This window comes from Heterodontus francisci, unplaced genomic scaffold (assembly GCF_036365525.1).
Source record: "Heterodontus francisci isolate sHetFra1 unplaced genomic scaffold, sHetFra1.hap1 HAP1_SCAFFOLD_917, whole genome shotgun sequence".
Classification (NCBI taxonomy): domain Eukaryota; kingdom Metazoa; phylum Chordata; class Chondrichthyes; order Heterodontiformes; family Heterodontidae; genus Heterodontus; species Heterodontus francisci.
Genome location: NW_027141433.1, coordinates 78,218 through 150,306, shown reverse-complemented (window position 1 = coordinate 150,306; position 72,089 = coordinate 78,218). Strand labels below are relative to the sequence as shown.

The window sequence follows — 72,089 nt, the reverse complement described above, 5'->3', positions numbered from 1 at the left end:
TGTGCACAGTTGCAATCTCCATATCTCACACTTGCAGTTAGTGTGCACAGTTGCAATCTCCATATCCCACACTAGCAGTTACTGTGCACAGTTCCCGTCTCCATATCCCACACTTGCAGTTACTGTGCACAGTTCCCGTCTCCATATCCCACACTTGGAGTTACTGTGCACAGTTGCTGCTCCATATCCGACACTTGCCGTTACTGTGCACAGTTCCTGTCTCCATATCCCACACTTGCAGTTACTGTGCACAGTTCCAATCTCCATATCCCACACTTGCAGTTACTGTGCACAGTTCCCGTCTCCATATCCCACACTTGCAGTTACTGTGCACAGTTCCTGTCTCCATATCCCACACTTGCAGTTACTGTGCACAGTTCCAATCTCCATATACCACACTTGCTGTTACTGTGCACTGTTCCTGTCTCCATATCTCTCACTTGCAGTTCCTGTGCAAATTTCCTGTCTCCATATCCACACTTGCAGTTACTGTGCACAGTTCCAATCTCCATATCCCACACTTGCAGTTACTGTGCACAGTTCCAATCTCCATTTCCCACACTTGCATTTCCTGTGCACATTTCCTGTCTCCATATCCACACTTGCAGTTACTGTGCACAGTTCCAATCTCCATATCCCACACTTGCCTTTCTGTGCACAGTTCCAGTCTCCATCTCCCACACTTGCCGTTACTGTGCACTGTTCCAAGCTCCATTTCCCACTCTTGCAGTTACTGTGCACATTTCCTGTCTCGATATCCACACTTGCAGTTACTGTGCACAGTTGCTGTCTCCATATCCCACACTTGCAGTTCCTGTGCACAGTTCCAGTCTCCATATCCCACACTTTCAGTTACTGTGTACAGTTCCAATCTCCATGTTCCACACTTGCAGTTACTGTGCACAGTTCCAATCTCCATATCCCACACTTGCAGTTACTGTGCACAGTTCCAATCTCCATATCCCACACTTGCAGTTCCTGTGCACATTTCCTGTCTCCATATCCACACTTGTAGTTACTGTGCACAGTTCCAATCTCCATATCCCACACTTGCAGTTACTGTGCACAGTTCCTGTCTCCATATCCCACACTTGCAGTTACTGTGCACAGTTCCAATCTCCATTTCCCACACTTGCAGTTCCTGTGCACATTTCCTGTCTCCATATCCACACTTGCAGTTACTGTGCACAGTTCCAATCTCCATATCCCACATTTGCAGTTACTGTGCACAGTTCCAGTCTCCATCTCCCACACTTGCCGTTACTGTGCACTGTTCCCGTCTCCATATCCCACACTTGCCCTTACTGTGCACAGTTCCCAGCACCATCTCCCACTCTTGCAGTTACTGTGCACAGTTCCTGTCTCCATATCCACACTTGCAGTTACTGTGCACAGTTCCTGTCTCCATATCCCACACTTGCAGTTACTGTGCACAGTTCCAGTCTCCATATCCCACACTTGCATTTACTGTGCACAGTTCCAATCTCCATGTTCCACACTTGAAGTTACTGTGCACCGTTCCCGTCTCCATATCCCAAGATGCCGTTACTGTGCACAGTTGCCATCTCCATATCTCACACTTGCAGTTAGTGTGCACAGTTGCAATCTCCATATCCCACACTAGCAGTTACTGTGCACAGTTCCCGTCTCCATATCCCACACTTGCAGTTACTGTGCACAGTTCCCGTCTCCATATCCCACACTTGGAGTTACTGTGCACAGTTGCTGCTTCATATCCGACACTTGCCGTTACTGTGCACAGTTCCTGTCTCCATATCCCACACTTGCAGTTACAGTGCACAGTTCCAATCTCCATATCCCACACTTGCAGTTACTGTGCACAGTTCCCGTCTCCATATCCCACACTTGCAGTTACTGTGCACAGTTCCTGTCTCCATATCCCACACTTGCAGTTACTGTGCACAGTTCCAATCTCCATATACCACACTTGCTGTTACTGTGCACTGTTCCTGTCTCCATATCTCTCACTTGCAGTTCCTGTGCAAATTTCCTGTCTCCATATCCACACTTGCAGTTACTGTGCACAGTTCCAATCTCCATATCCCACACTTGCAGTTACTGTGCACAGTTCCAATCTCCATTTCCCACACTTGCATTTCCTGTGCACATTTCCTGTCTCCATATCCACACTTGCAGTTACTGTGCACAGTTCCAATCTCCATATCCCACACTTGCCTTTCTGTGCACAGTTCCAGTCTCCATCTCCCACACTTGCCGTTACTGTGCACTGTTCCAAGCTCCATTTCCCACTCTTGCAGTTACTGTGCACATTTCCTGTCTCGATATCCACACTTGCAGTTACTGTGCACAGTTGCTGTCTCCATATCCCACACTTGCAGTTCCTGTGCACAGTTCCAGTCTCCATATCCCACACTTTCAGTTACTGTGTACAGTTCCAATCTCCATGTTCCACACTTGCAGTTACTGTGCACAGTTCCAATCTCCATATCCCACACTAGCAGTTACAGTGCACAGTTCCCATCTCCATATCCCACACTTGCAGTTACTGTGCACAGTTCCCGTCTCCATATCCCACACTTGCAGTTACTGTGCACAGTTCCCGTCTCCATATCCCACACTTGCAGTTACTGTGCACAGTTCCAATCTCCATATCCCACACTAGCAGTTACTGTGCACAGTTCCCGTCTCCATATCCCACACTTGCAGTTACTGTGCACAGTTCCAGTCTCCATATCCCACACTTGCAGTTACTGTGCACAGTTCCCGTCTCCATATCACACACTTGCAGTTACTGTGCACAGTTCCCGTCTTCATATCCCACACTTGCAATTACTGTGCACAGTTCCAATCTCCATATCCCACACTAGCAGTTACTGTGCACAGTTCCCGTCTCCATATCCAACACTTGCAGTTACTGTGCACAGTTCCAGTCTCCATATCCCACACTTGCAGTTACTGTGCACAGTTCCCGTCTCCATATCCCACACTTGCAGTTACTGTGCACAGTTCCCGTCTCCATATCCCACACTTGCAGTTACTGTGCACAGTTCCCGTCTCCATATCCCACACATGCAGTTACTGTGCACAGTTCCAGTCTCCATATCCCACACTTGCAGTTACTGTGCACAGTTCCCGTCTCCAAATCCCACACTTGATGTTACTGTGCACCGTTCCCGTCTCCATATCCCAAGATGCCGTTACTGTGCACAGTTCCAATCTCCATATCCCACACTTGCAGTTACTGTGCACAGTTCCAATCTCCATATCCCACACTTGCAGTTACTGTGCACAGTTCCAATCTCCATATCCCACACTTGCAGTTCCTGTGCACATTTCCTGTCTCCATATCCACACTTGCAGTTACTGTGCACAGTTGCAATCTCCATATCCCACACTTGCAGTTACTGTGCACAGTTCCAATCTCCATGTCCCACACTTGCAAGTACTGTGCACAGTTCCACTCTCCATATCCGACAGTTGCTGTATTGTGCACAGTTCCCATCTCCATATCTCACACTTGCAGTTACTGTGCACATTTCCAGTCCCCATATCCCACACTTGCATTTACTGTGCACAGTTCCAGTCTCCATATCCCACTCTTACAGTTACTGTGCACTGTTCCCATCTCCATATCCCACACTTGCAGTTACTGTGCACAGTTCCCGTCTCCATATCCCACACTTGCAGTTACTGTGCACAGTTCCCGTCTCCATATCCCACACTTGCAGTTAGTCTGCACTGTTCCCGTCTCCATATCCCACACTTGCAGTTACTGTGTGCAGTTGCAGTTTCCATATATCACACTTGCAGTTACTGTGCACAGTTCCCGTCTCCATATCTCACACTTGCAGTAACTGTGCACTGTTCCCGAATCCATATCTCACATTTGCAGTTCGTGTGCACAGTTCCAATCTCCATATTTCACACATGCAGTTCCTCTGCACAGCACCTCGCACCATATTCCAGGAGTTTATGTGCATGGTCCCTGTCTCCGTATTCCACACCTGGTGTTCCTGTGCACAGTTCCCGTCTCCATATCCCACACTTGCAGTTGCTGTGCACAGTTCCAGTCTCCATATCTGACACTTGCAGTTACTCTGCACTGTTCCCTTCTCCATATCTCACAGTTGCAGTTACTGTGCACAGTTCCCATCTCCATATCTCACACTTGCAGTTCGTGTGCACAGTTCCAGTCTCCATATTCCACACTTGGAGTTACTGTGCACAGTTCCAATCTCCATATCTCACACTTGCAGTTACTGTGCACAGTTCCAATCTCCATATCCCACACTTGCAGTTACTGTGCACAGTTCCCGTCTCCATATCCCACACTTGAAGTTACTGTGCACCGTTCCAATCTCCATATCCCAAGATGCCGTTACTGTGCACAGTTCCAATCTCCATATCCCACACTTGCAGTTACTGTGCACAGTTCCAATCTCCATATCCCACACTTGCAGTTCCTGTGCACATTTCCTGTCTCCATATCCACACTTGTAGTTACTGTGCACAGTTCCAATCTCCATATCCCACACTTGCAGTTACTGTGCACAGTTCCTGTCTCCATATCCCACACTTGCAGTTACTGTGCACAGTTCCAATCTCCATTTCCCACACTTGCAGTTCCTGTGCACATTTCCTGTCTCCATATCCACACTTGCAGTTACTGTGCACAGTTCCAATCTCCATATCCCACATTTGCAGTTACTGTGCACAGTTCCAGTCTCCATCTCCCACACTTGCCGTTACTGTGCACTGTTCCCGTCTCCATATCCCACACTTGCCTTTACTGTGCACAGTTCCCAGCTCCATCTCCCACTCTTGCAGTTACTGTGCACAGTTCCTGTCTCCATATCCACACTTGCAGTTACTGTGCACAGTTCCTGTCTCCATATCCCACACTTGCAGTTACTGTGCACAGTTCCAGTCTCCATATCCCACACTTGCAGTTACTGTGCACAGTTCCAATCTCCATGTTCCACACTTGAAGTTACTGTGCACCGTCCCCGTCTCCATATCCCAAGATGCCGTTACTGTGCACAGTTGCAATCTCCATATCCCACACATGCAGTTACTGTGCACAGTTGCAATCTCCATATCCCACACTTGCAGTTACTGTGCACAGTTCCCGTCTCCATATCCCACACTTGCAGTTACTGTGCACAGTTCCCGTCTCCATATCCCACACTTGGAGTTACTGTGCACAGTTGCTGCTCCATATCCCACACTTGCCGTTACTGTGCACAGTTCCCGTCTCCATATCCCACACTTGCAGTTACTGTGCACAGTTCCAATCTCCATATCCCACACTTGCAGTTACTGTGCACAGTTCCCGTCTCCATATCCCACACTTGCAGTTACTGTGCACAGTTCCCGTCTTCATATCCCACACTTGCAGTTACAGTGCACAGTTCCAATCTCCATATCCCACACTTGCAGTTACCGTACACAGTTCCCGTCTTCATATCCCACACTTGCAGTTACAGTGCACAGTTCCAATCTCCATATACCACACTTGCTGTTACTGTGCACTGTTCCTGTCTCCATATCTCTCACTTGCAGTTCCTGTGCAAATTTCCTGTCTCCATATCCACACTTGCAGTTACTGTGCACAGTTCCAATCTCCATATCCCACACTTGCAGTTACTGTGCACAGTTCCAATCTCCATTTCCCACACTTGCATTTCCTGTGCACATTTCCTGTCTCCATATCCACACTTGCAGTTACTGTGCACAGTTCCAAACTCCATATCCCACACTTGCCGTTTCTGTGCACAGTTCCAGTCTCCATCTCCCTCACTTGCCGTTACTGTGCACTGTTCCCAGCTCCATATCCCACTCTTGCAGTTACTGTGCACATTTCCTGTCTCCATATCCACACTTGCAGTTCCTGTGCACAGTTCCTGTCTCCATATCCCACACTTGCAGTTCCTGTGCACAGTTCCTGTCTCCATATCCCACACTTGCAGTTCCTGTGCACAGTTCCAGTCTCCATATCCCACACTTTCAGTTACTGTGTACAGTTCCAATCTCCATGTTCCACACTTGAAGTTACTGTGCACCGTTCCCGTCTCCATATCCCAAGATGCCGTTACTGTGCACAGTTGCTGTCTCCATATCCCACACTTGCAGTTACTGTGCACAGTTCCCGTCTCCATATCACACACTTGCAGTTACTGTGCACAGTTCCCGTCTCCATATCCCACACTTGCAGTTACTGTGCAGAGTTCCAATCTCCATATCCCACACTAGCAGTTACTGTGCACAGTTCCCGTCTCCATATCCCACACTTGCAGTTACTGTGCACAGTTCCCGTCTCCATATCCCACACTTGCAGTTACTGTGCACAGTTCCCGTCTCCATATCCCACACTTGCAGTTACTGTGCACAGTTCCAGTCTCCATATCCCACACTTGCAGTTACTGTGCACAGTTCCCATCTCCATATCCCACACTTGCAGTTACTGTGCGCAGTTCCAGTCTCCATATCCCACACTTGCAGTTACAGTGCACAGTTCCTGTCTCCATATCCCACACTTGCAGTTACTGTGCACAGTTCCCGTCTCCATATCCCTAGATGCCGTTACTGTGCACTGTTGCTGTCTCCATATCCCACACTTGCAGTTACTGTGCACAGTTCCCGTCTCCATATCCCACACTTGCAGTTACTGTGCACCGTTCCAATCTCCATATCCCACACTTGCAGTTACTGTGCACAGTTCCCGTCTCCATATCCTACACGTGCAGTTACTGTGCACAGTTCCCGTCTCCATATCCCACACATGCAGTTACTGTGCACAGTTCCAGTCTCCATATACCACACTTGCTGTTACTGTGCAGAGTTCCAATCTCCAAATCCCACACTTGCAGTTACTGTGCACAGTTTCCGTCTCCATATCCCACACTTGCAGTGACTGTGCACAGTTCCAATCTCCATATCCCACACTTGGAGTTACTGTGCACAGTTCCCGTCTCCATATCCCACACTTGCAGTTACTGTGCACAGTTCCCGTCTCCATATCCCACACTTGGAGTTACTGTGCACAGTTGCTGCTCCATATCCCACACTTGCCGTTACTGTGCACAGTTCCCGTCTCCATATCCCACACTTGCAGTTACTGTGCACAGTTCCAATCTCCATATCCCACACTTGCAGTTACTGTGCACAGTTCCCGTCTCCATATCCCACACTTGCAGTTACTGTGCACAGTTCCCGTCTTCATATCCCACACTTGCAGTTACAGTGCACAGTTCCAATCTCCATATCCCACACTTGCAGTTACCGTACACAGTTCCCGTCTTCATATCCCACACTTGCAGTTACAGTGCACAGTTCCAATCTCCATATACCACACTTGCTGTTACTGTGCACTGTTCCTGTCTCCATATCTCTCACTTGCAGTTCCTGTGCAAATTTCCTGTCTCCATATCCACACTTGCAGTTACTGTGCACAGTTCCAATCTCCATATCCCACACTTGCAGTTACTGTGCACAGTTCCAATCTCCATTTCCCACACTTGCATTTCCTGTGCACATTTCCTGTCTCCATATCCACACTTGCAGTTACTGTGCACAGTTCCAAACTCCATATCCCACACTTGCCGTTTCTGTGCACAGTTCCAGTCTCCATCTCCCTCACTTGCCGTTACTGTGCACTGTTCCCAGCTCCATATCCCACTCTTGCAGTTACTGTGCACATTTCCTGTCTCCATATCCACACTTGCAGTTCCTGTGCACAGTTCCTGTCTCCATATCCCACACTTGCAGTTCCTGTGCACAGTTCCTGTCTCCATATCCCACACTTGCAGTTCCTGTGCACAGTTCCAGTCTCCATATCCCACACTTTCAGTTACTGTGTACAGTTCCAATCTCCATGTTCCACACTTGAAGTTACTGTGCACCGTTCCCGTCTCCATATCCCAAGATGCCGTTACTGTGCACAGTTGCTGTCTCCATATCCCACACTTGCAGTTACTGTGCACAGTTCCCGTCTCCATATCACACACTTGCAGTTACTGTGCACAGTTCCCGTCTCCATATCCCACACTTGCAGTTACTGTGCAGAGTTCCAATCTCCATATCCCACACTAGCAGTTACTGTGCACAGTTCCCGTCTCCATATCCCACACTTGCAGTTACTGTGCACAGTTCCCGTCTCCATATCCCACACTTGCAGTTACTGTGCACAGTTCCCGTCTCCATATCCCACACTTGCAGTTACTGTGCACAGTTCCAGTCTCCATATCCCACACTTGCAGTTACTGTGCACAGTTCCCATCTCCATATCCCACACTTGCAGTTACTGTGCGCAGTTCCAGTCTCCATATCCCACACTTGCAGTTACAGTGCACAGTTCCTGTCTCCATATCCCACACTTGCAGTTACTGTGCACAGTTCCCGTCTCCATATCCCTAGATGCCGTTACTGTGCACTGTTGCTGTCTCCATATCCCACACTTGCAGTTACTGTGCACAGTTCCCGTCTCCATATCCCACACTTGCAGTTACTGTGCACCGTTCCAATCTCCATATCCCACACTTGCAGTTACTGTGCACAGTTCCCGTCTCCATATCCTACACGTGCAGTTACTGTGCACAGTTCCCGTCTCCATATCCCACACATGCAGTTACTGTGCACAGTTCCAGTCTCCATATACCACACTTGCTGTTACTGTGCAGAGTTCCAATCTCCAAATCCCACACTTGCAGTTACTGTGCACAGTTTCCGTCTCCATATCCCACACTTGCAGTGACTGTGCACAGTTCCAATCTCCATATCCCACACTTGGAGTTACTGTGCATAGTTCCTGTCTCCATATCACACACTTGCAGTTACTGTGCACAGTTCCTGTCTCCATATCCCACACTTGCTGTTACTGTGCACAGTTCCAGTCTCCATATCTCACACTTGCAGTTACTGTGCACAGTTCCCTACTCCATATCCCACACTTGCTGTTACTGTGCACAGTTCCAGTCTCCATATTTCACACATGGAGTTCCTCTGCACAGCACCTTGCTCCATATTCCAGGAGTTTATGTGCATGGTTCCCATCTCTGGATCCCACACTTGGAGTTACTGTGCAGAGTTTCCGTCTCCATATCCCACACTTGCAGTTACTGTGCACAGTTTCCGTCTCCATATCCCACACTTGCAGTTACTGTGCACAGTTTCCGTCTCCATATCCCACACTTGCAGTTACTGTGCAGAGTTCCAATCTGCAAATCCCACACTTGCAGTTACTGTGCACAGTTCCCGTCTCCATATCCCACACTTGGAGTTACTGTGCACAGTTTCCGTCTCCATATCCCACACTTGCTGTTACTGTGCAGAGTTCCAATCTCCAAATCCCACACTTGCTGTTACTGTGCACAGTTCCTGTCTCCATATCCCACACTTGCTGTTACTGTGCACAGTTCCAGTCTCCATATCCCACACTTGCAGTTACTGTGCACAGTTCCCGTCTCCATATCCCACACTTGCAGTTACTGTGCAGAGTTCCAATCTCCAAATCCCACACTTGCAGTTACTGTGCACAGTTTCCGTCTCCATATCCCACACTTGGAGTTACTGTGCACAGTTTCCGTCTCCATATCCCACACTTGCTGTTACTGTGCAGAGTTCCAATCTCCATATCCCACACTTGGAGTTACTGTGCATAGTTCCTGTCTCCATATCCCACACTTGGAGTTACTGTGCACAGTTTCCGTCTCCATATCCCACACTTGGAGTTACTGTGCACAGTTTCCGTCTCCATATCCCACACTTGCTGTTACTGTGCAGAGTTCCAATCTCCATATCCCACACTTGCAGTTACTGTGCACAGTTCCTGTCTCCATATCCCACACTTGCTGTTACTTTGCACAGTTCCAGTCTCCATATCTCACACTTGCAGTTACTGTGCACTGTTCCCGTCTCCATATCTCACATTTGCAGTTAGTGTGCACAGTTCCAATCTCCATATTTCACACATGGAGTTCCTCTGCACAGCACCTAGCTCCATATTCCAGGAGTTTATGTGCATGGTTCCCATCTCTGGATCCCACACTTGGAGTTACTGTGCAGAGTTTCCGTCTCCATATCCCACACTTGCAGTTACTGTGCACAGTTCCAATCTCCATATTTCACACATGCAGTTCCTCTGCACAGCACCTCGCACCATATTCCAGGAGTTTATGTGCATGGTCCCTGTCTCCGTATTCCACACCTGGTGTTCCTGTGCACAGTTCCCGTCTCCATATCCCACACTTGCAGTTGCTGTGCACAGTTCCAGTCTCCATATCTGACACTTGCAGTTACTCTGCACTGTTCCCATCTCCATATCTCACAGTTGCAGTTACTGTGCACAGTTCCCGTCTCCATATCTCACACTTGCAGTTCGTGTGCACAGTTCCAGTCTCCATATCCCACACTTGGAGTTACTGTGCACAGTTCCAATCTCCATATCCCACACTTGCAGTTACTGTGCACAGTTCCAATCTCCATATCCCACACTTGCAGTTACTGTGCACAGTTCCAATCTCCATTTCCCACACTTGCATTTCCTGTGCACATTTCCTGTCTCCATATCCACACTTGCAGTTACTGTGCACAGTTCCAATCTCCATATCCCACACTTGCCGTTTCTGTGCACAGTTCCAGTCTCCATCTCCCTCACTTGCCGTTACTGTGCACTGTTCCCAGCTCCATATCCCACTCTTGCAGTTACTGTGCACATTTCCTGTCTCCATATCCACACTTGCAGTTCCTGTGCACAGTTCCTGTCTCCATATCCCACACTTGCAGTTCCTGTGCACAGTTCCTGTCTCCATATCCCACACTTGCAGTTCCTGTGCACAGTTCCAGTCTCCATATCCCACACTTTCAGTTACTGTGTACAGTTCCAATCTCCATGTTCCACACTTGAAGTTACTGTGCACCGTTCCCGTCTCCATATCCCAAGATGCCGTTACTGTGCACAGTTGCTGTCTCCATATCCCACACTTGCAGTTACTGTGCACAGTTCCCGTCTCCATATCACACACTTGCAGTTACTGTGCACAGTTCCCGTCTCCATATCCCACACTTGCAGTTACTGTGCAGAGTTCCAATCTCCATATCCCACACTAGCAGTTACTGTGCACAGTTCCCGTCTCCATATCCCACACTTGCAGTTACTGTGCACAGTTCCCGTCTCCATATCCCACACTTGCAGTTACTGTGCACAGTTCCCGTCTCCATATCCCACACTTGCAGTTACTGTGCACAGTTCCAGTCTCCATATCCCACACTTGCAGTTACTGTGCACAGTTCCCATCTCCACATCCCACACTTGCAGTTACTGTGCGCAGTTCCAGTCTCCATATCCCACACTTGCAGTTACAGTGCACAGTTCCTGTCTCCATATCCCACACTTGCAGTTACTGTGCACAGTTCCCGTCTCCATATCCCTAGATGCCGTTACTGTGCACAGTTGCTGTCTCCATATCCCACACTTGCAGTTACTGTGCACAGTTCCCGTCTCCATATCCCACACTTGCAGTTACTGTGCACCGTTCCAATCTCCATATCCCACACTTGCAGTTACTGTGCACAGTTCCCGTCTCCATATCCTACACGTGCAGTTACTGTGCACAGTTCCCGTCTCCATATCCCACACATGCAGTTACTGTGCACAGTTCCAGTCTCCATATACCACACTTGCTGTTACTGTGCAGAGTTCCAATCTCCAAATCCCACACTTGCAGTTACTGTGCACAGTTTCCGTCTCCATATCCCACACTTGCAGTGACTGTGCACAGTTCCAATCTCCATATCCCACACTTGGAGTTACTGTGCATAGTTCCTGTCTCCATATCACACACTTGCAGTTACTGTGCACAGTTCCTGTCTCCATATCCCACACTTGCTGTTACTGTGCACAGTTCCAGTCTCCATATCTCACACTTGCAGTTACTGTGCACAGTTCCCTACTCCATATCCCACACTTGCTGTTACTGTGCACAGTTCCAGTCTCCATATTTCACACATGGAGTTCCTCTGCACAGCACCTTGCTCCATATTCCAGGAGTTTATGTGCATGGTTCCCATCTCTGGATCCCACACTTGGAGTTACTGTGCAGAGTTTCCGTCTCCATATCCCACACTTGCAGTTACTGTGCACAGTTTCCGTCTCCATATCCCACACTTGCAGTTACTGTGCACAGTTTCCGTCTCCATATCCCACACTTGCAGTTACTGTGCACAGTTTCCGTCTCCATATCCCACACTTGCAGTTACTGTGCAGAGTTCCAATCTGCAAATCCCACACTTGCAGTTACTGTGCACAGTTCCCGTCTCCATATCCCACACTTGGAGTTACTGTGCACAGTTTCCGTCTCCATATCCCACACTTGCTGTTACTGTGCAGAGTTCCAATCTCCAAATCCCACACTTGCTGTTACTGTGCACAGTTCCTGTCTCCATATCCCACACTTGCTGTTACTGTGCACAGTTCCAGTCTCCATATCCCACACTTGCAGTTACTGTGCACAGTTCCCGTCTCCATATCCCACACTTGCAGTTACTGTGCAGAGTTCCAATCTCCAAATCCCACACTTGCAGTTACTGTGCACAGTTTCCGTCTCCATATCCCACACTTGGAGTTACTGTGCACAGTTTCCGTCTCCATATCCCACACTTGCTGTTACTGTGCAGAGTTCCAATCTCCATATCCCACACTTGGAGTTACTGTGCATAGTTCCTGTCTCCATATCACACACTTGCAGTTACTGTGCACAGTTCCTGTCTCCATATCCCACACTTGCTGTTACTTTGCACAGTTCCAGTCTCCATATCTCACACTTGCAGTTACTGTGCACTGTTCCCGTCTCCATATCTCACATTTGCAGTTAGTGTGCACAGTTCCAATCTCCATATTTCACACATGGAGTTCCTCTGCACAGCACCTAGCTCCATATTCCAGGAGTTTATGTGCATGGTTCCCATCTCTGGATCCCACACTTGGAGTTACTGTGCAGAGTTTCCGTCTCCATATCCCACACTTGCAGTTACTGTGCACAGTTCCAATCTCCATATTTCACACATGCAGTTCCTCTGCACAGCACCTCGCACCATATTCCAGGAGTTTATGTGCATGGTCCCTGTCTCCGTATTCCACACCTGGTGTTCCTGTGCACAGTTCCCGTCTCCATATCCCACACTTGCAGTTGCTGTGCACAGTTCCAGTCTCCATATCTGACACTTGCAGTTACTCTGCACTGTTCCCATCTCCATATCTCACAGTTGCAGTTACTGTGCACAGTTCCCGTCTCCATATCTCACACTTGCAGTTCGTGTGCACAGTTCCAGTCTCCATATCCCACACTTGGAGTTACTGTGCACAGTTCCAATCTCCATATCCCACACTTGCAGTTACTGTGCACAGTTCCAATCTCCATATCCCACACTTGCAGTTACTGTGCACAGTTCCCGTCTCCATATCCCACACTTGAAGTTACTGTGCACCGTTCCAATCTCCATATCCCAAGATGCCGTTACTGTGCACAGTTCCAATCTCCATATCCCACACTTGCAGTTACTGTGCACAGTTCCAATCTCCATATCCCACACTTGCAGTTCCTGTGCACATTTCCTGTCTCCATATCCACACTTGTAGTTACTGTGCACAGTTCCAATCTCCATATCCCACACTTGCAGTTACTGTGCACAGTTCCTGTCTCCATATCCCACACTTGCAGTTACTGTGCACAGTTCCAATCTCCATTTCCCACACTTGCAGTTCCTGTGCACATTTCCTGTCTCCATATCCACACTTGCAGTTACTGTGCACAGTTCCAATCTCCATATCCCACATTTGCAGTTACTGTGCACAGTTCCAGTCTCCATCTCCCACACTTGCCGTTACTGTGCACTGTTCCCATCTCCATATCCCACACTTGCCCTTACTGTGCACAGTTCCTGTCTCCATATCCACACTTGCAGTAACTGTGCACAGTTCCTGTCTCCATATCCCACACTTGCAGTTACTGTGCACAGTTCCAGTCTCCATATCCCACACTTGCAGTTACTGTGCACAGTTCCAATCTCCATGTTCCACACTTGAAGTTACTGTGCACCGTTCCCGTCTCCATATCCCAAGATGCCGTTACTGTGCACAGTTGCAATCTCCATATCCCACACTTGCAGTTACTGTGCACAGTTGCAATCTCCATATCCCACACTAGCAGTTACTGTGCACAGTTCCCGTCTCCATATCCCACACTTGCAGTTACTGTGCACAGTTCCCGTCTCCATATCCCACACTTGGAGTTACTGTGCACAGTTGCTGCTCCATATCCCACACTTGACGTTACTGTGCACAGTTCCCGTCTCCATATCCCACACTTGCAGTTACTGTGCACAGTTCCAATCTCCATATCCCACACTTGCAGTACTGTGCACAGTTCCCGTCTCCATATCCCACACTTGCAGTTACTGTGCACAGTTCCTGTCTCCATATCCCACATTTGCAGTTACTGTGCACAGTTCCAATCTCCATATACCACACTTGCTGTTACTGTGCACTGTTCCTGTCTCCATATCTCTCACTTGCAGTTCCTGTGCAAATTTCCTGTCTCCATATCCACACTTGCAGTTACTGTGCACAGTTCCAATCTCCATATCCCACACTTGCAGTTACTGTGCACAGTTCCAATCTCCATTTCCCACACTTGCATTTCCTGTGCACATTTCCCGTCTCCATATCCCACACTTGCAGTTACTGTGCACAGTTCCCGTCTCCATATCCCACACTTGGAGTTACTGTGCACAGTTGCTGCTCCATATCCCACACTTGACGTTACTGTGCACAGTTCCCGTCTCCATATCCCACACTTGCAGTTACTGTGCAGAGTTCCAATCTGCAAATCCCACACTTGCAGTTACTGTGCACAGTTCCCGTCTCCATATCCCACACTTGGAGTTACTGTGCACAGTTTCCGTCTCCATATCCCACACTTGCTGTTACTGTGCAGAGTTCCAATCTCCAAATCCCACACTTGCTGTTACTGTGCACAGTTCCTGTCTCCATATCCCACACTTGCTGTTACTGTGCACAGTTCCAGTCTCCATATCCCACACTTGCAGTTACTGTGCACAGTTCCCGTCTCCATATCCCACACTTGCAGTTACTGTGCAGAGTTCCAATCTCCAAATCCCACACTTGCAGTTACTGTGCACAGTTTCCGTCTCCATATCCCACACTTGGAGTTACTGTGCACAGTTTCCGTCTCCATATCCCACACTTGCTGTTACTGTGCAGAGTTCCAATCTCCATATCCCACACTTGGAGTTACTGTGCATAGTTCCTGTCTCCATATCACACACTTGCAGTTACTGTGCACAGTTCCTGTCTCCATATCCCACACTTGCTGTTACTTTGCACAGTTCCAGTCTCCATATCTCACACTTGCAGTTACTGTGCACTGTTCCCGTCTCCATATCTCACATTTGCAGTTAGTGTGCACAGTTCCAATCTCCATATTTCACACATGGAGTTCCTCTGCACAGCACCTAGCTCCATATTCCAGGAGTTTATGTGCATGGTTCCCATCTCTGGATCCCACACTTGGAGTTACTGTGCAGAGTTTCCGTCTCCATATCCCACACTTGCAGTTACTGTGCACAGTTCCAATCTCCATATTTCACACATGCAGTTCCTCTGCACAGCACCTCGCACCATATTCCAGGAGTTTATGTGCATGGTCCCTGTCTCCGTATTCCACACCTGGTGTTCCTGTGCACAGTTCCCGTCTCCATATCCCACACTTGCAGTTGCTGTGCACAGTTCCAGTCTCCATATCTGACACTTGCAGTTACTCTGCACTGTTCCCATCTCCATATCTCACAGTTGCAGTTACTGTGCACAGTTCCCGTCTCCATATCTCACACTTGCAGTTCGTGTGCACAGTTCCAGTCTCCATATCCCACACTTGGAGTTACTGTGCACAGTTCCAATCTCCATATCCCACACTTGCAGTTACTGTGCACAGTTCCAATCTCCATATCCCACACTTGCAGTTACTGTGCACAGTTCCCGTCTCCATATCCCACACTTGAAGTTACTGTGCACCGTTCCAATCTCCATATCCCAAGATGCCGTTACTGTGCACAGTTCCAATCTCCATATCCCACACTTGCAGTTACTGTGCACAGTTCCAATCTCCATATCCCACACTTGCAGTTCCTGTGCACATTTCCTGTCTCCATATCCACACTTGTAGTTACTGTGCACAGTTCCAATCTCCATATCCCACACTTGCAGTTACTGTGCACAGTTCCTGTCTCCATATCCCACACTTGCAGTTACTGTGCACAGTTCCAATCTCCATTTCCCACACTTGCAGTTCCTGTGCACATTTCCTGTCTCCATATCCACACTTGCAGTTACTGTGCACAGTTCCAATCTCCATATCCCACATTTGCAGTTACTGTGCACAGTTCCAGTCTCCATCTCCCACACTTGCCGTTACTGTGCACTGTTCCCATCTCCATATCCCACACTTGCCCTTACTGTGCACAGTTCCTGTCTCCATATCCACACTTGCAGTAACTGTGCACAGTTCCTGTCTCCATATCCCACACTTGCAGTTACTGTGCACAGTTCCAGTCTCCATATCCCACACTTGCAGTTACTGTGCACAGTTCCAATCTCCATGTTCCACACTTGAAGTTACTGTGCACCGTTCCCGTCTCCATATCCCAAGATGCCGTTACTGTGCACAGTTGCAATCTCCATATCCCACACTTGCAGTTACTGTGCACAGTTGCAATCTCCATATCCCACACTAGCAGTTACTGTGCACAGTTCCCGTCTCCATATCCCACACTTGCAGTTACTGTGCACAGTTCCCGTCTCCATATCCCACACTTGGAGTTACTGTGCACAGTTGCTGCTCCATATCCCACACTTGACGTTACTGTGCACAGTTCCCGTCTCCATATCCCACACTTGCAGTTACTGTGCACAGTTCCAATCTCCATATCCCACACTTGCAGTACTGTGCACAGTTCCCGTCTCCATATCCCACACTTGCAGTTACTGTGCACAGTTCCTGTCTCCATATCCCACATTTGCAGTTACTGTGCACAGTTCCAATCTCCATATACCACACTTGCTGTTACTGTGCACTGTTCCTGTCTCCATATCTCTCACTTGCAGTTCCTGTGCAAATTTCCTGTCTCCATATCCACACTTGCAGTTACTGTGCACAGTTCCAATCTCCATATCCCACACTTGCAGTTACTGTGCACAGTTCCAATCTCCATTTCCCACACTTGCATTTCCTGTGCACATTTCCCGTCTCCATATCCCACACTTGCAGTTACTGTGCACAGTTCCCGTCTCCATATCCCACACTTGGAGTTACTGTGCACAGTTGCTGCTCCATATCCCACACTTGACGTTACTGTGCACAGTTCCCGTCTCCATATCCCACACTTGCAGTTACTGTGCACAGTTCCAATCTCCATATCCCACACTTGCAGTACTGTGCACAGTTCCCGTCTCCATATCCCACACTTGCAGTTACTGTGCACAGTTCCTGTCTCCATATCCCACATTTGCAGTTACTGTGCACAGTTCCAATCTCCATATACCACACTTGCTGTTACTGTGCACTGTTCCTGTCTCCATATCTCTCACTTGCAGTTCCTGTGCAAATTTCCTGTCTCCATATCCACACTTGCAGTTACTGTGCACAGTTCCAATCTCCATATCCCACACTTGCAGTTACTGTGCACAGTTCCAATCTCCATTTCCCACACTTGCATTTCCTGTGCACATTTCCTGTCTCCATATCCACACTTGCAGTTACTGTGCACAGTTCCAATCTCCATATCCCACACTTGCCGTTTCTGTGCACAGTTCCAGTCTCCATCTCCCACACTTGCCGTTACTGTGCACTGTTCCCAGCTCCATCTCCCACTCTTGCAGTTACTGTGCACAGTTCCTGTCTCCATATCCACACTTGCAGTTACTGTGCACAGTTCCTGTCTCCATATCCCACACTTGCAGTTACTGTGCACAGTTCCAGTCTCCATATCCCACACTTGCAGTTACTGTGCACAGTTCCAATCTCCATGTTCCACACTTGAAGTTACTGTGCACCGTTCCCGTCTCCATTTCCCAAGATGCCGTTACTGTGCACAGTTGCAATCTCCATATCCCACACTTGCAGTTACTGTGCACAGTTGCAATCTCCATATCCCACACTAGCAGTTACTGTGCACAGTTCCCGTCTCCATATCCCACACTTGCAGTTACTGTGCACATTTCCTGTCTCCATATCCACACTTGGAGTTACTGTGCACAGTTGCTGCTCCATATCCCACACTTGCCGTTTCTGTGCACAGTTCCAGTCTCCATCTCCCACACTTGCCGTTACTGTGCACTGTTCCCAGCTCCATATCCCACTCTTGCAGTTACTGTGCACATTTCCTGTCTCCATATCCACACTTGCAGTTCCTGTGCACAGTTCCTGTCTCCATATCCCACACTTGCAGTTCCTGTGCACAGTTCCTGTCTCCATATCCCACACTTGCAGTTCCTGTGCACAGTTCCAGTCTCCATATCCCACACTTTCAGTTACTGTGTACAGTTCCAATCTCCATGTTCCACACTTGAAGTTACTGTGCACCGTTCCCGTCTCCATATCCCAAGATGCCGTTACTGTGCACAGTTGCTGTCTCCATATCCCACACTTGCAGTTACTGTGCACAGTTCCCGTCTCCATATCACACACTTGCAGTTACTGTGCACAGTTCCCGTCTCCATATCACACACTTGCAGTTACTGTGCACAGTTCCCGTCTCCATATCCCACACTTGCAGTTACTGTGCAGAGTTCCAATCTCCATATCCCACACTAGCAGTTACTGTGCACAGTTCCCGTCTCCATATCCCACACTTGCAGTTACTGTGCACAGTTCCCGTCTCCATATCCCACACTTGCAGTTACTGTGCACAGTTCCCGTCTCCATATCCCACACTTGCAGTTACTGTGCACAGTTCCAGTCTCCATATCCCACACTTGCAGTTACTGTGCACAGTTCCCATCTCCATATCCCACACTTGCAGTTACTGTGCGCAGTTCCAGTCTCCATATCCCACACTTGCAGTTACAGTGCACAGTTCCTGTCTCCATATCCCACACTTGCAGTTACTGTGCACAGTTCCCATCTCCATATCCCTAGATGCCGTTACTGTGCACAGTTGCTGTCTCCATATCCCACACTTGCAGTTACTGTGCACAGTTCCCGTCTCCATATCCCACACTTGCAGTTACTGTGCACCGTTCCAATCTCCATATCCCACACTTGCAGTTACTGTGCACAGTTCCCGTCTCCATATCCTACACGTGCAGTTACTGTGCACAGTTCCCGTCTCCATATCCCACACATGCAGTTACTGTGCACAGTTCCAGTCTCCATATACCACACCTGCTGTTACTGTGCAGAGTTCCAATCTCCAAATCCCACACTTGCAGTTACTGTGCACAGTTTCCGTCTCCATATCCCACACTTGCAGTGACTGTGCACAGTTCCAATCTCCATATCCCACACTTGGAGTTACTGTGCATAGTTCCTGTCTCCATATCACACACTTGCAGTTACTGTGCACAGTTCCTGTCTCCATATCCCACACTTGCTGTTACTGTGCACAGTTCCAGTCTCCATATCTCACACTTGCAGTTACTGTGCACAGTTCCCTACTCCATATCCCACACTTGCTGTTACTGTGCACAGTTCCAGTCTCCATATTTCACACATGGAGTTCCTCTGCACAGCACCTTGCTCCATATTCCAGGAGTTTATGTGCATGGTTCCCATCTCTGGATCCCACACTTGGAGTTACTGTGCAGAGTTTCCGTCTCCATATCCCACACTTGCAGTTACTGTGCACAGTTTCCGTCTCCATATCCCACACTTGCAGTTACTGTGCACAGTTTCCGTCTCCATATCCCACACTTGCAGTTACTGTGCACAGTTTCCGTCTCCATATCCCACACTTGCAGTTACTGTGCACAGTTTCCGTCTCCATATCCCACACTTGCAGTTACTGTGCAGAGTTCCAATCTGCAAATCCCACACTTGCAGTTACTGTGCACAGTTTCCGTCTCCATATCCCACACTTGGAGTTACTGTGCACAATTTCCGTCTCCATATCCCACACTTGCTGTTACTGTGCAGAGTTCCAATCTCCAAATCCCACACTTGCAGTGACTGTGCATAGTTCCTGTCTCCATATCACACACTTGCAGTTACTGTGCACAGTTCCTGTCTCCATATCCCACACTTGCTGTTACTGTGCACAGTTCCAGTCTCCATATCCCACACTTGCAGTTACTGTGCACAGTTCCCGTCTCCATATCCCACACTTGCAGTTACTGTGCAGAGTTCCAATCTCCAAATCCCACACTTGCAGTTACTGTGCACAGTTTCCGTCTCCATATCCCACACTTGGAGTTACTGTGCACAGTTTCCGTCTCCATATCCCACACTTGCTGTTACTGTGCAGAGTTCCAATCTCCATATCCCACACTTGGAGTTACTGTGCATAGTTCCTGTCTCCATATCACACACTTGCAGTTACTGTGCACAGTTCCTGTCTCCATATCCCACACTTGCTGTTACTTTGCACAGTTCCAGTCTGCATATCTCACACTTGCAGTTACTGTGCACTGTTCCCATCTCCATATCTCACATTTGCAGTTAGTGTGCACAGTTCCAATCTCCATATTTCACACATGGAGTTCCTCTGCACAGCACCTAGCTCCATATTCCAGGAGTTTATGTGCATGGTTCCCATCTCTGGATCCCACACTTGGAGTTACTGTGCAGAGTTTCCGTCTCCATATCCCACACTTGCAGTTACTGTGCACAGTTCCAATCTCCATATTTCACACATGCAGTTCCTCTGCACAGCACCTCGCACCATATTCCAGGAGTTTATGTGCATGGTCCCTGTCTCCGTATTCCACACCTGGTGTTCCTGTGCACAGTTCCCGTCTCAATATCCCACACTTGCAGTTGCTGTGCACAGTTCCAGTCTCCATATCTGACACTTGCAGTTACTCTGCACTGTTCCCATCTCCATATCTCACAGTTGCAGTTACTGTGCACAGTTCCCGTCTCCATATCTCACACTTGCAGTTCGTGTGCACAGTTCCAGTCTCCATATCCCACACTTGGAGTTACTGTGCACAGTTCCAATCTCCATATCCCACACTTGCAGTTACTGTGCACAGTTCCAATCTCCATATCCCACACTTGCAGTTACTGTGCACAGTTCCTGTCTCCATATCCCACACTTGAAGTTACTGTGCACCGTTCCAATCTCCATATCCCAAGATGCCGTTACTGTGCACAGTTCCAATCTCCATATCCCACACTTGCAGTTACTGTGCACAGTTCCAATCTCCATATCCCACACTTGCAGTTCCTGTGCACATTTCCTGTCTCCATATCCACACTTGTAGTTACTGTGCACAGTTCCAATCTCCATATCCCACACTTGCAGTTACTGTGCACAGTTCCTGTCTCCATATCCCACACTTGCAGTTACTGTGCACAGTTCCAATCTCCATTTCCCACACTTGCAGTTCCTGTGCACATTTCCTGTCTCCATATCCACACTTGCAGTTACTGTGCACAGTTCCAATCTCCATATACCACATTTGCAGTTACTGTGCACAGTTCCAGTCTCCATCTCCCACACATGCCGTTACTGTGCACTGTTCCCATCTCCATATCCCACACTTGCCCTTACTGTGCACAGTTCCCAGCTCCATCTCCCACTCTTGCAGTTACTGTGCACAGTTCCTGTCTCCATATCCACACTTGCAGTTACTGTGCACAGTTCCTGTCTCCATATCCCACACTTGCAGTTACTGTGCACAGTTCCAGTCTCCATATCCCACACTTGCAGTTACTGTGCACAGTTCCAATCTCCATGTTCCACACTTGAAGTTACTGTGCACCGTTCCTGTCTCCATATCCCAAGATGCCTTTACTGTGCACAGTTGCAATCTCCATATCCCACACTTGCAGTTACTGTGCACAGTTGCAATCTCCATATCCCACACTAGCAGTTACTGTGCACAGTTCCCGTCTCCATATCCCACACTTGCAGTTACTGTGCACAGTTCCCGTCTCCATATCCCACACTTGGAGTTACTGTGCACAGTTGCTGCTCCATATCCCACACTTGCAGTTACTGTGTACAGTTCCAATCTCCATATCCCACACTTGCAGTTTCTGTGCACAGTTCCTGTCTCCATATCCCACACTTGCAGCTACTGTGCACATTTCCTGTCTCCATATTCCACACTTGCAGTTACTGTGTACAGATCCAATCTCCATATCCCACACTTGCAGTTTCTGTGCACAGTTCCTGTCTCCATATCCCACACTTGCAGTTACTGTGCACATTTCCAATCTCCATATCCCACACTTGCAGTTACTGTGCACAGTTCCAATCTCCATGTCCCACACTTGCAGTTCCTGTGCACATTTCCTGTCTCCATATCCACACTTGCAGTTACTGTGCACATTTCCCGTCTCCATATCCCACACTTGCAGTTACTGTGCACAGTTCCCGTCTCCATATCCACACTTGCAGTTACTGTGCACAGTTCCCGTCTCCATCTCCCACACTTGCAGTTACTGTGCACAGTTCCAATCTCCATATCCCACACTTGCAGTTGCTGTGCACAGTTCCAATCTCCATATCCCACACTTGCAGTTACTGTGCACAGTTCCAATCTCCATACCCCACACTTGCAGTTCCTGTGCACATTTCCTGTCTCCATATCCACACTTGCAGTTACTGTGCACAGTTCCCGTCTCCATATCCCACACTTGCAGTTACTGTGCACAGTTCCCGTCTCCATATCCCCACTTGCAGTTACTGTGCACAGTTGCTGTCTCCATATCCCACACTTGCAGTTACTGTGCACAGTTCCTGTCTCCATATCCACACTTGCAGTTACTGTGCACAGTTCCCGTCTCCATATCCCACACTTACAGTTACAGTGCACAGTTCCTGTCTCCATATCCCACACTTGCAGTTACTGTGCACATTTCCTGTCTCCATATCCCACACTTGCAGTTACTGTGCACAGTTCCCGTCTCCATATCCCACACTTGCAGTTACTGTGCACAGTTCCCGTCTCCATATCCCACACTTGCAGTTACTGTGCACAGTTCCTCTCTCCATATCCCACACTTGCAGTTACTGTGCACAGTTCCCATCTCCATATCCCACACTTGCAGTTACTGTGCACAGTTCCTGTCTCCATGTGCACACTTGCAGTTACTGTGCACAATTCCAATCTCCATATTCCACACTGGCTGTTACTGTGCACAGTTCCTGTCTCCATATCCCACACTTGCAGTTACTGTGCACAGTTCCTGTCTCCATATCTCACACTTGCAGTTGCTGTGCACAGTTCCTGTCTCTTTTTCCCACACTTGCAGTTACTGTGCACAGTTGCCGTCTCCATATCTCACACTTGCAGTTACTGTGCCTAGTTCTTGTCTCCATATCCCACACATGGAGTTCCTCTGCACAGCACCGAGCATAATATTCCAGGAGTTTATGTGCATGGTTCCTGTCTCCGTATCCCACACCTGGTGCTCCTGTGCACAGTTCCCATCTCCATATCCCACACTTGCAGTTACTGTGCACAGTTCTAGTCTCCATATCTCACAGTTGCAGTTACTGTGCACAGTTCCAGTCTCCATATCCCACACTTGCAGTTACTGTGCACAGTTCCATTCCAGTCTCCATATCCCACACTTGCAGTTACTGTGCACAGTTCCTGTCTCCATATCTCTCACTTGCAGTTACTGTGCACAGTTCCCGTCTCCATATCCCACATTTGCAGTTAGTGTGCACAGTTCCAATCTCCATATTTCACACATGGAGTTCCTCTGCACAGCACCTCGCTCCATATTCCAGTAGTTTATGTGCATGGTTCCCATCTCCGTATCCCACACTTGGAGTTACTGTGCAGAGTTCCAATCTCCATCTCCCACAGTTGCAGTTACTGTGCACAGTTCCCGTCTCCCTATCCCACACTTGCAGCTACTGTGCACAGTTCCAATCTCCATATCCCAAGATGCAGTTACTGTGCACAGCCTCCGTCTCCATATCCCACACTTGCAGTTACTGTGCACAGTTACTGTCTCCATATCCCACACTTGCAGTTACTGTGCACAGTTCCAATCTCCATATCCCACACTTGCAGTTACTGTGCACAGTTCCCGTCTCCATATCCACACTTGCAGTTACTGTGCACAGTTCCAATCTCCATATCCCACACTTGCAGTTCCTGTGCACAGTTCCTGTCTCCATATCCACACTTGCAGCTACTGTGCACATTTCCCGTCTCCATATCCCACACTTGCAGTTCCTGTGCACATTTCCTGTCTCCATATCCCACACTTGCAGTTACTGTGTACAGTTCCAATCTCCATATCTCACACTTGCAGTTTCTGTGCACTGTTCCTGTCTCCATATCCCACACTTGCAGCTACTGTGCACATTTCCTGTCTCCATATCCCACACTTGCAGCTACTGTGCACATTTCCTGTCTCCATATCCCACACTTGCAGTTACTGTGTACAGTTCCAATCTCCATATCCCACACTTGCAGTTTCTGTGCACAGTTCCTGTCTCCATATCCCACACTTGCAGTTACTGTGCACATTTCCTGTCTCCATATCCCACACTTGCAGTTACTGTGCACAGTTCCAATTTCCATATCCCATGCTGCAGTTACTGTGCACAATTCCCGTCTCCATATCCCACACTTGCAGTTACTGTGCACAGTTCCAATCTCCATATCCCACACTTGCAGTTCCTGTGCACATTTCCTGTCTCAATATCCACACTTGCAGTTACTGTGCACAGTTCCGTCTCCATATCCCACACTTGCAGTTACTGTGCACAGTTCCTGTCTCCATATCCACACTTGCAGTTACTGTGCACAATTCCAATTTCCATATCCCAAGCTGCAGTTACTCTGCACAGTTCCAATCTCAATATCCCACACTTGCAGTTACTGTGCACAGTTCCAATCTCCATATCCCACACTTGCAGTTACTGTGCACAGTTCCCGTCTCCATATCCCACACTTGCAGTTACTGTGCACAGTTCCATCTCCATATCCCACACTTGCAGTTACTGTGCACAGTTCCTGTCTCCATATCCCACACTTGCAGTACCTGTGCACAATTCCCGTCTCCATATCCCACACTTGCAGTTCCTGTGCACAGTTCCTGTCTCCATATCCACACTTGCTGTTACTGTGCACATTTCCTGTCTCCATATCCCACACTTGCAGTTACTGTGTACAGTTCCAATCTCCATATCCCACACTTGCAGTTTCTGTGCACAGTTCCTGTCTCCATATCCCACACTTGCAGCTACTGTGCACATTTCCTGTCTCCATATTCCACACTTGCAGTTACTGTGTCCAGATCCAATCTCCATATCCCACACTTGCAGTTTCTGTGCACTGTTCCTGTCTCCATATCCCACACTTGCAGTTACTGTGCACATTTCCAATCTCCATATCCCACACTTGCAGTTACTGTGCACAGTTCCAATCTCCATGTCCCACACTTGCAGTTCCTGTGCACATTTCCTGTCTCCATATCCACACTTGCAGTTACTGTGCACAGTTCCCGTCTCCATATCCCACACTTGCAGTTACTGTGCACAGTTCCCGTCTCCATATCCACACTTGCAGTTACTGTGCACAGTTCCCGTCTCCATCTCCCACACTTGCAGTTACTGTGCACAGTTCCAATCTCCATATCCCACACTTGCAGTTACTGTGCACAGTTCCAATCTCCATACCCCACACTTGCAGTTCCTGTGCACATTTCCTGTCTCCATAATCCACACTTGCAGTTACTGTGCACAGTTCCCGTCTCCATATCCCACACTTGCAGTTACTGTGCACAGTTCCGGTCTCCATATCCACACTTGCAGTTACTGTGCACAGTTCCTGTCTCCATATCCCACACTTGCAGTTACTGTGCACAGTTCCTGTCTCCATATCCACACTTGCAGTTACTGTGCACAGTTCCCGTCTCCATATCCCACACTTTCAGTTACAGTGCACAGTTCCAATCTCCATACCCCACACTTGCAGTTCCTGTGCACATTTCCTGTCTCCATAATCCACACTTGCAGTTACTGTGCACAGTTCCCGTCTCCATATCCCACACTTGCAGTTACTGTGCACAGTTCCGGTCTCCATATCCACACTTGCAGTTACTGTGCACAGTTCCTGTCTCCATATCCCACACTTGCAGTTACTGTGCACAGTTCCTGTCTCCATATCCACACTTGCAGTTACTGTGCACAGTTCCCGTCTCCATATCCCACACTTGCAGTTACTGTGCACAGTTCCTGTCTCCATATCCCACACTTGCAGTTACTGTGCGCAGTTACTGTGCACAGTTCCTGTCTCCATATCCACACTTGCAGTTACTGTGCACAGTTCCCGTCTCCATATCCCACACTTTCAGTTACTGTGCACAGTTCCAATCTCCATACCCCACACTTGCAGTTCCTGTGCACATTTCCTGTCTCCATAATCCACACTTGCAGTTACTGTGCACAGTTCCCGTCTCCATATCCCACACTTGCAGTTACTGTGCACAGTTCCGGTCTCCATATCCACACTTGCAGTTACTGTGCACAGTTCCTGTCTCCATATCCCACACTTGCAGTTACTGTGCACAGTTCCTGTCTCCATATCCACACTTGCAGTTACTGTGCACAGTTCCCGTCTCCATATCCCACACTTTCAGTTACAGTGCACAGTTCCTGTCTCCATATCCCACACTTGCAGTTACTGTGCACAGTTCCTCTCTCCATATCCCACACTTGCAGTTACTGTGCACAGTTCCCATCTCCATATCCCACACTTGCAGTTACTGTGCACAGTTCCTGTCTCCATGTGCACACTTGCAGTTACTGTGCACAATTCCAATCTCCATATTCCACACTGGCTGTTACTGTGCACAGTTCCTGTCTCCATATCCCACACTTGCAGTTACTGTGCACAGTTCCTGTCTCCATATCTCACACTTGCAGTTGCTGTGCACAGTTCCTGTCTCTTTTTCCCACACTTGCAGTTACTGTGCACAGTTGCCGTCTCCATATCTCACACTTGCAGTTACTGTGCCTAGTTCTTGTCTCCATATCCCACACATGGAGTTCCTCTGCACAGCACCGAGCACCATATTCCAGGAGTTTATGTGCATGGTTCCTGTCTCCGTATCCCACACCTGGTGCTCCTGTGCACAGTTCCCATCTCCATATCCCACACTTGCAGTTACTGTGCACAGTTCTAGTCTCCATATCTCACAGTTGCAGTTACTGTGCACAGTACCTGACTCCATATCCCACACTTGCAGTTACTGTGCACAGTTCCATTCCAGTCTCCATATCCCACACTTGCAGTTACTGTGCACAGTTCCTGTCTCCATATCTCTCACTTGCTGTTACTGTGCACAGTTCCCGTCTCCATATCTCACATTTGCAGTTAGTGTGCACAGTTCCAATCTCCATATTTCACACATGGAGTTCCTCTGCACAGCACCTCACTCCATATTCCAGTAGTTTATGTGCATGGTTCCCATCTCCGTATCCCACACTTGGAGTTACTGTGCACAGTTCCAATCTCCATATCCACACTTGCAGTTACTGTGCACAGTTCCCGTCTCCATATCCACACTTGCAGTTAATGTGCACTGTTCCAATCGCCATATCCCACACTTGCAGTTCCTGTGCACAGTTCCTGTCTCCATATCCACACTTGCAGCTACTGTGCACATTTCCCGTCTCCATATCCCACACTTGCAGTTCCTGTGCACATTTCCTGTCTCCATATCCCACACTTGCAGTTACTGTGCACAGTTCCAATCTCCATATCCCACACTTGCAGTTTCTGTGCACTGTTCCTGTCTCCATATCCCACACTTGCAGCTACTGTGCACATTTCCTGTCTCCATATCCCACACTTGCAGCTACTGTGCACATTTCCTGTCTCCATATCCCACACTTGCAGTTACTGTGTACAGTTCCAATCTCCATATCCCACACTTGCAGTTTCTGTGCACAGTTCCTGTCTCCATATCCCACACTTGCAGTTACTGTGCACATTTCCTGTCTCCATATCCCACACTTGCAGTTACTGTGCACAGTTCCAATTTCCATATCCCATGCTGCAGTTACTGTGCACAGTTCCCGTCTCCATATCCCACACTTGCAGTTACTGTGCACAGTTCCAATTTCCATATCCCAAGCTGCAGTTACTGTGCACAATTCCCGTCTCCATATCCCACACTTGCAGTTACTGTGCACAGTTCCAATCTCCATATCCCACACTTGCAGTTCCTGTGCACATTTCCTGTCTCCATATCCACACTTGCAGTTACTGTGCACAGTTCCCATCTCCATATCCCACACTTGCAGTTACTGTGCACAGTTCCCGTCTCCATATCCACACTTGCAGTTACTGTGCACAGTTCCCGTCTCCATCTCCCACACTTGCAGTTACTGTGCACAGTTCCAATCTCCAAATCCCACACTTGCAGTTGCTGTGCACACTTCCTGTCTCCATATCCACACTTGCAGTTACTGTGTACAGTTCCAATCTCCATATCCCACACTTGAAGTTACTGTGCTCCGTTCCCGTCTCCATATCCCACACTTGCCGTTACTGTGCACAGTTCCAGTCTCCATATCCCACTCTTGCAGTTACTGTGCACAGATCCTGTCTCCATATCCACACTTGCAGTTACTGTGCACAGTTCCTGTCTCCATATCCCACACTTGTAGTTACTGTGCACAGTTCCCGTCTCCATATCCCACACTTGCAGTTACTGTGCACAGTTCCAATCTCCATGTCCCACACTTGCAGTTACTGTGCACAGTTCCGTCTCCGTATCCCACACTTGCAGTTACTGTGCACAGTTCCTGTCTCCATATCCACACTTGCAGTTACTCTGCACAGTTCCTGTCTGCATATCCCACACTTGCAGTTACTGTGCACAGTTCCTGTCTCCATATCCACACTTGCAGTTACTGTGCACAGTTCCCGTCTCCATATCCCACACTTTCAGTTACTGTGCACAGTTGCTGTCTCCATATCCCACACTTGCAGTTACTGTGCACATTTCCTGTCTCCATATCCCACACTTGCAGTTACTGTGCACAGTTCCCGTCTACATATCCCACACTTGCAGTTACTGTGCACAGTTCCCGTCTCCATATCCCACACTTGCAGTTACTGTGCACAGTTCCTCTCTCCATATCCCACACTTGCAGTTACTGTGCACAGTTCCTGTCTCCATATCCCACACTGGCAGTTACTGTGCACAGTTCCCATCTCCATATCCCACACTTGCAGTTACTGTGCACAGTTCCTGTCTCCATGTGCACACTTGCAGTTACTGTGCACAATTCCAATCTCCATATTCCACACTTGCAGTTACTGTGCACAGTTCCAATCTCCATATCCCACACTTGCAGTTACTGTGCACAGTTCCAATCTCCATACCCCACACTTGCAGTTCCTGTGCACCTTTCCTGTCTCCATATCCACACTTGCAGTTACTGTGCACAGTTCCCGTCTCCATATCCACACTTGCAGTTACTGTGCACAGTTCCTGTCTCCATATCCCACACTTGCAGTTACTGTGCACAGTTCCTGTCTCCATATCCACACTTGCAGTTACTGTGCACAGTTCCCGTCTCCATATCCCACACTTTCAGTTACAGTGCACAGTTCCTGTCTCCATATCCCACACTTGCAGTTACTGTGCACATTTCCTGTCTCCATATCCCACACTTGCAGTTACTGTGCACAGTTCCCGTCTCCATATCCCACACTTGCAGTTACTGTGCACAGTTCCCGTCTCCATATCCCACACTTGCAGTTACTGTGCACAGTTCCTCTCTCCATATCCCACACTTGCAGTTACTGTGCACAGTTCCCATCTCCATATCCCACACTTGCAGTTACTGTGCACAGTTCCTGTCTCCATGTGCACACTTGCAGTTACTGTGCACAATTCCAATCTCCATATTCCACACTGGCTGTTACTGTGCACAGTTCCTGTCTCCATATCCCACACTTGCAGTTACTGTGCACAGTTCCTTTCTCCATATCTCACACTTGCAGTTGCTGTGCACAGTTCCTGTCTCCATATCCCACACTTGCAGTTACTGTGTACAGTTCCAATCTCCATATCCCACACTTGCAGTTTCTGTGCACAGTTCCTGTCTCCATATCCCACACTTGCAGTTACTGTGCACATTTCCTGTCTCCATATCCCACACTTGCAGTTACTGTGCACAGTTCCAATTTCCATATCCCATGCTGCAGTTACTGTGCACAGTTCCCGTCTCCATATCCCACACTTGCAGTTACTGTGCACAGTTCCAATTTCCATATCCCAAGCTGCAGTTACTGTGCACAATTCCCGTCTCCATATCCCACACTTGCAGTTACTGTGCACAGTTCCAATCTCCATATCCCACACTTGCAGTTCCTGTGCACATTTCCTGTCTCCATATCCACACTTGCAGTTACTGTGCACAGTTCCCATCTCCATATCCCACACTTTTAGTTACTGTGCACAGTTCCCGTCTCCATATCCACACTTGCAGTTACTGTGCACAGTTCCCGTCTCCATCTCCCACACTTGCAGTTACTGTGCACAGTTCCAATCTCCAAATCCCACACTTGCAGTTGCTGTGCACACTTCCTGTCTCCATATCCACACTTGCAGTTACTGTGTACAGTTCCAATCTCCATATCCCACACTTGAAGTTACTGTGCTCCGTTCCCGTCTCCATATCCCACACTTGCCGTTACTGTGCACAGTTCCAGTCTCCATATCCCACTCTTGCAGTTACTGTGCACAGATCCTGTCTCCATATCCACACTTGCAGTTACTGTGCACAGTTCCTGTCTCCATATCCCACACTTGTAGTTACTGTGCACAGTTCCCGTCTCCATATCCCACACTTGCAGTTACTGTGCACAGATCCAATCTCCATGTCCCACACTTGCAGTTACTGTGCACAGTTCCGTCTCCGTATCCCACACTTGCAGTTACTGTGCACAGTTCCTGTCTCCATATCCACACTTGCAGTTACTCTGCACAGTTCCTGTCTGCATATCCCACACTTGCAGTTACTGTGCACAGTTCCTGTCTCCATATCCACACTTGCAGTTACTGTGCACAGTTCCCGTCTCCATATCCCACACTTTCAGTTACTGTGCACAGTTGCTGTCTCCATATCCCACACTTGCAGTTACTGTGCACATTTCCTGTCTCCATATCCCACACTTGCAGTTACTGTGCACAGTTCCCGTCTACATATCCCACACTTGCAGTTACTGTGCACAGTTCCCGTCTCCATATCCCACACTTGCAGTTACTGTGCACAGTTCCTCTCTCCATATCCCACACTTGCAGTTACTGTGCACAGTTCCTGTCTCCATATCCCACACTTGCAGTTACTGTGCACAGTTCCCATCTCCATATCCCACACTTGCAGTTACTGTGCACAGTTCCTGTCTCCATGTGCACACTTGCAGTTACTGTGCACAATTCCAATCTCCATATTCCACACTTGCAGTTACTGTGCACAGTTCCAATCTCCATATCCCACACTTGCAGTTACTGTGCACAGTTCCCATCTCCATATCCCACACTTTTAGTTACTGTGCACAGTTCCCGTCTCCATATCCACACTTGCAGTTACTGTGCACAGTTCCCGTCTCCATCTCCCACACTTGCAGTTACTGTGCACAGTTCCAATCTCCAAATCCCACACTTGCAGTTGCTGTGCACACTTCCTGTCTCCATATCCACACTTGCAGTTACTGTGTACAGTTCCAATCTCCATATCCCACACTTGAAGTTACTGTGCTCCGTTCCCGTCTCCATATCCCACACTTGCCGTTACTGTGCACAGTTCCAGTCTCCATATCCCACTCTTGCAGTTACTGTGCACAGATCCTGTCTCCATATCCACACTTGCAGTTACTGTGCACAGTTCCTGTCTCCATATCCCACACTTGTAGTTACTGTGCACAGTTCCCGTCTCCATATCCCACACTTGCAGTTACTGTGCACAGTTCCAATCTCCATGTCCCACACTTGCAGTTACTGTGCACAGTTCCGTCTCCGTATCCCACACTTGCAGTTACTGTGCACAGTTCCTGTCTCCATATCCACACTTGCAGTTACTCTGCACAGTTCCTGTCTGCATATCCCACACTTGCAGTTACTGTGCACAGTTCCTGTCTCCATATCCACACTTGCAGTTACTGTGCACAGTTCCCGTCTCCATATCCCACACTTTCAGTTACTGTGCACAGTTGCTGTCTCCATATCCCACACTTGCAGTTACTGTGCACATTTCCTGTCTCCATATCCCACACTTGCAGTTACTGTGCACAGTTCCCGTCTACATATCCCACACTTGCAGTTACTGTGCACAGTTCCCGTCTCCATATCCCACACTTGCAGTTACTGTGCACAGTTCCTCTCTCCATATCCCACACTTGCAGTTACTGTGCACAGTTCCTGTCTCCATATCCCACACTTGCAGTTACTGTGCACAGTTCCCATCTCCATATCCCACACTTGCAGTTACTGTGCACAGTTCCTGTCTCCATGTGCACACTTGCAGTTACTGTGCACAATTCCAATCTCCATATTCCACACTTGCAGTTACTGTGCACAGTTCCAATCTCCATATCCCACACTTGCAGTTACTGTGCACAGTTCCAATCTCCATACCCCACACTTGCAGTTCCTGTGCACCTTTCCTGTCTCCATATCCACACTTGCAGTTACTGTGCACAGTTCCCGTCTCCATATCCCACACTTGCAGTTACTGTGCACAGTTCCCGTCTCCATATCCACACTTGCAGTTACTGTGCACAGTTCCTGTCTCCATATCCCACACTTGCAGTCACTGTGCACAGTTCCTGTCTCCATATCCACACTTGCAGTTACTGTGCACAGTTCCCGTCTCCATATCCCACACTTTCAGTTACAGTGCACAGTTCCTGTCTCCATATCCCACACTTGCAGTTACTGTGCACATTTCCTCTCTCCATATCCCACACTTGCAGTTACTGTGCACAGTTCCCGTCTCCATATCCCACACTTGCAGTTACTGTGCACAGTTCCCGTCTCCATATCCCACACTTGCAGTTACTGTGCACAGTTCTTCTCTCCGTATCCCACACTTGCAGTTACTGTGCACAGTTCCCATCTCCATATCCCACACTTGCAGTTACTGTGCACAGTTCCTGTCTCCATGTGCACACTTGCAGTTACTGTGCACAATTCCAATCTCCATATTCCACACTGGCTGTTACTGTGCACAGTTCCTGTCTCCATATCCCACACTTGCAGTTACTGTGCACAGTTCCTGTCTCCATATCTCACACTTGCAGTTGCTGTGCACAGTTCCTGTCTCTTTTTCCCACACTTGCAGTTACTGTGCACAGTTGCCGTCTCCATATCTCACACTTGCAGTTACTGTGCCTAGTTCTTGTCTCCATATCCCACACATGGAGTTCCTCTGCACAGCACCGAGCACCATATTCCAGGAGTTTATGTGCATGGTTCCTGTCTCCGTATCCCACACCTGGTGCTCCTGTGCACAGTTCCCATCTCCATATCCCACACTTGCAGTTACTGTGCACAGTTCTAGTCTCCATATCTCACAGTTGCAGTTACTGTGCACAGTACCTGACTCCATATCCCACACTTGCAGTTACTGTGCACAGTTCCATTCCAGTCTCCATATCCCACACTTGCAGTTACTGTGCACAGTTCCTGTCTCCATATATCTCACTTGCTGTTACTGTGCACAGTTCCCGTCTCCATATCTCACATTTGCAGTTAGTGTGCACAGTTCCAATCTCCATATTTCACACATGGAGTTCCTCTGCACAGCACCTCGCTCCATATTCCAGTAGTTTATGTGGATGGTTCCCATCTCCGTATCCCACACTTGGAGTTACTGTGCACAGTTCCAATCTCCATATCCCACACTTGCAGTTACTGTGCACAGTTCCCGTCTCCATATCCACACTTGCAGTTACTGTGCACAGTTCCAATCGCCATATCCCACACTTGCAGTTCCTGTGCACAGTTCCTGTCTCCATATCCACACTTGCAGCTACTGTGCACATTTCCCGTCTCCATATCCCACACTTGCAGTTCCTGTGCACATTTCCTGTCTCCATATCCCACACTTGCAGTTACTGTGCACAGTTCCAATCTCCATATCCCACACTTGCAGTTTCTGTGCACTGTTCCTGTCTCCATATCCCACACTTGCAGCTACTGTGCACATTTCCTGTCTCCATATCCCACACTTGCAGTTACTGTGCACATTTCCTGTCTCCATATCCCACACTTGCAGTTACTGTGTACAGTTCCAATTTCCATATCCCACACTTGCAGTTTCTGTGCACAGTTCCTGTCTCCACATCCCACACTTGCAGTTACTGTGCACATTTCCTGTCTCCATATCCCACACTTGCAGTTACTGTGCACAGTTCCAATTTCCATATCCCAAGCTGCAGTTACTGTGCACAGTTCCCGTCTCCATATCCCACACTTGCAGTTACTGTGCACAGTTCCAATTTCCATATCCCAAGCTGCAGTTACTGTGCACAGTTCCAATCTCCATATCCCACACTTGCAGTTCCTGTGCACATTTCCTGTCTCCATATCCACACTTGCAGTTACTGTGCACAGTTCCCATCTCCATATCCCACACTTGCAGTTACTGTGCACAGTTCCCGTCTCCATATCCACACTTGCAGTTACTGTGCACAGTTCCCGTCTCCATCTCCCACACTTGCAGTTACTGTGCACAGTTCCAATCTCCATATCCCACTCTTGAAGTTACTGTGCTCCGTTCCCGTCTCTATATCCCACTCTTGCCGTTACTGTGCACAGTTCCAGTCTCCATATCCCACTCTTGCAGTTACTGTGCACAGATCCTGTCTCCATATCCACACTTGCAGTTACTGTGCACAGTTCCTGTCTCCATATCCCACACTTGTAGTTACTGTGCACAGTTCCCGTCTCCATATCCCACACTTGCAGTTACTGTGCACAGTTCCAATCTCCATGTCCCACACTTGCAGTTACTGTGCACAGTTCCCTTCTCCATATCCCACACTTGCAGTTACTGTGCACAGTTCCGTCTCCGTATCCCACACTTGCAGTTACTGTGCACAGTTCCTGTCTCCATATCCACACTTGCAGTTACTCTGCACAGTTCCTGTCTGCATATCCCACACTTGCAGTTACTGTGCACAGTTCCTGTCTCCATATCCACACTTGCAGTTACTGTGCACAGTTCCCGTCTCCATATCCCACACTTTCAGTTACTGTGCACAGTTCCTGTCTCCATATCCCACACTTGCAGTTACTGTGCACATTTCCTGTCTCCATATCCCACACTTGCAGTTACTGTGCACAGTTCCCGTCTACATATCCCACACTTGCAGTTACTGTGCACAGTTCCCGTCTCCATATCCCACACTTGCAGTTACTGTGCACAGTTCCTGTCTCCATATCCCACACTTGCAGTTACTGTGCACAGTTCCTGTCTCCATATCCCACACTTGCAGTTACTGTGCACAGTTCCCGTCTACATATCCCACACTTGCAGTTACTGTGCACAGTTCCCGTCTCCATATCCCACACTTGCAGTTACTGTGCACAGTTCCTGTCTCCATATCCCACACTTGCATTTACTGTGCACAATTCCCATCTCCATATCCCACACTTGCAGTTACTGTGCACAGTTCCTGTCTCCATGTGCACACTTGCAGTTACTGTGCACAATTCCAATCTCCATATTCCACACTTGCAGTTACTGTGCACAGTTCCTGTCTCCATATCCCACACTTGCAGTTACTGTTCACAGTTCCTGTCTCCATATCTCACACTTGCAGTTGCTGAGCACAGTTTCTGTCTCTTTTTCCCACACTTGCAGTTACTGTGCACAGTTGCCGTCTCCATATCTCACACTTGCAGTTACTGTGCCTAGTTCTTGTCTCCATATCCCACACATGGAGTTCCTCTGCACAGCACCGAGCACCATATTCCAGGAGTTTATGTGCATGGTTCCTGTCTCCGTATCCCACACCTGGTGCTCCTGTGCACAGTTCCCATCTCCATATCCCACACTGGCAGTTACTGTGCACAGTTCTAGTCTCCATATCTCACAGTTGCAGTTACTGTGCACAGTACCTGACTCCATATCCCACACTTGCAGTTACTGTGCACAGTTCCAGTCTCCATATCCCACACTAGCAGTTACTGTGCACAGTTCCTGTCTCCATATCTCTCACTTGCAGTTACTGTGCACAGTTCCAGTCTCCATATACCACACTTGCTGTTACTGTTCACAGTTCCTGTCTCCATCTCTCACACTTGCAGTTACTGTGCACAGTTCCCGTCTCCATATCCCACACTTACAGTTACTGTGCACAGTTCCTGTCTCCATATGCACACTTGCAGTTACTGTGCACAGTTCCTGTCTCCATATCCCACACTTGCAGTTACTGTGCACAGTTCCCGTCTCCATATCCCACACTTGCAGTTACTGTGCACAGTTCCTGTCTCCATATCCACACTTGCAGTTACTGTGCACAGTTCCAATCTCCATATCCCACACTTGCAGTTACTGTGCACAGTTCCCGTCTCCATATCCCACACTTGCAGTTACTGTGCACAGTTCCTGTCTCCATATCCACACTTGCCATTACTGTGCACAGTTCCTGTCTCCAATTCCACACTTGCAGTTACTGTGCACAGTTCCTGTCTCCATATCCCACACTTGCAGTTACTGTGCACAGTTACTGTCTCCATATACCACACTTGCAGTTACTGTGCACAGTTCCTGTCTCCATCTCCCACACTTGCAGTTACTGTGCACAGTTTCCGTCTCCATATCCCACACTTGCAATTACTGTGCACAGTTCCTGTCTCCATATCCCACACTTGCAATTACTGTGCACAGTTCCTGTCTCCATCTCCCACACTTGCAGTTACTGTGCACAGTTCCCGTCTCCATATCCCACACTTGCAGTTACTGTTCCCAGTTCCTGTCTCCATATCCCACACTTGCAGTTACTGTGCACAGTTCCAATCTCCATATCCCACACTTGCAGTTACTGTGCACAGTTCCCGTCTCCATATCCCACAGTTGCAGTTACTGTGCACAGTTCCCGTCTCCATATCCCACACTTGCAGTTACTGTGCACAGTTCCAATCTCCAAATCCCACACTTGCAGTTACTGTGCACAGTTCCCGTCTCCGTATCCCACACATGCAGTTACTGTGCACAGTTCCCGTCTCCATATCCCACACTTGCAGTTACTGTGCACAGTTCCAATCTCCATATCCCACACTTGCAGTTACTGTGCACAGTTCCCGTCTCCATATCCCACACTTGCAGTTACTGTGCACAGTTCCTGTCTCCATATCCCACACTTGCAGTTACTGTGCACAGTTCCTGTCTCCATATCCCACACTTGCAGTTACTGTGCACAGTTCCAATCTCCATATCCCACACTTGCAGTTACTGTGCACAGTTCCAGTCTCCATATCCCACACTTGCAGTTACTGTGCACAGTCCCCGTCTCCATATCCCACACTTGCAGTTACTGTGCACAGTTCCTGTCTCCATATCCCACACTTGCAGTTACTCTGCACAGTTCCAGTCTCCATATCCCACACTTGCAGTTACTGTGCACAGTTCCCAGCTCCATATCCCACTCTTGCAGTTACTGTGCACAGTTCCTGTCTCCATATCCACACTTGCAGTTACTGTGCACAGTTCCATTCTCCGTATCCCACACTTGCAGTTACTGTGCACAGTTCCCGTCTCCATATCCCACACTTGCAGTTACTGTGCACAGTTCCCGTCTCCATATCCCACACATGCAGTTACTGTGCACAGTTCCAATCTCCATATCCCACACTTGCAGTAACTGTGCACAGTTCCTGTCTCCATATCCCACACTTGCAGTTACTGTGCACAGTTCCCGTCTCCGTATCCCACACTTGCAGTTACTGTGCACAGTTCCCGTCTCCATATCCCACACTTGCAGTTACTGTGCACAGTTCCCGTCTCCGTATCCCACACTTGCAGTTACTGTGTACAGTTCCCGTCTCCATATCCCACACTTGCAGTTACTGTGCCTAGTTCTTGTCTCCATATCCCACACATGGAGTTCCTCTGCACAGCACCGAGCACCATATTCCAGGAGTTTATGTGCATGGTTCCTGTCTCCGTATCCCACACCTGGTGCTCCTGTGCACAGTTCCCATCTCCATATCCCACACTTGCAGTTACTGTGCACAGTTCTAGTCTCCATATCTCACAGTTGCAGTTACTGTGCACAGTACCTGACTCCATATCCCACACTTGCAGTTACTGTGCACAGTTCCATTCCAGTCTCCATATCCCACACTTGCAGTTACTGTGCTCAGTTCCTGTCTCCATATCTCTCACTTGCTGTTACTGTGCACAGTTCCCGTCTCCATATCTCACATTTGCAGTTAGTGTGCACAGTTCCAATCTCCATATTTCACACATGGAGTTCCTCTGCACAGCACCTCGCTCCATATTCCAGTAGTTTATGTGGATGGTTCCCATCTCCGTATCCCACACTTGGAGTTACTGTGCACAGTTCCAATCTCCATATCCCACACTTGCAGTTACTGTGCACAGTTCCCGTCTCCATATCCACACTTGCAGTTACTGTGCACAGTTCCAATCGCCATATCCCACACTTGCAGTTCCTGTGCACAGTTCCTGTCTCCATATCCACACTTGCAGCTACTGTGCACATTTCCCGTCTCCATATCCCACACTTGCAGTTCCTGTGCACATTTCCTGTCTCCATATCCCACACTTGCAGTTACTGTGCACAGTTCCTGTCTACATATGCACACTTGCAGTTACTGTGCACAGTTCCTGTCTCCATATGCACACTTGCAGTTACTGTGCACAGTTCCTGTCTCCATATCCCACACTTGCAGTTACTGTGCACAGTTCCCGTCTCCATATCCCACACTTGCAGTTACTGTGCACAGTTCCTGTCTCCATATCCACACTTGCAGTTACTGTGCACAGTTCCAATCTCCATATCCCACACTTGCAGTTACTGTGCACAGTTCCCGTCTCCATATCCCACACTTGCAGTTACTGTGCACAGTTCCTGTCTCCATATCCACACTTGCCATTACTGTGCACAGTTCCTGTCTCCAATTCCACACTTGCAGTTACTGTGCACAGTTCCTGTCTCCATATCCCACACTTGCAGTTACTGTGCACAGTTACTGTCTCCATATACCACACTTGCAGTTACTGTGCACAGTTCCTGTCTCCATCTCCCACACTTGCAGTTACTGTGCACAGTTTCCGTCTCCATATCCCACACTTGCAATTACTGTGCACAGTTCCTGTCTCCATATCCCACACTTGCAATTACTGTGCACAGTTCCTGTCTCTTTTTCCCACACTTGCAGTTACTGTGCACAGTTCCCGTCTCCATATCCCACACTTGCAGTTACTGTTCCCAGTTCCTGTCTCCATATCCCACACTTGCAGTTACTGTACACAGTTCCAATCTCCATATCCCACACTTGCAGTTACTGTGCACAGTTCCCGTCTCCATATCCCACACTTGCAGTTACTGTGCACAGTTCCCGTCTCCATATCCCACACTTGCAGTTACTGTGCACAGTTCCAATCTCCAAATCCCACACTTGCAGTTACTGTGCACAGTTCCCGTCTCCGTATCCCACACATGCAGTTACTGTGCACAGTTCCAGTCTCCATATCCCACACTTGCAGTTACTGTGCACAGTCCCCGTCTCCATATCCCACACTTGCAGTTACTGTGCACAGTTCCTGTCTCCATATCCCACACTTGCAGTTACTCTGCACAGTTCCAGTCTCCATATCCCACACTTGCAGTTACTGTGCACAGTTCCCAGCTCCATATCCCACTCTTGCAGTTACTGTGCACAGTTCCTGTCTCCATATCCACACTTGCATTTACTGTGCACAGTTCCATTCTCCGTATCCCACACTTGCAGTTACTGTGCACAGTTCCCGTCTCCATATCCCACACTTGCAGTTACTGTGCACAGTTCCCGTCTCCATATCCCACACATGCAGTTACTGTGCACAGTTCCAATCTCCATATCCCACACTTGCAGTAACTGTGCACAGTTCCTGTCTCCATATCCCACACTTGCAGTTACTGTGCACAGTTCCCGTCTCCGTATCCCACACTTGCAGTTACTGTGCACAGTTCCCGTCTCCATATCCCACACTTGCAGTTACTGTGCACAGTTCCCGTCTCCGTATCCCACACTTGCAGTTACTGTGTACAGTTCCCGTCTCCATATCCCACACTTGCAGTTACTGTGCCTAGTTCTTGTCTCCATATCCCACACATGGAGTTCCTCTGCACAGCACCGAGCACCATATTCCAGGAGTTTATGTGCATGGTTCCTGTCTCCGTATCCCACACCTGGTGCTCCTGTGCACAGTTCCCATCTCCATATCCCACACTTGCAGTTACTGTGCACAGTTCTAGTCTCCATATCTCACAGTTGCAGTTACTGTGCACAGTACCTGACTCCATATCCCACACTTGCAGTTACTGTGCACAGTTCCATTCCAGTCTCCATATCCCTCACTTGCAATTACTGTGCACAGTTCCTGTCTCCATATCTCTCACTTGCTGTTACTGTGCACAGTTCCCGTCTCCATATCTCACATTTGCAGTTCGTGTGCACAGTTCCAATCTCCATATTTCACACATGGAGTTCCTCTGCACAGCACCTCGCTCCATATTCCAGTAGTTTATGTGGATGGTTCCCATCTCCGTATCCCACACTTGGAGTTACTGTGCACAGTTCCAATCTCCATATCCCACACTTGCAGTTACTGTGCACAGTTCCCGTCTCCATATCCACACTTGCAGTTACTGTGCACAGTTCCAATCGCCATATCCCACACTTGCAGTTCCTGTGCACAGTTCCTGTCTCCATATCCACACTTGCAGCTACTGTGCACATTTCCCGTCTCCATATCCCACACTTGCAGTTCCTGTGCACATTTCCTGTCTCCATATCCCACACTTGCAGTTACCGTGCACAGTTCCAATCTCCATATCCCACACTTGCAGTTTCTGTGCACTGTTCCTGTCTCCATATCCCACACTTGCAGCTACTGTGCACATTTCCTGTCTCCATATCCCACACTTGCAGCTACTGTGCACATTTTCTGTCTCCATATCCCACACTTGCAGTTACTGTGTACAGTTCCAATCTCCATATCCCACACTTGCAGTTTCTGTGCACAGTTCCTGTCTCCACATCCCACACTTGCAGTTACTGTGCACATTTCCTGTCTCCATATCCCACACTTGCAGTTACTGTGCACAGTTCCAATTTCCATATCCCACACTTGCAGTTACTGTGCACAGTTCCCGTCTCCATATCCCACACTTGCAGTTACTGTGCACAGTTCCAATTTCCATATCCCAAGCTGCAGTTACTGTGCACAATTCCCGTCTCCATATCCCACACTTGCAGTTACTGTGCACAGTTCCAATCTCCATATCCCACACTTGCAGTTCCTGTGCACATTTCCTGTCTCCATATCCACACTTGCAGTTACTGTGCACAGTTCCCATCTCCATATCCCACACTTGCAGTTACTGTGCACAGTTCCCGTCTCCATATCCACACTTGCAGTTACTGTGCACAGTTCCCGTCTCCATCTCCCACACTTGCAGTTACTGTGCACAGTTCCAATCTCCAAATCCCACACTTGCAGTTGCTGTGCACACTTCCTGTCTCCATATCCACACTTGCAGTTACTGTGTACAGTTCCAATCTCCATATCCCACTCTTGAAGTTACTGTGCTCCGTTCCCGTCTCCATATCCCACACTTGCCGTTACTGTGCACAGTTCCAGTCTCCATATCCCACTCTTGCAGTTACTGTGCACAGTTCCTGTCTCCATATCCACACTTGCAGTTACTGTGCACAGTTCCTGTCTCCATATCCCACACTTGTAGTTACTGTGCACAGTTCCCGTCTCCATATCCCACACTTGCAGTTACTGTGCACAGTTCCAATCTCCATGTCCCACACTTGCAGTTACTGTGCACAGTTCCCTTCTCCATATCCCACACTTGCAGTTACTGTGCACAGTTCCGTCTCCGTATCCCACACTTGCAGTTACTGTGCACAGTTCCTGTCTCCATATCCACACTTGCAGTTACTCTGCACAGTTCCTGTCTGCATATCCCACACTTGCAGTTACTGTGCACAGTTCCTGTCTCCATATCCACACTTGCAGTTACTGTGCACAGTTCCCGTCTCCATATCCCACACTTTCAGTTACTGTGCACAGTTCCTGTCTCCATATCCCACACTTGCAGTTACTGTGCACATTTCCTGTCTCCATATCCCACACTTGCAGTTACTGTGCACAGTTCCCGTCTACATATCCCACACTTGCAGTTACTGTGCACAGTTCCTGTCTCCATATCCCACACTTGCAGTTACTGTGCACAGTTCCTCTCTCCATATCCCACACTTGCAGTTACTGTGCACAGTTCCTGTCTCCATATCCCACACTTGCAGTTACTGTGCACAGTTCCCATCTCCATATCCCACACTTGCAGTTACTGTGCACAGTTCCTGTCTCCATGTGCACACTTGCAGTTACTGTGCACAATTCCAATCTCCATATTCCACACTTGCAGTTACTGTGCACAGTTCCTGTCTCCATATCCCACACTTGCAGTTACTGTGCACAGTTCCTGTCTCCATATCTCACACTTGCAGTTGCTGTGCACAGTTCCTGTCTCTTTTTCCCACACTTGCAGTTACTGTGCACAGTTGCCGTCTCCATATCTCACACTTGCAGTTACTGTGCCTAGTTCTTGTCTCCATATCCCACACATGGAGTTCCTCTGCACAGCACCGAGCACCATATTCCAGGAGTTTATGTGCATGGTTCCTGTCTCCGTATCCCACACCTGGTGCTCCTGTGCACAGTTCCCATCTCCATATCCCACACTGGCAGTTACTGTGCACAGTTCTAGTCTCCATATCTCACAGTTGCAGTTACTGTGCACAGTACCTGACTCCATATCCCACACTTGCAGTTACTGTGCACAGTTCCAGTCTCCATATCCCACACTAGCAGTTACTGTGCACAGTTCCTGTCTCCATATCTCTCACTTGCAGTTACTGTGCACAGTTCCAGTCTCCATATACCACACTTGCTGTTACTGTGCACAGTTCCTGTCTCCATCTCTCACACTTGCAGTTAGTGTGCACAGTTTCCGTCTCCATATCCCACACTTGCAGTTACTGTGCACAGTTCCTGTCTCCATATCCCACACTTGCAGTTACTGTGCACAGTTCCCGTCTCCATATCCCACACTTGCAGTTACTGTGCACAGTTCCTGTCTCCATATGCACACTTGCAGTTACTGTGCACAGTTCCAATCTCCATATCCCACACTTGCAGTTACTGTGCACAGTTCCCGTCTCCATATCCCACACTTACAGTTACTGTGCACAGTTCCTGTCTCCATATGCACACTTGCAGTTACTGTGCACAGTTCCTGTCTCCATATCCCACACTTGCAGTTACTGTGCACAGTTCCCGTCTCCATATCCCACACTTGCAGTTACTGTGCACAGTTCCTGTCTCCATATCCACACTTGCAGTTACTGTGCACAGTTCCAATCTCCATATCCCACACTTGCAGTTACTGTGCACAGTTCCCGTCTCCATATCCCACACTTGCAGTTACTGTGCACAGTTCCTGTCTCCATATCCACACTTGCCATTACTGTGCACAGTTCCTGTCTCCAATTCCACACTTGCAGTTACTGTACACAGTTCCTGTCTCCATATCCCACACTTGCAGTTACTGTGCACAGTTACTGTCTCCATATACCACACTTGCAGTTACTGTGCACAGTTCCTGTCTCCATCTCCCACACTTGCAGTTACTGTGCACAGTTTCCGTCTCCATATCCCACACTTGCAATTACTGTGCACAGTTCCTGTCTCCATATCCCACACTTGCAATTACTGTGCACAGTTCCTGTCTCCATCTCCCACACTTGCAGTTACTGTGCACAGTTCCCGTCTCCATATCCCACACTTGCAGTTACTGTTCCCAGTTCCTGTCTCCATATCCCACACTTGCAGTTACTGTGCACAGTTCCAATCTCCATATCCCACACTTGCAGTTACTGTGCACAGTTCCCGTCTCCATATCCCACACTTGCAGTTACTGTGCACAGTTCCCGTCTCCATATCCCACACTTGCAGTTACTGTGCACAGTTCCAATCTCCAAATCCCACACTTGCAGTTACTGTGCACAGTCCCCGTCTCCGTATCCCACACATGCAGTTACTGTGCACAGTTCCCGTCTCCATATCCCACACTTGCAGTTACTGTGCACAGTTCCAATCTCCATATCCCACACTTGCAGTTACTGTGCACAGTTCCCGTCTCCATATCCCACACTTGCAGTTACTGTGCACAGTTCCTGTCTCCATATCCCACACTTGCAGTTACTGTGCACAGTTCCTGTCTCCATATCCCACACTTGCAGTTACTGTGCACAGTTCCAATCTCCATATCCCACACTTGCAGTTCCTGTGCACAGTTCCTGTCTCCATATCCACACTTGCAGTTACTGTGCACAGTTCCAGTCTCCATATCCCACACTTGCAGTTACTATGCACAGTCCCCGTCTCCATATCCCACACTTGCAGTTACTGTGCACAGTTCCTGTCTCCATATCCCACACTTGCAGTTACTCTGCACAGTTCCAGTCTCCATATCCCACACTTGCAGTTACTGTGCACAGTTCCCAGGTCCATATCGCACTCTTGCAGTTACTGTGCACAGTTCCTGTCTCCATATCCACACTTGCAGTTACTGTGCACAGTTCCATTCTCCGTATCCCACACTTGCAGTTACTGTGCACAGTTCCCGTCTCCATATCCCACACTTGCAGTTACTGTGCACAGTTCCCGTCTCCATATCCCACACATGCAGTTACTGTGCACAGTTCCAATCTCCATATCCCACACTTGCAGTAACTGTGCACAGTTCCTGTCTCCATATCCCACACTTGCAGTTACTGTGCACAGTTCCCGTCTCCGTATCCCACACTTGCAGTTACTGTGCACAGTTCCCGTCTCCATATCCCACACTTGCAGTTACTGTGCACAGTTCCCGTCTCCGTATCCCACACTTGCAGTTACTGTGTACAGTTCCCGTCTCCATATCCCACACTTGCAGTTACTGTGCACAGTTCCCGTCTCCATATCCCACACTTGCAGTTACTGTGCACAGTTCCCGTCTCCATATACCACACTTGGAATTCCTGTGTGGTCTCCTGATTATAAGAGGGATAATACTGGAGAATAAGCAAAATAAATTTCTTGGAATAATCCTGGTCTGCGAGGTTATAACTATCAGGAAATATTGAACAGGAAGCTTCACAACATTTATGAAGTATTTAGATTAGCATTAGAAACCTCATAGCATACAAGCTACAGGCCAAGTGCTGAAAAATGGGATTTGAATAGATAGGTGCTTGATGGCCGGCATGGACACAATGGGCCGAAGGGCCTGTTTCTGTGCTGTATAACTCTGAGACTCTATGCCTATCGGCTGGGGCTCTTTTCTTTTGGAAAGAGAAGGCTGAGGGGGGGTGACCTGATCGAGGGCTTTAAAATGATGAAGGGGGTTCGATAGGGTCGATGTGGAGAAAATGTTCCCACTTGTGGGGGAGACCAGAACTAGGGGAACATCAATATAAAACAGTCAGTAATAAATCCAATGGGGAATTCAGGAGAAACTCCTTTCCCCAGAGAGTGGGGAGAATGTGGAACTCACTACCACAGGGAGTGGTTGAGGTGAATAGTATCGATATATTTAAGGGGAAGCTGGATAAACACATGAGGGAGAAAGGAATAGAAGGATATGGTGATAGAGTGAGATGGAGAGGTGGGTGGGAGGAGGCTCGTGTGGAGATGAAACCCCAGCACGGAGTGGATGGGCCGAATGGCCTTTATTGGGCTAGAATTTCAATGTAATGCTGTGAATCAGCAACCACTAAATTGAGAGCCCTCCACCTCACTAACCCCATAGAGGGAGCTTTACTCTGTATCTAACCCCCGTACTGTACCTGTCCTGGGAGTGTTTGATGGGGACAGTGTAGAGGGAGCTTTACTCTGTATCTAACCCCCGTACTGTACCTATCCTGGGAGTGTTTGATGGGGACAGTGTCGAGGGAGCTTTACTCTGTATCTAACCCCCGTACTGTACCTATCCTGGGGAGTGTTTGATGGGGACAGTGTAGAGGGAGCTTTACTCTGTATCTAACCCCCGTACTGTACCTGTCCTGGGAGTGTTTGATGGGGACAGTGTAGAGGGAGCTTTACTCTGTATCTAACCCCCGTACTGTACCTGTCCTGGGAGTGTTTGATGGGGACAGTGTAGAGGGAGCTTTACTCTGTATCTAACCCCCGTACTGTACCTGTCCTGGGAGTGTTTGATGGGGACAGTGTAGAGGGAGCTTTACTCTGTATCTAACCCCGTACTGTACCTGTCCTGGGAGTGTTTGATGGGGACAGTGTAGAGGGAGCTTTACTCTGTATCTAACCCCCGTGCTGTACAGGATGAGGTACCAGGCGATGCTGCTTGGTGTTCTTGCCAGTAGATGGTGCATTTGTCCAGGGACAGTCGCTCGGTTGGTTGAGAGATTGAAAGTTCATTATTTAGGGTGTGCAGTCCGATCGGTGAAGTGTCAGGCTCCCCCACTCTCCCTGTGATCACTGACTGACCTGTTGCTGATTTACAGCCTTTGCAGTATTTCCTTAATTTAATGGAATGGTTTGGATGATGCTGTGCAATCACTGTGTTTGTGGGCCCCACTTCTGAGCCCTTAAAAGGGCAACGTGTTTTACTGTGATTCCCTGCAAATAAATTTACTGTTGCAGGATGCAGCAAACAGTTGGATTAATGCTTTTTTTGTTTCTCTTTCTGTTTCTCTCACTCTTTACCTTGCCCCTCCTCAACCCTCATTCCCTCCACTCCCTCCCCCTCTCTCCCGTCCTCCTCTCCCCCTCTCTCCCGTCCTCCTCTCCCCCTCTTCCACTCTTCCTGCCCCCTCCCCCCTGCTCCTCTTCTCTCCTGACTCATATGCCCTCCCTCCGTTTTGTCCTCTCCCCCCTCATTCCCTCCCTCTCCCTCCTCCTCTGCCCCACCCTCTCCCCTCCCTCTCCGCCCCACCCCCAGGTCCCCCCAGCCCTGCGCCCCAGACCAGCTGTCCCGCCCAAAGCAGACGGCCGTGGTTTTCCTGAAGACTCACAAGACAGCGGGGAGCACGGTGCAGAACATCCTCTTCCGCTTCGCTGAGCGACACAACGTGACCGTGGCGTTGCCGGGCGGGGCCTGCGGGGAACGGGATCACCAGTTCTGCTACCCCCGGCCCTTCAGCCGCCTCTTTGTCCACCCGCTGACCCGGCCTCCCGGCATCGTGGCCTCTCACCTGCGGCCGGGCCTGTCCGAGCTCCGAGCTCTGGTCCCCACCGAGTCCACCTTCATCACCATCGTGCGGGAGCCGGCCTCCATGTTTGAGTCACTCTTCTCCTACTACGGCCAGCATTGCGCCTCCTTCCGCCACGTCCCCAACCACTCCATTGCCGCCTTCCTCCGCAGGCCCGCGGCCTACTACCGGCCCGCTGACCACTATGCCATGTACGCCCGCAACTCGCTGATCTTTGACCTGGGCGGTGACCCCAACCGCGACCCCGGCGACGAGGCCTACCTCCGGGCCTTCATCCTGGGCCTGGAGTCGGTCTTCTCCCTGGTCATGGTGGCTGAGCACTTTGATGAGTCTCTGGTCCTCCTGCGCCGGCTCCTGGCCTGGGATCTGGAGGACGTGACCTACGTCAGGCTCAATGCCCGGAGCGAGGCCTCCCGGACCCGGCTGGCCGGAGACCTGCCCGAGAAGGCCCGACGCTGGAACTGGCTGGACGCCCGTCTGTACCAACACTTCAATGCCACCCTCTGGAGGAAACTGCGGGCCCTGGGCCTGGAGTGCGTGGAGCGGGAGCTGGGCCTCTTGCGCCAGGCCAACCGCCGCCTCTCCCGCGACTGCTTCGGGGGGGCGGGGGCCGAGCCTCCAGCCCGCCAGGCCTCTCAAATCCGGGACAAGGACCTGCGGCCTTGGCAGCCCAGCCACAAGGTCAGAATCCTGGGCTACGAGCTGCCCCGCAACCTGTCACTGCCTGCCCCTCTGGCCGCCTCCTGCCTGCAGCTCATCACCCCGGAGGTCTCCTACTCCCGCCAGCTGCTCAAGAAAGCTGCCACAAGGGCCCGGGCGAGGAGGAGGAGTAGGCCCGGCCTAGAGAGAGTGGGGGGCTGGGGAGAGGTCTGAGGCCCTGTACCCCCAACCTAATCCATTCAGTGAGTTAACCAACTGATAATTAATCCATTAATTAACTGACCGATAATTAATCCATTAGTTAACGGTCCACAAATTAAACCATTTATTAACTATTTGCGAATTAATCCATTAGTTATTGTTTTGATAATTAGTTAATTGATCAATAGTTAATCAGTTAATCAATTAAAGGTTTGATAATTAAGTAATTTATTCATTATTAGTAACTAAACAACTGAATTAGTTAATCGATGGTTCAATGTGTTAATTGATAATTAATTATTTGATTAATAAGAAGTCTGTGATTTAATGAGCACAAACTAGGGCTGAGGTATTCGGGGGAGGGGCAGTTTGTTCTCCTTTGGGATCTTCCCTCCCCGAGGTCAAATATAATGTTAAATGAATTAAACTTGAAAAGTGGGATCACTGATGCACTTTAACCCCTGACCCTGCCCCTTCACCAGCAACTGCGTCGCACCTCCTTCCAACCCCTTCCCCCCCGCCATCCCCCACACACCCACGCCTGTCCCACTCGTCCGGCCTGCTCCGGCAGCTCAGCTCACTGCGGCCCCGTCGCGTGCCAGGACACGGCGAGTCCGGGGTTGGGCGCCAAAATCGAAGCGATGGTGGAAGGAATTTCAAAGCGGGGGTTCGCTTTGAGAAGGAGAGGTTGATGGGTGTGAAAAAAGTAACTAGGGTGACTGAGAATGGGCCTGTTGGGATCGCGCCGAACACACACGCTCCAGGAGGCCAGCGCGGGATGAGTTGTGATGCCTCCCTTAATCAAATTGCCCCTCTCCCTCCGCTTCCTGAGGGACAGGTTCCACCCTCCATTCACACACCCCCACCCCAACCTCTCCCCCCTCCAACTCACACCCCTCCTAACACCCCAACCACGTTGGCCTAACTCGGAAGAGCCTGGGCACACGTTGACGCTTCCTCTCATGGTCGAATATCTGACCCAAGCTCACAGCTTGGAGCTCCAAGGCCAAGACTGGTGAGATAACAGAGGGTAACTGGACAGTGGGACTTGTACCTGACCCCTCCCCAACTCAATGGAGGCAGTGACCGGACGGGGCTCAGTGATGTACAGTACGTGTAAATGGAGCACTGAGTCGATCATCATTCTGATATACTAGAGCACCAGAGTATTGTGGAATGAGTCTGTGCATCACTGTCACTGGAACAAAATAAAACCAACTCATACTGACCCTCTCCTCAACTTATTTCAGTAACTGCCGAGAATCTGCCAGTGTTAGGATACCGGTTATCACTGTTCTCATGTTATGGATTCATGCTGCCCAGCGTGGAGATACGGGTTTACATCCAGTGTATAAGTGTCAACGTAACTCTGCCCTCGGAGTCCGAGGGCTGAGTCTAAGCGCCCCCCCTGCACCAACCCAGAGACAGTCCTGAGGGAGCACCGCACTGTCGGAGGGTCGGTATTGAGGGAGCGCCGCACTGTCGGAGGGTCGGTACTGAGGGAGCGCCGCACTGTCGGAGGGTCGGTACTGAGGGAGCGCCGTACTGTCGGAGGGTCGGTACTGAGGGAGCGCCGCACTGTCGGAGGGTCAGTACTGAGGGAGCGCCGCACTGTCGGAGGGTCGGGACTGAGGGAGCGCCGCACTGTCGGAGGGTCGGTACTGAGGGAGCGCCGCACTGTCGGAGGGTCGGTACTGAGGGAGCGCCGCACTGTCGGAGGGTCGGTACTGAGGGAGCGCCGCACTGTCGGAGGGTCGGTACTGAGGGAGCGCCGCACTGTCGGAGGGTCGGTACTGAGGGAGCGCCGCACTGTCGGAGGGTCAGTACTGAGGGAGCGCCGCACTGTCGGAGGGTTAGTACTGAGGGAGCGCCGCACTGTCGGAGGGTCAGTACTGAGGGAGCGCCGCACTGTCGGAGGGTCAGTACTGAGGGAGCGCCGCACTGTCGGGGGGTCAGTACTGAGGGAGCGCCGCACTGTCTGAGGGTCAGTACTGAGGGAGCGCCGCACTGTCGGAGGGTCAGTACTGAGGGAGTGCTGCACTGTCAGAGGTGCCGTCTTTCAGATGAGACATTAAACCGAGGCCCCGTCTGCCCTCTCGGGTGGATGTAAAAGATCCCACGGCCACTATTGGAAGAAGAGCAGGGGAGTTCTCCCCGGTGTCCTGGGGACAATATTTATCCCTCAACCAACATCACTAAAAACATATGATCCGGGTCATTATCACATGGCTGTTTGTGGGATCTTGCTGTGTGTAAATTGGCTGCTGCGTTTCCTGCATTACAACAGTGACTACACTTCAGAAAAGTACTTCATTGTCTGTGAGGGGCTTTGGGACGTCCCGAGGTGGGGAAAGGAGCTGGAGAGATAAGGGTTCTTTTTTCTGCACACGAAACCTCATATCTCCTTACGACACAGGGCAGCAGAGATTTGGGTCAGCTGAGGTTTAAGGAGGGTGAGACACAGGCGGAGAGTCAGGAGCAGAGCGAGTTGGTCAGCAAGGGGTTAAATTAACCCACTTTTCAGTTCCGGTATCGGCTTCACTTCAAAGTAGACTGGGTCTGCATCGATTTCTACCAGTCACCCACTGACTGAAAGCTTTTAAACTCTGTCAGAACAAAGACGCTGTAAATTGCTCAGAGAATTCTCACTGAAAGGAAAAGAAATTCAGGAGGTGATCGATACAGGTCTGAGTCAGGCTGGGTCAACACCCTGCATTTGTCTAACACCTTTAACAGTAAACCGTCCCCAAGGTACTTCACAGGAGGGTAAATCAGACACAATTTGACCCCGAGCCACATAAGGAGATATTAGGGACAGGCGACCAAAAGCTCGGTCAAAGAGGTCGGTTTTTAAGGAGCGTCTTAAAGGAGGAGAGAGAGAGACGGAGAGGTTTAGGGAGGGAATTCCAGAGCTTAGGGCCCCAGGCAGCTGAAGGCACGGCCGCCAATGGTGGAGCGATGGGAATCGGGGGATGGACAAGAGGCCGGAATTGGAGGGAGCGCAGAGATCTCAGAGGGTTGTAGGGGCTGGAGGAGGTTACAGAGATAGGGAGGGTTGTAGGGGCTGGAGGAGGTTACAGAGATAGGGAGGGTTGTAGGGGCTGGAGGAGGTTACAGAGATAGGGAGGGTTGTAGGGGCTGGAGGAGGTTACAGAGATAGGGAGTGTTGTAGGGGCTGGAGGATGTTACAGAGATAGGGAGGGTTGTAGGGGGCTGGAGGAGGTTACAGAGAAAGGAAGGGTTGTTGGGGCTGGAGGATGTTACAGAGATAGGGAGGGTTGTAGGGGCTGGAGGAGGTTACAGAGATAGGGAGGGTTGTAGGGGCTGGAGGAGGTTACAGAGATAGGGAGGGTTGTATGGGCTGGAGGAAGATACAAAGAGAGGGATGGTTGTAGGGGCTGGAGGTGGTTACAGAGATAGGGAGGGTTGTAGGGGCTGGAGGAGGTTACAAAGATGGGGAGGGTTGTAGGGGCTGGAGGAGGTTACAGAGATGGGGAGGGTTGTAGGGGCTGGAGGAGGTTACAGAGATGTAGAGGGTTGTAGGGGCTGGAGGAGATTACAGAGATAGGGAGGGTTGTAGGGGCTGGAGGAGGTTACAGAGATAGGGAGGGTTGTAGGGGCTGGAGGAGGTTACAGAGATAGGGAGGGTTGTAGGGGCTGGAGGAGGTTACAGAGATAGGGAGGGTTGTAGGGGCTGGAGGAGGTTACAGAGATGTAGAGGGTTGTAGGGGCTGGAGGAGGTTACAGAGATAGGGAGGGTTGTATGGGCTGGAGGAAGATACAAAGAGAGGGATGGTTGTAGGGGCTGCAGGAGGTTACAGAGATAGGGAGGGTTGTAGGGGCTGGAGGAGGTTACAGAGATAGGGAGGGTTGTAGGGGCTGGAGGAGGTTACAGAGATAGGGAGGGTTGTAGGGGCTGCAGGAGGTTACAGAGATAGGGAGGGTTGTAGGTGCTGCAGGAGGTTACAGAGATAGGGAGGGTTGTAGGGGCTGGAGGAGGTTACAGAGATAGGGAGGGTTGTAGGGGCTGGAGGAGGTTACAGAGATAGGGAGGGTTTTAGGCGCTGGAGACCTCGTTTTTAAAATCCTCATCCTCCTGTTCAAATCCCTCCATGGCCTACTCGCCCCTGCCCTATCTCTGTAACCTCCTCCAGCCCCTACAACCGTCCCTATCTCTATAACCTCCTCCAGCCCCTACATCCCTCCCTATCTCTGTAACCTCCTCCAGCCCCTACAACCCTCCCTATCACTGTAACCTCCTCCAGCCCCTACAACCCTCCCTATCTCTGTCACCTCCTACAGCCCCTAGAACCCTCCCTATCTCTGTAACCTCCCCCAGCCCCTACAACGCTCCGAGATCTCTGCGCTCCCTCCAATTCCGGCCTCTTGTCCATCCCCCGATTCCCATCGCTCCACCATTGGCGGCCGTGCCTTCAGCTGCCTGGGACCCTAAGCTCTGGAATTCCCTCCCTAAACCTCTCCGCCTCTCTCTCTCCTCCTTTTAAGACGCTCCTTAAAAACCGACCTCTTTGACCGAGCTTTTGGTCGCCTGTCCCTAATAATATCTAACTCCATGAAAGGCCTGATTTGTATCCAATCAATATTGCAGTGAGCTAACTGATTGGAACTCAGTCTGAGGTCCGGCAGTCCCGATGAACATTTTGGTCGGTTATTTTACACCATATTAAATCCATGCCTCACTCATTCAGTCCCGGATTGGAAATAAAGATTGGATGTTTTATTGAAGTTGAAAGTGGGATTGCCTCTGGATCGGCAGTGGACTCTGTTCCATTCTCATTCACCTTTTGAATTTTAATTGTACAACTTAAATTCCCTTCCTGGGGAGGCGTGTAGGGAACGAACTGATGGGAAATAGACCAAGCAGGGAGGCCAGCTGAAGGGAGAGGAATGGAGGCTGGGCTTCCTATTATGGACTGGCGTCACCCGGCAGGGAGTCAGTATGCCTTTAAGGGGAAACTGGTCTCTCTCTGCCGAGGCTGGACCCTCCCCCTCTTTGCAAATGTTTAAATTCGAGCTCCTCAACGATGTGTCTCACACTCGCACACATTCAGACTGACAGCAGCAAACCCCAGTCTGCCAGCCACAGTCACAGTTCTTCCCTCCGCTGTCGGTCAGGACACTATTACCCACTCCTGGGCTAACCCCCCCCCCCCCCCCCACTGCCAAGAATATATCGTCTCGTGCTGGGGGAGAGGGGTGTGCGGTGCAAGGGGATGTCAACCCTCCTGGGAGGAACAGGACACTCCTGCTCCACACCATGCGTCTGAGACAGGACGGCGAGGTGGCGAGGGTGGCACCCGGGACCTCGAGGGTGTCTGGCCACAGGCGGCCTGGGTTCGAGTTGAGGCTCTGCTGCGTATCCGGGACGATGCTGACTGCTGTGTGGGTCTTCAAACTGGTGATCAGAGACGGTGAGTCTGCCTTAAAATATAACTCTGAATTTCGGGCAAGAACTGACGTTTGACTGGCGCCTGGAACCTCCTCAGGCCACTTCACTTATCTAAATACAATCAGACACCGAGCCACATCAGGAGATATTAGGGACAGGCGACCAAAAGCTTGGTCAAAGAGGTTGGTTTTTAAGGAGTGTCTTAAAGGAGGAGAGAGAGAGGCGGAGAGGTTTTGGGAGGGAATTTCAGAGCTTAGGGCCCCAGGCAGCTGAAGGCACGGCCGCCAATGGTGGAGCGATGGGAATCAGGGGATGGTCAAGAGGCCGGAATTGGAGGGAGCGCAGAGATCTCGGAGGGTTGTAGGGGCTGGAGGAGGTTACAGAGATAGGGAGGGTTGTAGGGGCTGGAGGAAGTTACAGAGATAGGGAGGGTTGTAGGGGCTGGAGGAGGTTACAGAGATAGGGAGGGTTGTAGGGGCTGGAGGAGGTTACAGAGATAGGGAGGGTTGTAGGGGCTGGAAGAGGTTAGAGATAGGGAGGGTTGTAGGGGCTGGAGGAGGTTACAGAGATAGGGAGGGTTGTAGGGGCTGGAGGAGGTTAGAGATAGGGAGGGTTGTAGGGGCTGGAGGAGGTTATAGAGATAGGGAGGGTTGTAGGGGCTGGAGGAGGTTACAGAGATAGGGAGGGTTGTAGGTGTTGCTTAACCAGGAGCCAATGTAGGTTAGCGAGCACATCGAGTGTGGAGAATTAGGACCAGAATGGAGTAGAGGGGCTGAATGGCCTGTTCCTGTACTGTATATCTTATGAAAAGAAAACCTCTGGCGGTTGTTTTGTTCGTTACTCCTCTGTTTGCCTCTGAGTGGCTCATTCATCACGTGCGGGTCTAGAACCAGTATTGGCAGGACATTCGACCAGGAGCAGCACCATATTCGTGTCGATACAGACTTACTCGATACCCAGAGATGCCTCATTCCCGGTGATCAGGATCCTGTATTGCAGGGACACACAGGCACTCAGCAGCTCACTCAAACCAGACCCAGGAACTATTCGTTTCTCACCGGCTAAACACAGGGACTGACGCGAGGAACGGGAGCTTAACACCGGATTAAGGAGTGTTAGACAGGACAGTATCGAATTCCCTGGAGCTTTATTCTGTACAGCACAGGGTTAGATACAGAGTAAAGCTCCCTCTACACTGTCCCCCATCAAACACTCCCAGGACAGGTACAGTACGGGGGTTAGATACAGAGTAAAGCTCCCTCTACACTGTCCCCATCAAACACTCCCAGGACAGGTACAGTACGGGGGTTAGATACAGAGTAAAGCTCCCTCTACACTGTCCCCATCAAACACTCCCAGGACAGGTACAGTACGGGGGTTAGATACAGAGTAAAGCTCCCTCTACACTGTCCCCATCAAACACTCCCAGGACAGGTACAGTACGGGGGTTAGATACAGAGTAAAGCTCCCTCTACACTGTCCCCATCAAACACTCCCAGGACAGGTACAGTACGGGGGTTAGATACAGAGTAAAGCTCCCTCTACACTGTCCCCCATCAAACACTGCCCAGGACAGGTACAGTACGGGGGTTAGATACAGAGTAAAGCTCCCTCTACACTGTCCCCCATCAAACACTCCCAGGACAGGTACAGTACGGGGGTTAGATACAGAGTAAATCTCCCTCTACACTGTCCCCATCAAACACTCCCTGGACAGGTACAGCACGGGGGTTAGATACAGAGTAAAGCTCCCTCTACACTGTCCCCATCAAACACTCCCAGGACAGGTACAGTACGGGGGTTAGATACAGAGTAAAGCTCCCTCTACACTGTCCCCATCAAACACTCCCAGGACAGGTACAGCATGTTGAGTCAGTGAGGTAGACCGCCCTCTCCCACTCTTGCTCCCAGCAGATTGTTACAGAGTGGGACTGGCAGGTTGTACCCTACCTGTCGGATATTCATGGGATCTGCATTAGGTGTGACGGAAATGGTGGATATACGCAAACACTCGGAGAGGTGCGGGGGGGGGGTGCATTCAAAGCAGATGGCTGAGTGTATAAAAGTCCAATGTGGGTGGAAGGTGTGACTGTGTAATGGGAGCTTCCTCTTTAACAAGGCTTCACACAACAGAAGGTCAGGGTTACTCGGAGCCAGCTGCTTGGAGGCTAATAGGAAATGTTCGGCTTTGACTGCACACGGGCCCTCGGGGATCTCTTGGGGAATAGACGTGTGCAGTCCAGTACTGCCTTGCCTCACCTCAGCTCTTCGCACTCCTCCATTATTCCCCTCCCACTGGTCAGAATCCCTCAGGGGGTCAAAGGGGAACGAATGCTCATGGTCTGAATTATCACTCGCCTTCTGGCGATTATAGATACGATGACGGAGTGTGTGTGTGTGTGTGTGTGTGTGTCTGTGTGTGTGTGTGTGTGTGTCTGTGTGTGTGTGTGTGTGTGTGTCTGTGTGTCTGTGTGTGTGTGTGTATGTGTGTGTGTCTGTGTGTGTGTGTGTTTGTGTGTGTGTGTCTGTGTGTGTGTCTGTGTGTGTGTGTGTGTGTCTGTGTGTGTGTATGTGTGTGTTTGTGTCTGTGTGTGTGTCTGTGTGTGTATGTGTGTGTGTGTGTGTGTGTGTGTGTCTGTGTGTGTGTGTGTCTGTGTGTGTGTCTGTGTGTGTGTGTGTGTGTGTATGTGTGTGTGTGTCTGTGTGTGTGTTTTTGTGTGTGTGTATGTGTGTGTGTAAGGAGACCAAAACTACACACTATACTCCAGGTGCAATCTCATCAAGGCTCTATATAATTGCAGAAAGACATCTTTACTCCTATACTGAAATCCCCTTGTAATAAAGGCCAACATACCATTTGCCTTCTCAATTGCTTGCTGTACCTGTATGTTAGCTTTCAGTGACTCATGAACAAGGACACCCAAGTTCCTTTGAAGTTCAGCACTTCCCAGCCTCTCACCATTTAAGAAATACTCTATATTTCTGCTTTTCAACCAAAGTGGATAACCTCACATTTCTCCACATTGTATTCCTTCTGCCAGATGTTTTCCACTGGCTTAGCTTCTCCAAATCCTCTTGAAGTGTCTTTGCAACCCCCTCACAACTCACACTTCCACCTAGTTTTGTGCCAGCTGCAAACCTGGAAACATTACATTTAATCCCCACTTCCAATTCATTGATATAGATTGTGAACAGCTGGGGCCCAAGCACTGATCATTGTGGTACACAACTAGTCACAGCCTGTCAATCTGAAAATGACCCATTTATTGCTCCTCTCCGTTTTCTGTCCGTTTACCAGTTCTCAATCCATGCCAGTACATTCCCCCAATCACATGTGCTCTAATTTTGTTTATTAACCTCTTGCGTGGGACCTTATCAAAAGCTTTCTGAAAATCTAAATATACCACATCCACCAGTTCCCCCTTATCTATTCAGCTAGTGACATCCTCAAAAAAAACTCCAGCCAGGTTTGTTAAACATGATTTCCCTTTCATAAATCCATGTTGACTCTGCCCAATCTTACCATTATTTTTAGGCAATTTTATACGCCTCTTCCTTCGATCTAATACAATTCTTGATTTCTTTCATTAGCCATGGTTGGAACACTTTCCTTGCTGGGTTTTTGTGCATTAAAGGACTGTATTTTTGTTGTAAACTATATATTAGTTCTTTAATTGTTAGCCATTGCCTATCTATAGTCAGACCTTTTAATGTAGTTTCCCAATCCACCGTAGCCAATTTGCCCCTCATACCTTCATCATTTTCTTTGCTTAAATTTAGGACCCCAGCTTCTGATAGAATTTTGCATTAAGTTTGAAAGTTATGTAGTTCAATCATATTATGATTACTCTTTCCTAAAGGCCCCTTTACAACAAGATTATTAATTAGCCCTTTTTCATTGCACAATACTAGATCTAAAATAGCCCATTCCCTTGTTGGTTCATCAACATACTGCTCTAGAAAACCATCTCGCATACATTCCAAGAGTTCATCCTCCACAACATTAGTTTACCCAGTCTATATGTAGATTGAAATCCCCCTTGATTACTGTATTATCCTTGTTCCATGCACATCTAATTTTCCGATTTGTACTGTGATTTACATTACAGTAATGTAGTGCTGTTTAGTGGTCTATAAACAACTCCCACCAATGTTTTCTGTCCCTTGCTGTTTCTGTGTTCCACCCAAACTGATTCTACGTCTTGATCGTTAAGGTCATCTCTCACTACAGTACTAATGCCCTCTTTAATTAACAGAGGTAGCCCACCACTTTTTCCCCAACTTCCTGCCCTTCCTGAATGTCACGTAGCCTTGGATATTCAGGGCCAGGAATGTGGGCATGGCCAGGAATGTGGGCGGGTCCAATATTGTGGTCGTGGCTTGTTTGTGGGCACGGTCAGTACTGTCAGGCAGTGGGTCAACAGGATCGAGGAGACTCGGGTGAGTTATAGTCACGCACGTGACTCCTTCCCACACAGAACTCCACCATGGATTCAGCCTTGCCATTGGTTTATTTGCACGAGGGCAGCAGAAACTCCTGGTGAAAATATTGGAGGGCTGAGGTGAGAGAGATGGCGAGTATTGACGGATTAATCTTGTGTCACAACACAGAGTCACGTTCCTGAGCTGCAGATCTGTCACAAGACAGGATTAATCCTCGTGACCAGGAAGGGGATTTATTTCTTTTTAAAGGGACAGCGTCTTACATCAGGTCCTCTCTTAAAGAGCCAACTCCTTGATCAGGTCTTAAAGGGACCATCTAAGTTCCTCCCTTAGAAGGAGAGTCTCTTGATAGCAGACAAGTCTTAAAGGGACAACATCTTATGTCAGGAGATCCCTTAAAGGGACAGTGTCTTTCCATCAGGGCCTCCCTTTAAAGATACAGTGTGCTGCATCAGGTGGTCTCTTAAAGGGACAGTGTCTTTCCATCAGGGCCTCCCTTTAAAGATACAGTGTGCTGCATCAGGCGGTCTCTTAAAGGGACAGTGTCCTGCCATCAGGACTCCTGTGAACAAGACAGTAGGGGATTGATTTGGTCCGTGACAGGATGTCAAGACGGGCCCCTGGGCCTCAGCAGTCGGGGTTACACTTAAGGACTAAAGGTGCTATAAAAAGGCAGATTGCTGTTGCGTATCACTGTGCCTCTGCTGTGGTTTTTGAATGACCTTGAACTCAGTAGACATGACCTCCCCTGGGGGTGGGGTTGGGGGGGTTCAGGGTTAGCAGTGGGAAGGAGTGCCCTGGTCTCATCACCGCTAACCCAGTCTGTCATCCTCTGTGTTTCTTGTGCAGGTTGTCGTGTGTCCGGTCCTCCCACGCAGGGAGAGGGAGGGGCCGTGTCCTGGGCGAGCCGACAGTTAATGTTTCACACAAGTGGCGACATCGGCAGCCCAGGGAGGAACTGCACGTCACCAGGTGAGTGAGTCTCCAAGGAGATGATTCTCTCCGTCCACAGGAAGCCAGGGATCTGGGGATGGTGGAAGGGGGGTGGGGGGTGGGGGGGGGTGGAATGTGAGCAAGAGGGGGAAAATTAGAAATTTATTTAAGGGTACATCTGTAATGCTAACCCCAGAACCTAATCCCAACCCCAGAGCCTAGCCCCTAACCCCTAACCTGTAACCGCTAACACTGAACCTTTTCTCCTACACTAACCCTATCTACTGACCACTAACTCTAACCCAAATTTCAACCCTGAACCTAACTACTGACCACTGACAACTAACCTGTAACACTAACCCTAACCACTAACCACAACGGTAACCCATAATATTGACCACGAACACTAACCCCCTAACACTGAGCACTAATGCTAACTCTAAACCTAATCACTAACCTCTAACCACTAACCCTAACGCCAACCCATAACCTAACCTCTAACCTCTGACCACTAACTTTAACCACTTCTGCTAACCTTAACCATTAGGTCCGAACCACTAACTTTAACCACAAACCCAATCTCTTACACTCTAAATCTGACACCTTGACCTTTGCACCCTAACCCTAACCAACTGGGCTGGGCTGTGTTGATAATAATCACTCCATTCCCTCTCTTCCTCTCCCTGGCTTTGGGATCCATGGGTTTCCTGCCTGGCTGAAGGTGACAATGGAGGCAGAGCTTTCCCAGCATGCTTAGTGGCAGTGAAACCCCTCTATAGTTTTAATGGTGGCTTTTCATTATCGGATTGGAATCGGGGAATGCTGTCCCTCCATAATGACCTCTTGTTTCTGTCTCTCTCTCTCATTTTTTGGCCAAATGTTGGGATTTTTGTGGCCTGTTGGACATGGAACGGACATCTTGAGATTCGGAGGGTGGGAGTTGGTAGGTTCTGATAAGTTGAGGGATTGTGGTTGGGTCTCTTAACCAATTGGAATCAAGAGGAAAATCATGGACATTGAAGAGATGGAGCTCAGCTTTGAAAGGAGGTGACTGAGAGAAGGATGGAGATGGTTCCCTCATCTCCGACTCCCTCCCTCGCCCTGGCAACTGTCTGAGGCTCAATTCCAGTCGGTCCACAACCTTGGTATCACATGTGACTCCGAGATGAGCTTCCAACACCATATCTGCATCATCACTAAGACCACCTACGTCCACCTCCGTAACATCACCCGACTCAACCCCTGCCTCAGATCTTCAGCTGCTGAAACCCTCAGCCGTACCTTTGTTACCTCCTGACTGTCCCCTCCTCTTCCACCCTCAACATTTCAACTCCCCCAAAAACTCCGCCTGGCCCCCGTGTCCTAACTCACACCGAGCCCCGTTCACCCATCACCCACTGTGCTCGCTGACCTACACTGGCTCCCGGTCCGACAACACCTCGATTTTAAAACTCCCCTCCTGCGAGTTTGGACACGAAGCAGTGGAGTTTTGGATGAGCTGACGTTTACCGAGGGTCGAAGATGGGAGGCTGGCATTGGGAATAGTTGAGTCTAGAAGTGACAAAGGCGCAGATGAGCTGAGACAGGGGCGGAGATAGTTAGATCTTGTTAGATCAGTGCCCTCCTCGTTGTAGGGTGGGTATTAGGCCACTTTGTGTTGTCTACGTCTTGGGCAGCTGATGGCCTCACAAGAGTTAATATAATCAAAAAAAGATTTTACTTTTCATTCCTATTTTCAGTTAATCCTGTTATTTCCCTCACAAAGTTATTTGGAAGACTTTTACAGTAATCTGTTTACACGCGGGTAATGCCAGGAATCGCAGCTTGGCTAGGCTTCATTTGGCTGTGAAAATTAAGTAGGCCCGACACTGGCTTAAGCCGAACCGTTGCCCCGGCAACTCGAAGCCTTCACGACACCTGACAGACTGGGGTTAGTTGGGGAAAGAGAGAGAGGTTTGTATTTCTCTAGCGCCTTTTACCAATCCGAGACGCACCAACGGTCTTTACAGCCAATCAGGTACTTTCGTAGTGGTGCAGTCACTGTTGTAAGCCAATTTGCGCACAGCAAGATCCCACAAACAGCAATGTGATAATGACTTGGATCATCTGTTTTTTTTTGCTTTAGTGATTTTAGCTGAGGGACGAATATCACCCCCCCCCCCCACCCCCTCCCTCACTCCCCCGGGACAGCGGGGTTGGAATGTTTATCCCTACAGGCAATGAGGGTAGGTGACTGGCCTAGTTCGGCCGCAGTCCAATGCGGGAATGAGAGAGGCTCGTTGTCATGGTTTCTGTCTCACCTGCTTGATGCTTGGATCTTGTTCCACAAAATGAAAACAGATGATGCTTTCTCCGCCCTCCAGATTCATCCTCTCGAGTCGTTTAATTTTCTGTACAAATGTCAGAATCTCATGAATCTGTTCCCCTAACCAGCGTCCATCACCACCACCAGTATCCCCCTCAGCACCCCCTGCCTCATTCCCTCACTGTGAAGGCACTGACTCTCACTGGTGTGAGAGAGAGAGAGAGAAAGAAAGAGATAGATGGAGAGAGGGACAGAGAGAGAGAGCGAGAGAGAGAAGGAGAGACAGAAAGAGGTAGATAGAAGATAGAGAGAAGGACAAAGAAACACACAGAGAGAGACAGAGAGAATGAGAGAGAGGCAGAGAGAGAGACAGAGAGACAGAGATAGAGGGAAAGTGAGAAAGAGAGTCAGATATGGAGAGAGAGAGAGAGTCAGAGCGAGAGAAAGAGAATGAGAGAGAGTGAGGGTCAGAGAGAGACAGATGGAGAGACAGAGGCAGAAAGATGAGCGAGGGCGAGACAGAGAGAGGGCGAGACAGAGAGAGGGCGAGACAGAGAGAGGGCGAGACAGAGAGAGGGCGAGAACAGAGAAAGGGCGAGACAGAGCGAGGGCGAGACAGAGAGAGGGCGAGAACAGAGAAAGGGCGAGACAGAGAGAGGGCGAGAACAGAGAAAGGGCGAGACACAGCGAGGGCGAGACAGAGCGAGGGCGAGACAGAGAGAGGGCGAGAACAGAGAAAGGGCGATAACAGAGAGAGGGCGAGACAGAGAGAGGGCGAGACAGAGAAAGGGCGAGAACAGAGAGAGGACGAGACAGAGAGAGGGCGAGAACAGAGAAAGGGCGAGAACAGAGAGAGGGCGAGAACAGAGAGAGGGCGAGACAGAGAGAGGGCGAGAACAGGGAGAGGGCGAGACAGAGAGAGGGCGAGACAGAGAGAGGGCGAGAACAGAGAAAGGGCGAGACAGGGAGAGGGCGAGACAGAGAGAGGGCGAGACAGAGAGAGGGCGAGAACAGAGAAAGGGCGAGACAGAGAGAGGGCGAGACAGAGAGAGGGCGAGAACAGAGAGAGGGCGAGAACAGAGAGAGGGCGAGAACAGAGAGAGGGCGAGAACAGAGAGAGGGCGAGACAGGGAGAGGGCGAGACAGAGAGAGGGCGAGACAGAGAGAGGGCGAGACAGAGAGAGGGCGAGAACAGAGAGAGGGCGAGACAGAGAGAGGGCGAGACAGAGAGAGGGCGAGACAGAGAGAGGGCGAGAACAGAGAGAGGGCGAGAACAGAGAGAGGGCGAGACAGAGCGAGGGCAAGAACACAGGGAGGACGAGACAGAGAGAGGGCGAGACAGAGAGAGGGCGAGAACAGAGAGAGGGCGAGAACAGAGAGAGGGCGAGAACAGAGAGAGGGCGAGAACAGAGAGAGGGCGAGACAGAGAGAGGGCGAGACAGAGAGAGGGCGAGAACAGTGCGAGGGCGAGAACAGTGCGAGGGCGAGAACAGAGAAAGGGCGAGACAGAGAGAGGGCGAGACAGAGAGAGGGCGAGAACAGTGCGAGGGCGAGAACAGAGAGAGGGCGAGAACAGAGAGAGGGCGAGAACAGAGAGAGGGCGAGAACAGAGAGAGGGCGAGACAGAGAGAGGGCGAGACAGAGAGAGGGCGAGAACAGTGCGAGGGCGAGAACAGAGAGAGGGCGAGAACAGAGAGAGGGCGAGACAGAGAGAGGGCGAGACAGAGAGAGGGCGAGACAGAGAGAGGGCGAGAACAGTGCGAGGGCGAGAACAGAGAAAGGGCGAGACAGAGAGAGGGCGAGAACAGAGAGAGGGCGAGAACAGTGCGAGGGCGAGACAGAGAGAGGGCGAGAACAGAGAGAGGGCGAGAACAGTGCGAGGGCGAGAACAGTGCGAGGGCGAGAACAGAGAAAGGGCGAGAACAGAGATTTCCAGAGCTTTAGTCTGGGTTTGAACCTAACCCCAAAGTGCTGGAGTAATGTTGAAATGTTTGTCCCTGTTAGTCCCTTTACGTTAATTCTCTCATTAAAACCTTCGGCACCGAATCTGCTAAATTTACCCGCAGCTGTTGTAAAGTGATTTTGGCATGGCAGCAGTTCCCATAGAAACACTTTGCATGCAGATGGTGAGTGTGGAGGTGGGAAGACTACACTCTGTGATGACTGTACATGAAGGAGAGCTGTGAATCTGCCCTGGCTATTCAGCACAAATGTCTTCCCAACTTGGAGCAGGGATCTGAAGCCTGACAAAGTTCACTTTCAGCTTCTGTGAATTTCTATCTAGAAACATTTTTCTATCCTCAGTCTGCACTGACACTCCCTCCATGCTGACTATCTCCTCCCTAACAGAATGGAACACAGTTACCCCTGATGGGGTCTCAGCACAGCTTGATATAAACTGGTGTATAATTTTCCCCACTCATTGACATCAGGTCAAACATGGCCAAGGTAACCTCCTACTGATTACCACCTACCGCACTCCCTCAGCTGATGAGTCAGTACTCCTCCATGTTGAACACCACTTGGAGGAAGCACTGAGGGTGGAAAGGGCACAGAATGTACTCTGGGTGGGGGACTTCAATGTCCATCACCATGAGTGGCTCGGTAACACCACTACTGACCGATCTGGCCGAGTCCTAAAGGACATGGCTGCTAGACTGGGTCTGCGGCAGGTGGTGGGGGAACCAACATGAGGGGACAACATACTCGACCTCGTCCTCACCAATCTGCCTGCCGCAGATGCATCTGTCCATGACAGTATTGGTCGGAGTGACCACCGCACAGTCCTTGTGGAGACGAAGTCCCGCCTACACATTGAGGATACCGTCCATCGTGTTGTGTGGCACTATCACCGTGCTGAATGGGATAGATTTTGAACAGATCTAGCAATGCAAAACTGGGCATCCATGAGGCGCTGTGGGCCATCAGCAGCAGCAGAATTGTACTCAACCACAACCTGTATCCTCATGGCCCGGCGTATCCCCCACTCTACCATTACCATCAAGCCAGGAGACCAACCCTGGTTCAATGAAGAGTGCAGGAGGGCATGCCAGGAGCAGCACCAGGCATACCTCAAAATGAGGTGTCAACCTGGTGAAGCTACAACCCAGGACTACTTGCGTGCTGAACTGCGTAAGCAGCATGTGATAGACCGAGCTAAGTGATCCCATAACCAACGGATCAGATCTAAGCTCTGCAGTCCTGCCACATCCAGCCGTGAATGGTGGTGGACAATTAAACAACTAACTGGAGGAGGTGGCTCCACAAATATCCCCATCCTCAATGATGGGGTAGCCCAGCACATCAGTGTTATTGGAGCTGCACCCATCCAGGCAAGTGGAGAGTATTCCATCACACTCCTGACTCCTGCCTTGTAGATGGTGGACAGGCTTTGGGGAGTCAGGAGGTGAGTTACTCGCCTCAGGATTCCTAACCTCTGACCTGCTCTTGTAGCCACGGTATTTATATGGAAACTCCAGTCCAGTTTCTAGTCAATGGTAGCCCCTAGGATGTTGATAGTGGGAGATTCAGCGATGGTAATGCCGTTGAATGTCAAGGGGAGATGGTTAGATTCTCTCTTGTTGGAGATGGTCATTGCCTGGCATTTGTGTGGCGCGAATGTTACTTGCCACTTCTCAGCCCAAGCCTGGATAATGCTTTTCTCCACAAGTGAAGACATTGCCTTTTCGAGATGTGGCCTGAGTTTTGTTAACGGATTAAAATCTTCTCTGAATTTTTTCCACTGCTTGTCTGTTGGTTTGAAAATGAGCTGTTCAATCCAGTTTCCAGCTGTCAATTAATTTCCCATTCTTTCAAAATTAACCTGACCTCAGGGTAAAACCTTGGTTTGTCAATCTCCCCCTTGAACCTCATCAAAATTTCCGTGGGCGTTTAGCCATGTCAGTGTGACACTGGATTGTATGTAGGCCAGGTCAGGATGGCAGATTTCCTTCCCTAAAGACACATTGAGGAACCAGTTGGGTATTTGCAACATTTCAACACTGACCCAGTAACATAACCTCTGGACTATCGTACTCTCACCCAGCAGAGTTACTGGACAGCAGTCCACCACCACCACCACCAACACTGACCCAGTAACATAACCTCTGGACTATCGTACTCTCACCCAGCAGAGTTACTGGACAGCAGTCCACCACCACCACCACCAACACTGACCCAGTAACATAACCTCTGGACTATCGTACTCTTACCCAGCAGAGTTACTGGACAGCAGTCGGTGTCAGTGAACTTTGTACCATCTTGGGGAGGATAGGGGAATTAATAAGAAGCAACTCTCTTGGCTGTAGGTTGAGGTTCTATCTCATCTACGCTGTGTGTTGAGGTCTTCCCCTGGTCCTCACTGGCCAAAAGCAGTGAGTTTTTGTGGAGATGTAAGAGAGAGCAGCTGGACAGAGCAATCAGCATCTCCCTGATTACCAAAACAAATAAAGTCCATTTACAATTCACAGCAACTCACAGACTGGGTCTGAATGCAGGCAGGTCCACCCCAACATGCTCACTCACTCACTCACCCGCTCACTCACTCACCCGCTCACTCACTCACTCACTCACCCGCTCACTCACTCACTCACTCACTCACTCACTCACTCACTCACTCACCCGCTCACTCACTCACTCACTCACCCGCTCGCTCACTCACTCACTCACTCGCTCGCTCACTCACTCACTCACTCACTCACCCACTCACTCGCTCGCTCACTCACTCGCTCACTCACTCACTCACTCACCCGCTCACTCGCTCGCTCACTCACTCACTCACTCACCCGCTCACTCACTCACTCACTCACCCGCTCACTCACTCACTCACTCACTCACTCACTCACTCGCTCACTCACTCACCCGCTCACTCACTCACTCGCTCGCTTGCTCGCTCACTCACTCACTCACTCACTCACTCGCTCGCTCACCCGCTCACTCACTCACCCGCTCACTCGCTCGCTCACTCACTCGCTCGCTCACTCACTCACCCACTCACTCACTCACTCACACACACGCGCTCTCATTCACTCGCTCACCCACTCGCTCACTCACTCACTCACTCACTCGCTCACTCACACTCACACGCGCTCTCACTCACTCACTCACTCACTCACACGCGCTCTCACTCTCGCTCACTCGCTCACTCACACGCGCTCTCACTCACTCACTCACTCACTCGCTCACTCACACTCACACGCGCTCTCACTCTCGCTCACTCACTCACTCGCTCACTCACTCACTCACACGCGCTCTCACTCACTCACTCGCTCACTCACTCACTCACTCACTCACTCACACACACTCACTCACTCACTCACTCACTCACTCACTCACTCTCCCACCCACTCACTCACTCACTCACACGCGCTCTCACTCACTCACTCACTCACACGCGCTCTCACTCGCTCGCTCGCTCACTCACTCACACGCGCTCTCACTCACTCACTCACACGCGCTCTCACTCTCACTCGCTCGCTCGCTCACTCACTCACACACTCACTTACTCACTCACCCACTCACTCACTCGCCCACTCACTCACTCACTCACTCACTCGCCCACTCACTCACTCACTCACTCACTCACTCACCTGCTCACTCTCGCTCACTCACTCACCCACTCGCTCACTCGCTTGCTCACTCACTCACTCACCCACTCACTCACTTGCTCACTCTCACTCGCTCACTCGCTCTCTCGCCCACTTGCTCTCTTGCCCTCTCGCCCGCTCACTCGCCCATTTGCTCACTCGCTCACACGCCCACTCACTCACTCTCACTCACTCACTCACTCACCCAGTCGCTCACTCGCTCACTCACTCACCCACTCGCTCACTCGCTCACTCACTCACTCGCCCACTCGCCCACTCACTCTCACTCACTCACCCACTCACTTGCTCACTCTCGCTCACTCACTCACCCACTCGCTCACTCGCTCACTCACTCACTCACCCACTCACTCACACTCACTCACTCACCCACTCACTCACCTACTCACTTGCTCACTCTCGCTCACTCACTCACCCACTCGCTCACTCGCTCACTCACCCACTCACCCACTCACTAGCTCACTCTCGCTCACTCACTCACCCACTCGCTCACTCGCTTGCTCACACACTCACTCACCCACTCGCTCACTCGCTCACTCGCTCACTCGCTCACTCGCTCTCTCGCCCACTCGCTCTCTCGCCCACTCGCCCATTCGCCCACTCGCCCACTTGTTCACTCTCACTCGCTCACTCACCCACTCGCTCACTCGCTCTCTCGCTCACTCGCTCACTCGCTCACTCGCTCTCTCGCCCACTCGCCCGCTCACTCGCTCATTCGCCCACTCGCCCACTCGCCCATTCGCCCACTCGCTCACTCGCCCACTCGCTCACTTGCTCACTCACTCACTTGTTCACTCTCACTCGCTCACTCACCCACTCGCCCACTCGCCCGCTAACTCGCTCACTCGCCCACTCGCCCATTCGCCCACTCGCCCATTCGCCCACTCGCCCACTCGCTCAGTCACTCACTCACTCACACGCGCTCTCACTCTCACTCACTCACTCGCTCACTCACTCACTCACTCACTCACACGCGCTCTCACTCACTTGCTCGCTCGCTCACTCACTCGCTCGCTCACTCACTCGCTCGCTCGCTCACACGCGCTCTCACTCACTCACTCACTCACTTACTCACTCACCCACTCACCCACTCACCCGCTCACTCGCTCACTCGCTCACTCACTCACTCACTCACTTGCTCACTCTCGCTCACTCACTCACCCACTCACTTGCTCACTCTCGCTCACTCACTCACCCACTCGCTCACTCGCTTGCTCACTCACTCACTCACCCACTCACTCACTTGCTCACTCTCACTCGCTCACTCACCCACTCGCTCACTCGCTCTCTCGCCCACTCGCTCTCTCGCCCACTCACTCGCCCATTCGCTCACTCGCTCACACGCCCACTCACTCACTCTCACTCACTCACTCACCCACTCACCCAGTCGCTCACTCGCTCACTCGCTCACTCACTCATCCACTCGCTCACTCGCTCACTCACTCACACTCACTCACTCACCCACTCACTCACACTCACTCACCCACTCACTTGCTCACTCTCGCTCACTCACTCACCCACTCGCTCACTCGCTCACTCACCCACTCACTCACTCTCACTCACTCACCTACTCACTCACACTCACTCACCCACTCACTTGCTCACTCTCGCTCACTCACCCACTCACTTGCTCACTCTCGCTCACTCACCCGGTCACTCGCTCACTCGCTCACTCACTCACTCACTCACTCACTCACTCAATCACTCACACACTCACCCACTCACTCACTCACTCTCGCTCACTCACCCACTCACTCGCTCACTCTCGCTCACTCACTCACCCACCCACTCACTCACTTGCTCACTCTCACTCGCTCACTCACCCACTCGCTCACTCGCTCTCTCGCCCACTCGCTCTCTCGCCCACTCGCCCACTCACCCACTCACTCACTTGCTCACTCTCACTCGCTCACTCACCCACTCGCTCACTCGCTCTCTCGCCCACTCGCTCATTCGCCCACTCGCCCATTCGCCCACTCGCCCATTCGCCCACTCGCCCATTCGCCCACTCGCCCACTCGCCCATTCGCCCACTCGCTCACTCACCCACTCACTCATTTGCTCACTCACTCACTCGCTCACTCACTCACTCATTTGCTCACTCACTCACTCACTCACTCACTCATTTGCTCACTCACTCAGTCACACCCACTCACTCACTCACTCATTCACTCACTCGCCCAAATTCACTCACTCATTCACTCACTCACCTCACTCACTCACACTCATTCACTCACAAACTCACACACTTGCACACACTCACACTCACACTGTGTGAGTGTGTGTTTTGTGTTGGGTGTGTGTGTGTGTGTGAGTGAGTGAGTGTGTGAGAGTGTGTTTCGTTTGGGGGAGATTCAATCATGATGCTTCATGCAGCTGAATAGTTCCTGGGGCAGCCCCTGCCCCAGGCTCGCACATGGAAAGCTGTGATCCGGGGTGGGGAGGTGGGTGTTGGCAGAGCCAGTGAGAATTGGAGCTATTGGCAGGGAAGATGGGAATGAGAGTGAGAGAGACAGAAAGAGAGAGAGAGAGAGCCCAAAAAGCTTGAGGCTGAGCCTCAGGGCTGTGTATCTGACGGTGCCATGACTGTCGCCAGGTTCCACGTAGAGTATGGCAGAGATCACCAGGCAGTGCTCGGGCAAAGCAGCCAGTAGGTGTTGGCAGATCAATATTGCCAGGGTGACAGCACTGGCCGACGTGGGGAGCAGCTGTTTGGTTTATTGAGCACCCTGATTAATTCGATTCCGCTGCTCAGCCAAGTTAAACTCGGTCACACGCTCGGAATAATGATTACATTTCTAGAACATTCCACCAGGTGCCATTTGAACAGATGCTGCCTTTCTTTCTCTCTCTCTCTCTCCCTCGGTACCCGTTTAACCCTTCAAATGGTCTCAGCTCCAGTAATGTACTCCTGATTTTAACCTGTCTGAATAACTCAGTGGGTAAATATTCACCTCATTTATCCTCTGCTGTGGTCCAGGTGGCACTGCAATAATGTACCTGTACCCACCTGAAACTGTACCCAGCTCCACCTGTACCCAGTGGCCAGGGGACCCTCACCACCGCACCCTGGTATAAGTTTGTTCCCTGTTCTGTCCTCACATTCTTTATATTGGGAGCTCTGTGGAGTCTCCAATCCACAGAAAGATCTTGTGTTTATGCATCACCCCCTCAGGACGTCCCAAAGCCCCTCACAGACAATGAAGGACTTTTCTGAAGTGTGGTCACTGTTGTAATGTAGAAAACGCAGCAGCCAATGTGTGCACAGCAAGATCCCACAAACAGCAATGTGATAATGACCCGGATCATCTGTTTTTAGTGATGTTGGTTGAGGGATAAATATTGTCTCCAGGACACCAGGGAGAACTCCCCTGCTCTTCTTCCAATAGTGGCCGTGGGATCTTTTACACCCGCCCGAGAGGGCAGACGGGGGCCTCGGTTTAATGTCTCATCTGAAAGACGGCACTAAAGCACCTTCAGGAGAGGAGGGGACCCGTACCCCAGTGAGAGTCAGCACCTTCCGGAGAGGAGGGGACCCGTACCCCAGTGAGAGTCAGTACCTTCAGGAGAGGAGGGGACCCCAGTGAGAGTCAGTACCTTTATGAGAGGAGGGGACCCGTACCCCAGTGAGAGTCAGTACCTTCAGGAGAGGAGGGGACCGGTACCCGAGTGAGAGTCAGTACCTTCAGGAGAGGAGGGGACCCGTACCCAAGTGAGAGTCAGTACCTTCAGGAGAGGAGGGGACCCGTACCCGAGTGAGAGTCAGTACCTTCAGGAGAGGAGGGGACCCGTACCCGAGTGAGAGTCAGTACCTTCAGGAGAGGAGGGGACCCCAGTGAGAGTCAGTACCTTTATGAGAGGAGGGGACCCGTACTCCAGTGAGAGTCAGCACCTTCCGGAGAGGAGGGGACCCGTACCCCAGTGAGAGTCAGTACGTTCAGGAGAGGAGGGGACCCCAGTGAGAGTCAGTACCTTCAGGAGAGGAGGGGACTCGTACCCCAGTGAGAGTCAGTACCTTCAGGAGAGGAGGGGACCCGTACCCGAGTGAGAGTCAGTACCTTCAGGAGAGGAGGGGACCCGTACCCGAGTGAGAGTCAGTACCTTCAGGAGAGGAGGGGACCCGTACTCCAGTGAGAGTCAGTACCTTCAGGAGAGGAGGGGACCCGTACCCAAGTGAGAGTCAGTACCTTCAGGAGAGGAGGGGACCCGTACCCGAGTGAGAGTCAGTACCTTCAGGAGAGGAGGGGACCCGTACCCCAGTGAGAGTCAGTACCTTCAGGAGAGGAGGGGACCGGTACCCGAGTGAGAGTCAGTACCTTCAGGAGAGGAGGGGACCCGTACCCAAGTGAGAGTCAGTACCTTCAGGAGAGGAGGGGACCCGTACCCGAGTGAGAGTCAGTACCTTCAGGAGAGGAGGGGACCCGTACTCCAGTGAGAGTCAGTACCTTCAGGAGAGGAGGGGACCCGTACCCAAGTGAGAGTCAGTACCTTCAGGAGAGGAGGGGACCCGTACCCGAGTGAGAGTCAGTACCTTCAGGAGAGGAGGGGACCCGTACCCCAGTGAGAGTCAGTACCTTCAGGAGAGGAGGGGACCGGTACCCGAGTGAGAGTCAGTACCTTCAGGAGAGGAGGGGACCCGTACCCAAGTGAGAGTCAGTACCTTCAGGAGAGGAGGGGACCCGTACCCGAGTGAGAGTCAGTACCTTCAGGAGAGGAGGGGACCCGTACTCCAGTGAGAGTCAGTACCTTCAGGAGAGGAGGGGACCCGTACCCCAGTGAGTGCTCACAAGAGATGGGATGTAACGTGTG

The 72,089-nt window shown here is 50.1% G+C and overlaps 1 protein-coding gene across 1 annotated transcript; it reads left to right on the top strand.

Annotated features, from left to right (window-relative positions):
• Window positions 1-46,836: 46,836 nt before the first annotated feature.
• On the top strand, window positions 46,837-53,396 carry LOC137363372 (galactose-3-O-sulfotransferase 3-like). The gene is made up of 5 exons (XM_068027228.1): window positions 46,837-46,841; window positions 47,456-48,555; window positions 49,070-49,293; window positions 51,004-51,074; window positions 53,297-53,396. Exons 1-5 carry the CDS (start codon window positions 46,837-46,839, stop codon window positions 53,394-53,396), a joined length of 1,500 nt encoding a protein of 499 aa, XP_067883329.1.
• The last annotated feature ends 18,693 nt before the right edge of the window (window positions 53,397-72,089 follow it).

What these genes read in the sequence shown, in the direction of transcription:
- LOC137363372 (XM_068027228.1), top strand. An exon ending in GGTTGATGGGTGTGAAAAAA is followed by an intron (nt 49,294 to 51,003) that starts GTAACTAGGGTG and finishes CTTACGACACAG; the next exon opens with GGCAGCAGAGATTTGGGTCA. An exon ending in GAGAGTCAGGAGCAGAGCGA is followed by an intron (nt 51,075 to 53,296) that starts GTTGGTCAGCAA and finishes TCACTCATTCAG; the next exon opens with TCCCGGATTGGAAATAAAGA.